The following is a 72,089-nucleotide window of genomic DNA, read 5'->3' on the forward strand; positions in this document are numbered from 1 at the left end:
CTGTTTCTCTCTCTCCCCCTCCTCTCTCTTATTTTGAGCCATACACTGTGAAATAGAAGTGAAGATCCATTTCACCTGTTCTGGAAGCTGGGACTGGCCCTCTAGTGGCGGAATTGTATCATTGCATCCCTCCTTTGGATTTCCTGATGGCTATTATTTATTATTTATGAATGAAATAAGAGAATCCTGGAGTTTGTTTGATTTGCTTATTCACTTCGTTTAAAGGTGAGAGTTCTGGGAGCCTTGAGTAGCGGACATTTTATTATTGTTCTATCATTAAACCTTTTTTCCATTTTTTTATATATTTTTTATATATTTTTATGCGTGCTGTTTTTTGGACTATATTTTTTTTCACGGCATTGTATGTATGCACATATTTATATTATTTTGAATTTGTGTATTTTATTTGAGTGGCACGATTTGCGCAGGACCCACCCCTTTATATTCATAACCTTATCTAATACTACCTGGGGAAATTTAGATACCGATTTCAAATTCTTAACTAAAGTACAACCTTGACCCTGAAAGGAAGGCAATAAAAACCCATCCCTAAAACCATCAATGAGAAGATGTGCTTTCAACTTGTCTGGATACACCTGAAGCCACGGGAGCATTTTTGCTATACTCACTGGTGTGTGTGCTTTTTGAAAAATTTCCAGCTTGCAAATTTGCTGCTGACATTTTTTTGAAACATTTTGAAACTGAGTGCGCTCCAGCACAAAAGGCGCATTCATGCTTGTATTTACATGAATTGGGCCATTTACACTGACTATCATTGAAGTTGAAACAAATTCCTATTTTGTAACCGGACATGTGTTGAACTGCTGGTGCTGAAACCGGCCTTCCCACTGTTGGCCTCTGTGGCAGAAAAAGATTCAACCAAAGGCCTACATCCTTAGCTCCCCAGTGCAATCTGGGATGAACTGATAATTTCTGACGAAATGCTTCATCATAATTAAACCACGCCACTCCACCAAAATTTTTATATGCCTCAATTATAATATCTAAATGCTGAAATAAACCCGTACTTTTCTCAGGTGATTTTTCACAAAGCACACTTGCAAAAATACAAAATGCTTGCAACCAATTATTAAGGTTTTTTGCTATAGGTCTGCGTCTATCATCATCCTCTTTCTTCTCTGACTTATTAATGAAATCTTTAGCGGAAGGGAGAAGAGACAAAATATCCAAAAATTCCCCTCGCCAAATTTTTTCTTTAACAACTGGAGATAAATGATAACCTAACGGAGAAATATCACAGGGCATGGATTCCTTTAAACAAATTTCTGGCAAGTTCTGTGACCTAGCATTGCTATAAGAAATATTACTAAATTGTTCTAAAGGAATTGGTAAATCCTGGGCGCCATTAGCAATAACGCCACTAGGGGGCGACCAAACTCCCATAGCTGAAACATCAGAAGCTAAAACATTATTAATAGCTGGCTGACAAATCGACTTTTGACTGGCTAATTCCTTAGACACCTTTGTTAATAAGTCCACAACACTATTCAATAAAACATTAACAGAAGAATCAGTCATACCTGTATTACCTTGTTGTAAAGCAGGCTCACTATCATGCCCTGCTTCACTGATATTCAGCATTGACAGTTGCCTAGGAGATGCTTGACACTGAGGAGAGGGAGACCACTACCTCAGAGAGGTTGCTCCGCCTCCCGTACCGCCTTCGACCCTGCCCACTGCTTCAGTCAATGGAGCTCTGCCGCTCAGCTGGCCGCTCCGCCTACCCGCTCCAAGCCTTCCCCTGCCCGCCTGCCCTCTGCTATGGTCCTGAGAAGGACCAGCTCTTTTATGTAAAGCAGGGCGCGTCGGGGTAGGAGAATAGCTCCGGTGGGGGTTGCGCTTTCGCTTCGCCACCCCATTCGACCGACCTGGGGCGGCGCTTCCTTGTTGACGCGACGTCCCCTCCTCCACACCTTCGGCATCCTCTTCACCCCGCAGCGACATCTCCCTGGCTTCCACCGCTGTCTGCTCTCTTCCTCTCTCCTCCGGACCCGGATAGCTGACAGGCGGTGTAGCTCCCACCGGAGCCTCTTGACACGCTGCGCGGGGTAATTCTAAGCACTGGCGAATCCAGGCTTCTCCGCCGTCCTCCCCCGCCCGCTCTATCAGTCGCCGAAGAAGGCTCATCTTCTGGCCACAGAAGAGGCTGTTTGTTCAGGGAATAATCCCAGAGAGAACACCACAGCTTTTCTTCTGAGGCGAATGAGCCCCCTCAGCGGAACCTCCTTTTTATAACCCCAAGAAAACTGGTTTAAACCAGTTCTTCCCGGGCTTTTCACATGTCATGAAGAGAGGTCACCTGTACCCCTTCTCAAAACTTGTGACTAACAGCTGTTTCCCCGCTGGCCACAGGCTCTGCGGGGGAACTTGAAACAGCTGATCCAGCCGCTTTCCCATGAGGAAAAGGGGGGGCAAGAAACTGCCCTCTCCCTTTTCCTGTCATTTGGGCCGTCCAAGTCATAATGGCTGTTGGTACTGTAGAAGAAGTCCTCTGAGAATTTGATTTTCTATCTGCAAAACATCAAAATGAAATACGATTAAAAAACTGGAGAAGAAGCTATTGTGGAAAGAAGTACATTTAGGGGCCTATTTATACCAGAGGTCAGATGTCGCTATCTGGGACAATAATGGACAATATCTCGACATCTTTTTACAACCCTTGGTAGAATCAACTCTAGCGTACCTGAAGGACACCAAACATCTACTTCAAATACTTGCAAATGTTGAAATTGAGAATTCAATATAATAAAAACAGTGCAGTGCATAAACAAACAAAACAATTGAAGAAAACCATGTAAAAGTCTATAATATGAGAGAGCACCATCAAGCGTCCATAAACGGTGGTTCTATGGATGACAGACAGGGTGAACGATCAAACCAGTGACAGCTTCCACCGATAGTGAATTCTAACCGCTCACCTCAATGTGTGGACCCCTGAGTGAATCAGTCAGGTCACACAAGCAGCCCCTTCCCAAGGGTACATATGCTGGTCTACAGGATATCAGGATCGCTGGAAACAGGTGTACACACAAGTTGCATAAGGTCTCAGGTATCCTGATCATAGACTCCGCCACGTTCCTACATAAAATTATAATAGTGGTACAAATAGTGCTCTCCGTTTGGTACAGTAGAAAAGTATTTATTAAAAAATTACACTTACAAAACAGGTACTGTCCCTCAGTGCTAAGGAAATACAGCAAACATCTGTTTCCACGAGGATGAATGGAGGACACGGGTGACGTCACATAGGTCACGTGGTTCCATACCCGTTTTGTCCCAGGGGGGCGGGACTTTATCAGCGTTGACAGAGTGATACACACCACCCGCTATAAATACCCTAATATGACGCCTCCGATTGTTGGTGTAATTTTTTAATAAATACTTTTCTACTGTACCAAACGGAGAGCACTATTTGTACCACTATTAGCATTTTATATACGAACGTGGCAGAGTCTATGATCAGGATACCTGAGACCCTATGCTACTAGTGTGTACACCTGTTTTCAGCGATCCTGATATCCGGTGGACCAGCATATGTACCCTTGTGAAGGGGCTGCTTGTGTGACCTGACTGATTCACTCAGGGGTCCACACATTGAGGTGAGCGGTTAGAATTCACTATCGGTGGAAGCTGTCACTGGTTTGATCGTTCACCCTGTCTGTCATCCATAAGACCACCGTTTATGGACACTTGATGGTGCTCGCTCATATTATGGACTTTTACATGGTTTTCTTCAATTGTTTTGTTTGTTTATGCGCTGCACTGTTTTTATTATATTGACTTTTTGGGGATTTGATATTTTGTCCCTTAGTGTTCAGCTGCTGTTGTGTGTTAGATTTTTGCGCTGATTGATCCATCTGTTTGAAATTGAGAATGCCCCTTGTTTTTTGTTAACAGCAGACGTAGGATCTCTGTATACCATAATAGAACACGAAGATGCAAAAGAGTCAGTAAAATGGAAATTAAATAACTCCATAGTAGAGAGAAAATACAGAAGATACTTATTAAAATGCCTAGAATTTGGATTGATCCATAATTATTTCTGGTACAACAATGATTATTATTTATAAAAGACCAGTGTTGCCATGGGAGCCCATTTTTCTCCCAGTGTGGCCAATTTATTTTATGCACACTGCATCAAATAGTCCATATGGCTGTCGTCCTAGAAAGAAGCCTCTTCTAAAGATGATGCACAAGAAAGCCCACAATTGGCTGAAAACAAGCAGACTAAGGATATAGATTATTGGAACCATGTCCTGTGGTATAATGAGACCAAGATAAACTTATTTGGATCAGATAGTGTCAAGCGTGTGTGGCGGCAACCAGATAAGGAGTACAAAGACAAGTGTGTCTTGTCTACAGTCAAGCATGCTGGTGGAAGTGTCATGGACTGGAGATGCATGAGTGCTGCCGGCACTGGGCAGTTACAGTTCATCGACGGAACCATGAATGCCAACATTTACTGTGGCATATTTAAGCCGAGCATGATCCCCTCCCTTCAGAGACTGGGCCGCAGGGCAGTATTCCAACATGATAACGACCCCAAACGCACCTCCAAGATGACCACTGCCTTGCTAAAGAATCTCAGGGTAAAGGTGATGGACTGGCCAAGCATGTCTCCAGAGCATCTGTGGGGCATCCTCAAACAGAAGGTGGAGAAGCGCAAGGTCTTTAACATCCACCAGCTCAGTGATGTCATCATGGAGGAGTGGAAGAGGACTCCAGTGGCAATCTGTGAAGTTCTGGTGAACTCCATGCCCAAGAGGGTTAAGGCCGTGCTGGAAAATAATGGTGGCCACACAAAATATTGACACTTTGCGCCCAATTTGGACATTTTCACTTAGGAGTGTACTCATTTTTGTTGCCAGCATTTTAGACATTAATGGCTTTTTGTTGAGTTATTTTGAGGGGATAGCAAATTTATACAAGCTGTATACTCACTACTTTACATTGTAGCAAAGTGTAATTTCTTCAGTGTTGTCACATGAAAAGATATAATAAAAAATAGTTACAAAAATGTGGGGAGTGTATTCACTTGTGAGATACTGTAGCTATTGATAGCTGTTATCATAGACCAGTGATTGGCACCCCAGATGTTTTGGAACTACATTTCCCATGATGCTCAAATACACTGCAGAGTGCATGAGCATCATGGGATATGTAGTTCCAAAACATCTGGGGTGCCAAGGTTCGCCATCACTGTCATAGACCATGGTTACTTAATATACAAAGGGGTCAGTTTGTGCGATTAAGGAGAAACTGCACTAAAGAAGAGGAGTTAATTCCTACAGAAAGGGTACGTTAAGAAGTCCATAAGTACCCAGAGGTGTAAAATCGAAAATATTTTTAAAAAGCACTGGGACATATTGTTGAGGGACAAGATATTGGGGGAAGCACTTTCATCAGTCCCTAAATGTATCTATAAAAAGGCTCCAAACGTAATAAATATTTTGGCTCCTGGTGTATTGGACCCACCCATTAAAGGGACAGGAACACCTACAAGTTTTTTGACAGGTTTTTATTCATGAGGTAAATGTTTACCATGTAGGATTACTAAAGGAAGTAATGCAAAAAAAACGCAAATAGTTTCTGGCAACAGCTACAGGTTTGACCCATAAGATAAACAAATTCATTACATGTTCATCAGAAGGGGGTTGTTTATGTGCTGGAGTGCCCATGCAAGCTCCAATATGTGGGTAGTACCTCCAGACTCCTGATGGTAAAGGTATGAGAGCACATAATATAAAAAATGGTAAAAAGGACCATAGTGTTCCTAAGCACTTTAGAGAGGTCCATAGTAGGAACCCAAGGTGCCTAAAATGATGGGGAGTTGAAAAAGTGAAACCCCATTGAAGAGGTGGTCACTACGTCAGAGCGCTCAGTTAATGTGAGTCTTTCGGGGTATATGAGACCAAAGTCTTGGCACCCAGGGGACTCAACTTTGATTTTGATTTAAACTTCTTTATTAGAAATAATTGAAGAGAACAAAGGGGTCATCCTAAGAAAGTTTTAGGAACTTAAAGCTAGGTGAATATAAGGTTAAAGAATTAATTTAGCATAATAATAAAAAGTAAATATTAAGGTCAAAGTGGAAACTTAATAATATTTTTCTACATTAGAGAGAATCAGTTGTTCAGTGGTAGGATTTTTGCCTGCCACATGGGAGGCCTGGGTTCTATTCCTGGCCATGATATATAGTTTTTTGGTCACATTATTTTAAATGATTACTAAATTTTAATGAATGTAATAATTAAAATAAGTTAATGGTGTAAAATGAAAGATAAAATGTATTGTTTTTAGAGTGTTAACCGAGCGTTCTCCACGGTAGTAAGAGTAAGATAGGCATTATTTGTATCTGTTAATCTCATGCAGACACAGTGATATTTTGATGCAATCCTGATATGATAATAACACTGGAGCACTACTATCAAGAGTGATATTGATTTATGGGATATTTATTATGATTTTTTTATGAATTTGAATTTTATTGCATGTATACATAGCACTAAATATAGCATTGAATTATCACTGTAGTAGTGCTGCACTGTGTATGTGTATGTGTGTCTTTTGGTACGCATACATTGAAAGGCTGTATTTGTAGGAGAGAGGGCTATTTAAACCTCCTCCTCTGTTAGGGCCAGTGTTGTTGGGATTTCTGGGGAGGTGGCAGTAGAGCCTGTCTGGTGATTGGGCTTGGCGTTTTCTGGGTTGGAGCGACGTTCCCCCCCTGTCATCTCTGGGTTTCACCGCGTTCAGTTGAATTCTTTGCGGAGGCAGCCCTGCCGTCTGCCTTGCAGCCCATGTTCCAGCAGCGTGTGTGTTTGGGGGGGGGGGGCAGTCCAGCCATCCTCCACCACCCACGGCTCCCTCTGGATAGCATGCCCGGCCGCCCACTAGATCCTCTCTCCCCTTGTTCATGTAGTGGCGGGGGTGATCGGCCACCGCTGGCTTCACTCTCCATACAAGTCTATCGCTAGGAGCCCGTCTGTTGGTTGACCGCCCGCTAGATCCTCTCTTCCCTTGTTCATGTGGCGGCGGGGGGGAGGGGGGGTGGTATCGGCCGGTGTTCTGTCCAAATGTGCATCTCTCTGTGGGTCTTAGTGCTCACAGAGAGGTGATGGGCTGTCACCCGGCGGTCGCTCCTTTCCTCCCCGCAAACTAGCATCTCTGCAGCAGTGTCAGAGGATCTCAGTCCACCAGGTTTCTGCTTTTACTTGTTATTTAATTTTCTTTGGTCAGTGTGTCTATCACAGCTAGTTTTCTGCCCAGGTTTTTTCTGTGATAGCAGTCTTAGTGTTCTGCCAGCGTTTCTGTCATAGCATTCTGCCAGCGTTTTGTCATAGCGTTTCTGTCTTAGTGTTCTGCCAGTGTTTCTGTCATAGCGTTCTGCCAGCATTTCTGTCATAGCGTTCTGCCAGCGTTTCTGTCATAGCATTCTCCCAGCGTTTATGTCATAGCGTTTCTGTCTTAGCATTCTGCCAGCGTTTCTGTCATAGCGTTTCTGTTATAACATTCTGCCAGCATTTCTGTCATAGCGTTCTGCCAGTGGTTCTGTCATAGCGTTTTTCTGTTTTAGCATTCTGCCCAGTATGGTCTGTTTTAGCGTTCTGCCCAGGTTCTGTCATAGCGTTCTGCCCCAGCGTTTCTGTCATACCATTCTGTCCAGCATTTCTGTCTTAGCGTTCAGTCCAGAATTTCTGTCTTAGCGTTTCAGTCCAGCATTTCTCTCATACCGTTCTGTCCAGTTTTTCTGTCATACCGTTCTGTCCAGCATTTTTTGTCATACCGTTCGGTCCAGCATTTCTGTCCTACCGTTCGGTCCAGCATTTCCGTCATTGCGTTCTGTCCAGCATTTCTGTGGTAGCGTTCTGTCCAGCATTTCTGTCATAGCGTTCTGTCCAGCATTTTCGTCGTAGCGTTCTGTCCAGCATTTCCGGCGTAGCGTTCTGTCCAGCATTTCCGGCGTAGCGTTCTGTCCAGCATTTCTGTCGTAGCGTTCTGTCCAGCATTTCTGGCGTAGCGTTCTGTCCAGCATTTCCGTCGTAGCGTTCTGTCCAGCATTTCCGTTGCAGCGTTCTGTCCAGCATTTCTGTCATAGCGTTTCTGTCCAGCATTTCTGTCGTAGTGTTTCTGTCCAGCATTTCTGTCATAGCGTTCTGTTCAGCATTTCTGTCGTAGCGTTCTGTCCAGCATTTCTGTCATAGCGTGCTGTCCAGCATGTCTGTCAGTGTTTCTGCCCCTGGATTCCTGTCATAGCGTTCTGCCCCTGGATTCCTGTCATAGCGTTCTACCCCTGGATTCCTGTCATAGCGTTCTGCCCCTGGATTCCTGTCATAGCGTTCTGCCCCAGGACTTCTGTCATAGCGTTTTCTGCCCCTGGATTTCTGTGATAGCGTTTTCTGGCCCTGGGTTTCGGTCATAGTGTTCTGCCCCAGGATTTCTGTCAGTGTTTCACACCAGGATTCTGTCACAGTGGTCCGCCCCAGCATTTCTGTCACAGGGGTCTGCCCCAGCATGCTGCCCAGCATTTCTGTCATAGCATTCTGCCCAAGCATTTCTTTCATAGTGTTCTGCCCCAGCATTTCTGTCATTGCGTGCTTTCCTGTCATAGTGTTCTGCCCCAGCTTTTTTCTGGCTCGGCGTTCAGTCTTAGTAATTCTGGCTCAGCATGCAGTCTTAGCATTTCAGTCATAGCGTTTCTGACCCAGGATTTCTGTCTTTGCATTTCTGTCTCAGCATTCAGTCTCAGTGTGTTTTCAGTCATTGCATTTCTGGCCAGGATTCTGCTGTTGCTTCGCTGTCTCAGTTTTTCTGTTATAGCGTTTCTGCCCCAGGATTTCTGGGGTTGCATTTATGCCTCAGCGTTTAAGTCTTGGTATTGCTGTCATTGTGTTTTGCCCCTGGATTTCTGTCTCTACTTTTCTGCATCAGCATTAGGTTTCAGCGTTTCTGTCATAGCGTTTTTCTGTCATAGCATTTTTCTGTCATAGCGTTGTCTCTGTCATAGCGTTGTCTCTGTCATAGCGTTGTCTCTGTCATAGCATTGATGTCTTTGTGTTGCTGCCCAGCAAGTCTGTCATAGTATTTCAACCTTGATGGCATACTCTGGTAGTCCTTTGTCTTCGTTGTTTGTCATGTCCCATCGTGTCTGTGTCATGTTTGTACCTGGGTCAGGTAGCTAGGGCTCACACGTCAGGATCTGTCACGTCTATGGATCCATACGGGCTGAGGTTTCGTTTTGTTAATTGATTGTTGTCCACAATCTTCTCGCCCGTATACCATACATCATACGATGCATGTTCATTCACCAAATCCATACGACTACCCACCATGGCCTGTGGGTACACTAGCCCTGAGTTTTCAGTTAATTTCCTGTCTCTGTGCTACAGGTTACTCATGCTCACTTACCACTCACATGGGGGCGGGGGGGGGGGGGGGGGGGTTTCGTCGTCAGGTTCATTCACACGCAGTGGTATTGACATTTCTGCTCATGTTTCATTCTTAGGTAGGCAGGGGGGGAGGGGGCATTGTTGTTCTCCTGTCTGGTTGTCTGTCATTTCTCTAGTCTGTGTTTCAGGTTGGGCCGTCTTGGCATCCATACCGATATCAACCATGCTTGCACTCACTTCCATCAGCCCGGCTGTTGTTGGGGGCTAGTTGATTGGTGCTGATGTTCTTTCGCCACTGGGCTCACCCTTGGGTCAGAAGCTATTTTTTTCTTCAATTGATGTCCTGTTGTGTTGAGGCCCTGGTTACCGCCCAGGGATGTATGGTCTCTCTCAGGGTGTGTGCTAAGCCACGTCCCCATGACGGTCCTTGGAGGTTGGGCAGACGTCATAATGATTCTGGTTTCCACTCTTGGCTCTGATCTTGTCTAACATATTGCCTGGAGTTCTACTTAGGGACGTCAGTCCAGTCGTCTTTTCTGATGCCCCGCCTGTTCCAAGTAGGGGGGGGGGGGCTTCAGTCACCTTGGGTATGTCTGTATCATGCTATTCCTTCTGCTCTCCTCTCCCACACATACTGCCCACTGCCATATCCTCTTCTATCCTCTCCCACAGATACTGCCCAATACCATACCCTTTGCTCTCCTCTCCTACATATACCACCCACTGTCATACCCTCTTTTCCTCTCTCCCATGCATACTGTCTTGCCCTCTGTCCTCCTCTCCCATACATACTGTCCACCGTCCTACCCTCTTCTCTCCTTTCCCACGCATTCTGCTCCACTGTCATACACTCTTCTCTCCTCTCCCACGCATACTGCTCCACTGTCATACCCTCTTCTCTCCTCTCCCACATATACTGCCCACTGTCATACCCACCTCTCTCCTCTCCCACATACATTGACCATTGTAAATTCCTTTGCTCTCCTCTCCCCACATATACAGCCCACTGTCATACTCTCTTCTCTCCTCTCCCACATATACTGCCCATTGTCATACCCTCTGCCCTCCTCTTCCATACATAATGCTCACTGCTATTCCGTCTGCTCTCCTCTCCTAAACATACTGACCACTGTAATACACTTTGCTCCCCTCTCCCCCACATATACTCTCCACTTCACATCTAAGAATCGGTAAGCTGCAGTATAATACATGTTTGTGTTTGAATTTACTAAATGTACTTTTTTTTCAAAATTTTGGCTTCCCTGTGAACAAATATACTATTAAAGTACATCTGTTTCAGAAAAGAAAAAGCTTTCTCTATATTCTAGGACAGCCCTTACCTCAGCCTCCAGTGTCTTCTTCATTACTTCCTTGTATCCGACCTGGTATTTGGGACGGGTAAAGTGTTAGAAGGGAGTACTTCAGCAGAAGACCTCATTACCACACCGTGCACCTTCCCTCCTTCTCCGGGAGATTGCTTCCATCCACCTATGTACTCATATGCAATACACCATTCTCACTGAATACACAGCCATGGTCTTCCTCTTCTGATTGATCATTTTGTATCTTATCTTCTTGCATAGATGTTTTATTTGGCAGGGTGTGCAGGAGCGGAGATATTTCATAACAGCTTATAAGGAGCAGAGCTGTAATACTGAAAACAGGAAAAGTACAATCTAATTTAGATCTACCAACTATGTAGTGCAAGGACCTGCCTGATTGGATACAGAGTGATTGGATAAATAGGCGTGTCCTCCTATTATATAAATTTGGTAAATCTAAAGGAGATTGTACAGAAATTGTACAATCAGATTAGATAGTGTATGGCCACTTTTAGACACCTAAAATGAACTAGTTGTGCATTCAGTGCTGTTAATTGTTAACGGCACCCCAAACTCTAGCAAATGCACATTTTGCTGAGTGCAAAAGTGTGCTACAAATGCGTAGCAAAAACATACACACCGTAACGTACCAAAATGCCCAATGAGCTATTTTGCTGTGTTTGTCGCGCATAGGGTAGTCCATTGTATGCAATAGGCTGCCGTATGCGGGAAAACTGCAACAAAAAGTACGTGCTTACTCTACGCTGTGTGACAGCGGCCGTTTACCACGTGATCACTTGTAAACAAGCCGGCGTCATGTCCGGTTCATCTCTTCCCCTCTCCGTACTGATCGGTACAGTGTGAGCAGAGAGGGTAGAGATTGGGTACAGCAGCGCTGTGGGCTGGATCTGCAGTGCCCACTGTGCTGATTTGTGACAATTCCAGCCTCATTCATCCATGCTCAGCCATGCCATCCATATTCAGCCATTCCACCAGCCATGCCATCCATACTCAGCCATACAGTCCATACTCAGCCATGCTCAGCCATGCCATCCATACTCAGCCATGTCATCCATGCTCAGCCATGTCGTCCATGCTCAGCCATGTCGTCCATGCTCAGCCATGTCGTCCATGCTCAGCCATGCTATCCATGCTCAGCCATGCTATCCATGCTCAGCCATGCTATCCATACTCAGCCATGCTATCCATACTCAGCCATGCCATCCATACTCAGCCATGCCATCCATACTCAGCCATTTGAGCCATACTCAGCCATTCGAGCCATACTCAGCCATTCGAGCCATACTCAGCCATGTCAGCCATACTCAGCCATGCCATCTATAATCAGCCATGCTATCCAATACTCAGCCATGCTATCCAATACTCAGCCATACTCAACCATGTTATCCATACTCAGCCATTCAAGCCATACTCAGCCATGCCAGCCAGACTCAGCCATGCCAGCCAGACTCAGCCATGCCATCTATAATCAGCCATGCTATCCAATACTCAGCCATGCCATCCATACTCAGCCATTCGAGCCATACTCAGCCATTCAAGCCATACTCAGCCATGCCAGCCATACTCAGCCATGCCATCTATAATCAGCCATGCTATCCAATACTCAGCCATGCTATCCAATACTCAGCCATACTCAACCATGTTATCCATCCTCAACCATCCTCATTCATACTCAGCCATCCCCATCCATGGCTCATCCATCCCCATCCACGGCTCATCCATCCACATTCATGGCTCAGCCATCCCCATCAATTCTCATCTGTGCCACATCCATGCCACTACAGTACCACTACAATACCCATACCCACTTATGGAATTTTAACAATGACATCACGGGGTATCTCCTCTTTCAAGCCGGGGGGGTTTCCTGACCCTGTGAACTCTGTCTATATTTAACTCCTCTCCTTCTCCTCGGCCTAGTACAGGGTTAAATATTTTTTTAATTTTTTCCTCTACATTTTCTCTGTTCTATTCTGGTAAAGATCTTATTCTTAAGTTTTTACGTCTATTTTCATTTTCTTGATCTTCTAGCTTATAGAGGAAATCTCTATGATCCATTTGCAATTTCCTTACTTGTATTTTTAGCTCTACTATTTCTTGCGCTTGTTTTTAGTTGGCATTTGAAATATATTTCTCTGATCCTCCACATTACTTATATCTAGTTCCCTCTCCATTTCCGTATCATCCCTAGTTTTATCCCCTTGGGCACCTTTTTGTTTTACCATTTCTTTCTTATTGCATTTTGTTCCTTGTTGCTTTTTTTCTAATCCTGGGCTTTTGGGGTTCCCCTCCTTCGTTGTTAAGTATTTTTTTTGTGCTTGTATTTAAGCTTTCTTTAGGGGTTTTCAGTTCTGTCACTTTTTGGGATCAGCCTGATATTTCACTTTTATTTCTGTACCCCCAAAACAGTCTTATCATCCACAGCGATACAGGACAAAAAAGGGGAGGCTTTTGATATTACATTTACAGCATGGAGCTGCACGTGACACAATTGTTTAAGAGCTTCACTATAGACTCTAGTATCCACCCATATCTGCTCCTTACCGCTCCGTACTGTATTTATTTATTGTTCTTTCAGTAGAAAATCATACCAAAAAATAGATAGAAACAGAAATGGATCAGTCCAACCGTCCAACCACTTTTAACCTCTCTTTGAGTCAATAAGCACGTCATATTTAACTTCAACTTATTCACATAGAGATCTATTCAACAGGTCAGATAGTTGTCTTTAGATTGTCATACAAGAGGCAGGTATAAGTAGCATTGTCCCTTTTGAAATAGCAGGGGTCTCATCTATTGACAGTTCAAGAAAGCTTTTACCTGAGAGGGATGATTTGCTCATCAGCAGATCAAATCGTTATCTTTAAATAGTCATACAAGAGGCAGGTATAAATAGAATTATCCCTTTAACTGAGCCGGGGTCTCGTTTATTGGCAATTCATCAGGCTTTTACCTGAGAGGGATGATTTGCTGATCACCAGGTCAAATAATTATCTTTAGATTGTCATACAAGAGGCAGGTATAAGTAGCTCTGTTGTCACGTACCTAGTGGTGAGCCCGGAATGCAGAAGGAGGCCGCTCTTGCGTCCCCGACTCACAGCCCCGGATGGTGGTGAAAGGAGGCACGGGAGTCAAAGGTAGCACGAGTCCTCTGCGGCCCTGCTGTACTGCATGGAGAGCGACTTCAGCTGTTGCTGAGAGCTGAGGGTCCTCATAAATTCGGGCCATAGCGCCAAAAAAGGTGATCAGGTTAGAAAGTTCGTCAGCCTTTTGTTCAAGAAGGCAATGTGCCCAGATCTGGGGTTCATTCTGAAGCAAGGAGATTACAAAGCCCACTTTGGTGACTTCCAAAGAAAATGTCCGTGGCTGATGAGCAAAGTATAGCTTGCAGGAGTTGCGAAAGGCCCTGAATTTACTGCGTTCACCATAAAATCTCTCAGGCGTGGGCACTCGAGGTTCAGGGGGTAACATCACCACTGCTGGTGGAGCAGGTATGCTGGCAGAGGCAGATGGTGACCCCTGGGTAGTAGCAGGCGGAGAGAGGGCTTGAACACGTTCCTCCAGATGGGAATAGCTTTCTTGGAGACTTTTAACTGCCTGGGTCAAACCCGCCAAATGCAAACATAGTTCATCCAATGGAGAGGCTCCCTGCCCGGGCTCGGACATGACTGCTTGATACTGTCACGTACCTAGTGGTGAGCCCGGAATGTGGAAGGAGACCTCTCTTGTGTCCCAGACTCGCGGCCCCTGATGGTGGTGACAGGAGGCATGGGAGTCAAAGGTAGCACGAGTGCCTGGTAGGATCAACTGCCGGAGGATTGATCAGGCTGACTTCAGGAACTGTAGCTGGACAAGCAGGCCTCAGTGGCAGCAGACAGGAACCAGTAAACAGCAGGAGACCAACAGGAACAGGTAGATCACTCAGGAGCAGGCACACAGAAGAGTTGGCCAAGCCAGGTCAAACCAGACAGTCAGTACAGATGCAGCAGGCAGAGGCAGGAACATGGAACAGGCCGGATCGGTAACGGATGAGCACCCGATTGTTTGATCGTGTGTACGCAGCATAATGCCGCATACACACGATCAAACAATCGAGTGGAAAAATCCGGCAAACTCAAGTCCGCCGGACAATCCCACCGTGTGTAGCCTCCGGAAGAAGAACGGAAGGCGGCGGCGACAGAAGACCGTGCCACCGCCTGTAAAAGAGCTATAAGAAGGCGCGGTGGCCTGGCAGAAGAACCGAAGAGGGGGAAAAGACCCCCGAAGTCAGGAGAAGAGGCCGGCGGCGAGGAAGAAAGCCGGGCTCCTCCGCTAGCAAAAGAGCTAGAAGAAGATAGCGGAGGAGTCCGGCGAGAAGACCCCCGAAGACGGAAGACCCCCGGAGCTGTGCAATAAACTATTTTATCTTGTATGTTGTGTTTTTTTTTGTACTTTATTTTACAGGTGAATGGGTAGGGGTACATTGTACCTAGACCCCTGTATGGGCAACCATCCAAAAACAACTTTTGAGGTAGGGGAGGCCCCAAAAGAGGTAATGGAGGAGGTGGACATCCTGTATACCATGAGTCTGTCAATACTCATAATAGATTTGCGCCTCTCTTCAGAGGATGAACATTATGGAGGTAATGATAGGTATATTGTACAACATCCCCAACAAGGACTCCTACATGGCCAGAATAATAATTCCTGGAGCCACCGTGGAAATTTTTCACCAGGGGGCCCCTATACTTATGAGAGGGACAATGGTGGGGGTGGATATAGGGGAAACTACAATCATATACCTACGCATTCTACCAACCATCGATCAAATAATCTAGGGCGATCAAAGGCTTAACTGTGTGCCAGCTATTGTTTATGTGTACAGAGGGTGCTGTTTTTACTAGGTTAAGACACAGATTCCATTGCTTCCCTCCTGTCAGAACTGTGATCTGCCTTGTTTAGATTGCCGTTCTGCCTCTCTGCCAAACGATCAATGGGTGCCCACGGGCATTGGGTACTGTGCACCTGCTGATTGACTTCTGCTATATGTAATCACAGCAGAAGTAAGCGGCCGGTGGAGCGCATGCGTCCCCCCTACCCGGAAGTGTCAGATCACGTATATATACACGTGACCTGTCGCACAGGTGCCGCCCTGTAGCAGTAAAACTGCTATAGGGTGGACCTTAAAGCGGAACTTCAGTCATTTTTATCACTTTTCCATCTATTAAATCCTCTGCCCTTGTTGTTTTAACTTTGGATTATAAAACATTTTTTTTCTGCCAGTAAATACCTTATACAGCCCACTTCCTGTCATTTGCCTAGGCTTATGACATCATCCACAGCTCTCTCTCTCACTCTAGTGGGAGCTTGCCAGGAAGGGAGGGTGGATGAGTCATAAGACAGCCAATGAGAGCTTCAGAGCTTTAGGTGTGTCTGTGTAAATCCAGGAAGTGAACAGGCAGCAACTTTAGCTGCCCACAGTTAAAATGGTTGCAGGCAGACTCAGTGGAGGGAGATTTCTGCAGCATATTTGGCAAGTACAGAATCACAGTATGTATAAAATAATATGCAAAGTGGTTGGATGGAAGCTTTAGAATGGCAAAGATGTTTTTATTACAAATTATGTGAGCAGACTGCAGTTCCTCTTTAAGTGGTTAAGGAGAAATGGTTGGGGGCAGTAAAAAATGTGTCTCAACCACATGTTTTATCGTTCCATAACTGCAAGTTTAAACCCAGCATACAAAAACATGACTAGAACCTGTGAAGATATTGTTTCCCTCAAATTAAATTCTGCAACTCTGTTTCTTATGTAAATTACAACCAACACCCGGTAGCTTATTTTGCATGCGCCCTAATATACCCCCCTGCTTCATACCTCCCAACATTTTGAACTAGGAATAAGGGACACCTACTAACAAATGTATGTAGGCATAGGACACACCCCCTGCTAACCCCCTTAAAAGAGAATTAACCAAAAAAAAAAAAAAAGGTTAATTAAATCCCAAAAGTGTTTTTTTTACCAATACTATTACTATTTTACCCCCTTCCTGACCAGAGCACTTTTTGCGATTCGGCACTGCGTCGCTTTAACTGACGATTGTCGTGCGACATTGCACCCAAACAAAATTGGTGTCCTTTTTTTCCCACAAATAGAGCTTTCTTTTGGTGGTATTTGATCTCCTCTGCATTTTATTTTATTTTTTTGCATTTTTTGTGCTATAAACAAAAAAAAAACGAGTGACAATTTTGAAAAAAAAAATTTTTTTTACTTTTTGCTATAATAAATATCCTCCAAAATATATAAAAATATATATATATAAAAAAGATTTTCCTCAGTTTAGGCTGATCTGTATTCTTCTACATATTTTTGTTAAAAAAAAAAAAAAAAAAAAAAATCGAATAAGCGTATATTGATTGGTTTGTGCAAAAGTTATAGCGTTAAGAGTTAGGGGCTAATGTTATGGCATTTTTATTTTAAATTATTTTTTTATTAGTAATGGCGGCAATCTGCGATTTTTATCCGGACTGCAACATTATGGCGGACACATCGGACAGTGTTGACACTATTTTGGGACCATTGTCATTTATATAGCGATCGGTGCTATAAAAATGCTATCCCCGGCCCATTTGCTCACCGCTGCCATTTTCCCGACGTATATCGGCGCGCAGCGGTCGGCAAGTGGTTAAAATATACAAATGCAGCAGTTTAGAAATCGGATGAAAGGTTTAGCACTGGGAAACACTTTTTGAAAGATAAAAAGTCCTTTTTTTATATACAACTATATGGATCAGACCAAAATGAGGGACAAATGAGGAGGAAAGAGGGACAGAGGGACGCGTTCCAAATCAGGGACAGTTGGGAGCTATGTGTGCATGTTACATGTGTCTGTATGACTGGGGTATGGACATTAGAGTGTAAGCTCCTCTGAAGGTAGGTAACTGATGTGACGAGTCTTTTGAAAATCTCTGGAATCGCTCTTCACTATAGAAATAAAAGAAGGCAGCCTCCTTCAGCTGCCTGTCTGGCTCTGCCTTGTGTTGTTCTTTGCCTTCCCCACATCTGCAGCCTATCTTGCAGTGTAAGCAGACCGTCACACAAATAAAGCACAGCCCACATCATGTCTGTACACACATCTCACAGATGGCTTTGTTTGGAAAGTTGAAGTGGAATCTCTATGACAGTCTAGCTATCCAGCTTTTCCTTATCTTCCCATTCCTGGTTTCCCATTGGCTGGCAGTGGTTCTGCCTTGAGCATGTTATTATGTGATCCCTGGAATGTGTCAGTATTACTGAGGTGGAGGGAGATAAGCAGCACTGCTCACATCTCTGCTGTGTACTGCTGGGGCTGCACCCTTAGCCCAGGATGGGGGCCACATCCACCTTGTCCTGGCTGCTGCCCTGCGTCCTGGCTGTCCTGGCGCAGAAAGAAAACGACCAGAAGTCGGTAAGTAAGCAATCTATTTAATAAAATGACTGTTTATTATTGATGTTTTCTTTGTTTGTTTTTTATGATATTGCTGCACTATATTTTCATTCATATTTGTTCTTCTGCTGTTTTTGTCATTTTGTGCTATTTCATTCATTGCTGTTTATTATTAAACAGAACATTGGACTTGCATAGTAAAAACAGCATCTAATGTTTAGTAAACCTGATCACTAAAACATATGCAGTCCTAAAACATGCTAATGTCATTTTCAATACAGTAAAACCTTGGTTTGAGAGTGTTTTGCAAGACAATCAACATTTTTTTAAATAAATTTTGACTTGATATACAAGCGAAGTTTTGATATACAAGTAGCGTCATGTCACAACTGAGTATAAAAGAGAAGAGAGGAACCTCTTATGGCTTGTACACACGGTTGGAAATTCCGACAGAAAAGGTCCGATCGGATTATATTGTCGGAAAATCTGATCATGTGTGGGCTCTATCAGACTTCCAACGGAAAAAAAATTTGAGAGGATCTCAAATTTTCCGACAAAAAAATCCGATCTGACTTTTTCCGATTGTTTGTAGAGAATTCCGATCGGACAAAGTGCCACACATGCTCAGATCAAATTACGAGACCAATGCTATTGGCTAGTAACAAACAAACGTCATCATGTTCCGAACGATCAGATTTTTCGACAACTTTGTCCGACCGTGTGTATGCAACACCAGTTTAGGACAAAATTTCGTTGTCGGAACGTCCGACCGTGTGTACAAGGCATTAGTGTAGCAATATGGTTACATTTAATGAAGGTACAACATTTAGAAACTCACATGGTTAATGATTAAACAGGCACATCTAAGTATGCAGGCATCCGGGGTAAAGCTGTCCACATAGACTATCCTCTGCAGTGCCATTGACGTCATCCCTTCCACGCTGCGCTCCATGAGTGCATGAAACCTCACTTTCAGATCGCTGTACTGCAGGGTAGTCTTTGCGGTCACAATTGCAGACAGCTTTACCCCGGATGCCTGCATACTTAGATGTGCCTCCTTTTAATTATCAACCATGTGAGTTGCTAAACCTTGATTTAGACCCCTTTCACACTGAGCCGTCAGCGGTAAAGCGGCGCTATTTTTGCGCCGCTTTACCATCCTTTTAGGGGTGCTATTCGGCCGCTAGCGGGGGCATAATAAGGGGTTAAATACGCCAACAAAATGTAGCCGGAGTGGCTTTTTGTCGGCAGTATCGCAGCACTGCCCCATTGATTTCAAAGGGAAGCAGCGGTGAGTGCACCGCTCCTTCACCGCTCCAAAGAAGCTGCTGGCAGGACTTTTTCTGACATCCTGCCAGCACAGCGCCCCAGTGTGAAAGCCCTCGGGCTTTCACACTGGAGTGAATGGAGCAGCTGTTTTAGGGTGTTTTGCAGGTGCTATTTTTAATGCTATAGCACCTGCAAAGCGCTCCAGTGTGAAAGGGGTCTAACTAGTTAAGGATCAACCTATTTTTCAGACTTGGTGTTTACGTTAAAACCTTTTTTTTTTCTTGCTAGAAAATTACTTAAAACCCTCAAACATTATATATTTATTTATTTTCAGACCCCCTAGAGAATAAAATAGTGGTTGTTGCAATACTTTGTCACACCATATATAGTAATGCCTGGTGTGACATAGCTCAGGGATACTGTGGTGTGGTGGTGATTAGCAACCAATAACCCTGTTCTGCAGGAACCATGTACTTATTGAAGTAAGTAGCCTCAGTTAATTACTGGCCACCAACTCTGCTCATCTCCAAAGTCTTCCAAGAACCACCCAGTATTGGCAAAAGAGAACATCAAAGAGGAGAAGGGAAGCCTCCTATAGAGAAATACTGTTTATTAAGAGCTTAAAATGAGGTGAAATTACACTTACAATAGTTTAAAATATGTTAGGCATTCATACAACGTGAACCAGGAAGCGCTGCTGCTGATCCAGCATCTGCTCCAGCTGACCAGAATCTACATAACTGGAAGTCCCGTCCAACGCATTTCATCATACAAATGCAACATCCTCAGGAGCTTTTCTTATATATACTCTTTGATTTGAGCATGGTTGCATTTGTTTTGTTTCACCGAGACTGGTGTGGCAGTGATCAGGGACATGGTAACTGGTGTGGTAGTGATCAAGGACAAGGTGACTGGTGCGGCGGTGATCAGGGACACAGTAACTAGTGTGGCCCTGATCGGGGACAATATTACTGGTGTCACAATGATCAGGGACACTGTAACTGGTGTGGTTGTGATTAGGGACAATATGACTGGTGTGGTGGGGATCAGGGAAATTCTAAAAGGTGTGGCGGTGGTCAGGGACAATATGGTTGCTGTGGTGGTGATCAGGGACACTGGGACTGGTGAGGCAGTGATCAGAGACACTGTAACTGGTGTGACGGTGATCAGGGACACTGAGCCTACTGAGTCTGCCCACATTTAACATGGTTACAAGCCAGAATCAGTGGAGGGATATTTCTGCAGCAAATTTGGCAAGTACAGAATCACAGTATATATAAAATAATATGCAAAGGGGTTGGAGGGAAGCCTCAGAATGGCAAAGATGTTTTTATTACAGATTATGTGAGCAGACTGCAGTTCCTCTTTAAGTGGTTAAGGAGAAGTGGTTGAGGGCAGTAGAAAATGTGGCTCAACCACATGTTTTATTATTCCATTACTGCAAGCAGACAAAAACATGACTAGAACCCGTGAAGATATTGTTTCCCTCAAATAAAATTCTGCAACTCGGTCTTTAATGTAAATTACAATTAAAACCGGGTAGCTTATTTTTCTTGCGCCCTAATATACCCTCCTGCTTCATACCTCCCAACATTTTGAGACAGGAATGAGGGACACCTACTAACAAACGTATGTAGGCATAGGACACGTCCCCTTAAAAGAGAGTTAACCAAAAAATTGATTTGTGTACAATCGATAGGTTTGCGTTGTATAATGGAACAGTATAACATTTGTATAATGCTATTCAAGGAAATAAAGAAATAAGAAATCCACTACCAACTTTGTTTATGAAGTAAATTAAAGAAGGAAGATAAGGAGGAAAGATTAAAAAGGGAAAATGAGAGAAGAAAGAAAGAAATCAAAAATAGTGGGGATCACCAGGATATGACATGGTGGTAGTTTTACACTATGAACGTATAAAATAGAGGTATGAAGTAGAAATACCAAGGCCTTAGTGGGGAGGTGTCAAAGTTGGGAGGAAAAAAAATAAGTCATCCAAGGACTCAAAATTTTTCGAAGTTGTGTACTCTATCATGGAATATGGCTTCTGTTTTGGAATGAATCCTTGCATGGTTTATTCTATTTTTAGTTTCAGAAACCATTAAGGATGAGGATTTCCAAGCTTTGGCAATTGTTTGTTTCGCAGCTGTGGTTATTTGAAGTAGGAGTTTGAATTGGATATAAGAAATGATGGTTGGATTTATGTTTAGAAGTGCAATTGTTGAGATCATAAAAAAAAAAATCTTTCCAAAAGTTTATTGCAAACGGGCAGTCCCGCCATATGTGAATATGTGATCCTAGTTCACCACAGCCACTAAAACAAAATGGAGAATATTGAGGAGCAAATTTTGTGATTCTGACAGGGCCAAATACCAGAATGTGAGTACCTTATAGTTCATGGGTACCTGGTTTTTAACAGGTACCCACACCCCCATTTCTAGTTAGTATGCTGGCATCAGGGACCGAAGGCTGGTAAATAAGCCCCCCCTAGTACATGGCTGGATCCTGGGTCAAGTGAGTGTCCCATTATTAAAAATCAGCAGATACAGTTTTTGTAGCTGCTAACTTTGAATTTTTGCACTTAGAACAGTGTATACACAATCAGAAAATCGGATGAAAAATACTACTTTTAAAGCTATCGTACAATAATCTCATCATTAGTACACAACTTTTGAAGGTCGATCATGACAGTTCATGCAAAATTATCCAGAGCGACAAAACACAATTTTTTTTCTCATACGATGCCAGAACAAGTGATTTTATTTAATCAGTACAGTACAAAAATCGGAAGACCAAGACCACACATGCTCGGAAAGGAAAGAATACAATAAAACACTTTACATCACTTCCGAAGATGCATTATGTCATACGATAATTTTCGTAACTTTAGTAACCTCTTCATTTTCTATTTGAGACTGGAATGCAAAAAAAAAAGAAAAAGTCCAATATTCTCATTGTGTGTACGAGGCTTTAGACCGGACAGCTGCTTTAAATTGCACACATAAATCTAGGAATTATTCTAACAGATTTCTACAATTATTAGTGAAAGCCAGGCCTAGAAAAAAGTCATCTAAATAGTGTAAGATAAAAGAAGAACCTGAACGTACATTAACTACCCATTCGATACATGTGGAAAATGCCTCGAAATAGGAACACAAAAAAGAGCAACCCATTGGGAGGCATCTATCAAAGAAAAAACAATCGTCAAAATGAAAACCCAAGGAATTATAAGAGAGTGGGTTTATAGGCAGAAGCCAAAATGTAGATTGGATATCTGCTTTGGCTAAAAGGGCTCCGAAACCTAAAATCTGAAACCTGAAGTTGTAAAAAGTCACATGATGGACAATAGTTAAGCACTGCCTCTGGGGAAAGAAACATGATGAATCAGTCTAAAGGAATGCTGTTCTTTGGAATGATGCCTAACAGGGAAATCCTAAAATCTTTGAAAGGTGGTTGAATAAATGGACCAGCAACTTTGCCTTCTTGAATTTCTTTAAATATTTTTTCCCTAACTATTTCACATAGTTCAAAAAGAGATTTCAAATAATTTACGATTACACAACTAGAACCACTAAAAGGGGGATTAAAAAAAACCTTCATTAACCGCTTTCAGGCTGGCCACTGCCTATAAACGTCAGAGTGGGACAAGTGGCGATCTGGGGGGACATGCTTGAATGTCCTCCCATATCTGCACCTTCTGCGCATCCCTGAGGGCTCGCATTGGCATGATGGTGTGACCACTGACTTGGTTCACTGACCCAAGTAATAGGCGGTGTTCCTCCGACTGGGTACCATGTGATCGATATGACCAATCACAGCAATTACATGTCCAGTAGGAAAGATGGCTGTCATTCATGCAGCCATTCAAAATTACTGTAAGCTATGTGATCACAGTGATCACATGGTACAGGGCCAAGCACCGTCTCCCTGTATCATGTGATAGCTGTAGTCAGTCACAGCTTATCCCAGTGTTCTCAATGGCTGCAGAAATGCCAACGAGAACTGTCAGAAATGATTGCGTATACAGCCAGGTGACCGGATGTACTAAAAAAAACAAAAAACATAAATAATAAAAAAAAATAAAAAATTATATATAGATAGATATTTTTTTTTTTTTTTTACACTGTGGTGACATTGTTCCACTGTAATAATGTACAATGGCTTGCTGCTCTTATATAACTGTATGTCAGTGCTGCCAGACATTATTTCTGATTACCGCCACAGCAGTACAATATCACTAGACCATTGATGCCAGTCAGTGTCCATAATCACTGCCACACCAGTCATTGACCCCAATCACCACACTCCTAATCACCACCATACCACTAAGTGTCCCTAATCACCTCCACACCAGTCATATTATCCCTGGTCACCACCATACCAGTCATATTGTCCCTGATCACTGCCACACCAGTCATATTGTCACCAATCACCGCCAGACCATTCATATTCTCCCTAATCACTGCCGGTCAAACTCTGACGTTACACTGAAACAGACTTGCCTACACATGATCACACCAAAGTCCGTTCGTTTAGAACGCGATGATGTATGATGGGACTAGAAAAAGGAAGTTCAATCGCCAGTAGCCAATAGCTGCTCTTGCACCGTTTTTGGTCTGTTGGAATAGCATACAGACAAATGGTTTTCCCGATAGGAATTGATTCCATCTGAAAGATTTAAAACGTGTGCTATTTCTAGGTCCGTCAGAATTTTTGAAAAAAAAAAGTCAGATGAAGCCCACACACGATCGGAATATCCGTTGAAATTATTCTGTCAGACTTTTTCTGCGAGAAAGTCCGACCGTTTTTATACGGCATTACAGTGTCCCTGATCACCACCACACTAGTCTCAGTGTCCCTGATCAACACCACAGCAGTCATATTGTCCCTAATCACCACTACATCAGTTACAGTGTCCCTGATCATTGTCACACCAGTCATATTGTTCCTGATCACCACCACAGTGTCCCGTGATTACCACCACACCAGTCAAATTGTCCCTAATCACTGCCACACCAGTCATATTCTTTCTTATCACTGACACACCAGTTACAGCGTCCCTGATGATTACCACACCAGTCATAATGTCCCTGATCACCGCCACACCAGTTACTGTGTCCCTGGTAACCGCGACACCAGTTGCAGTGTCACTACACCAGTGTTAATCAGCAACAGTGTCCCTGATTGTCCACACACACCAAACCCAGGGCCGTCTTTAAGGCAGGGCAAAAGGGGCAGCTGCCCTGAGCCCTGTCATTGTTGTGGGGCCCAAAACAGCTGCCTCATACTTGCCAACTATCCCAGTTTAAATGTACTTGTCCCTTGAAGTTTTAGCCCTGTTGTTGTGTACAGGTGACTCACCTGCAGACCCTGTATTTACATGTAAATAACTGGCATTCATATGTAAATAGCAGCGGCATTACTAAGCAAATAGCTGTGGCCATCTGCATTGATATGTAAATAAAGGTGGCATTCATATGTATATCATGCTTCCCTGCAGTGAGAAGATGATGTGCTGTAACCTCTAGCAATCAGTGAGCAGTATTACTGTACAGTAATCTCTAGCAACTAATTAACAAGCAGAAATCATTTGCTGTAACCTCTAGCAACTAATCAGTTAGCCATAATGTGTGCTGTAACTTCTAGCAACCAGTCAGTAAGCAGTAATGATATGCTGTAACCTCTGGCAACCAATCACAATTGCTGCCTGATCTGATACAGTGAACTGATTTTAAGTCCAGCTTCTATTTATTGTATGTCTCAGAGCAGGTGGAGAGTGAAATTGCATGGGAGGGGGCCCCCAAAAATTCTTTTGCCTGGGGTCCAATCAATATTAAAGACGGCCCTGACCAGTCCCAGTGTCATCTGACCAGTATAGATCAGCAGTAGCAGTCATGATTGCTGCCAACCTAGTCCCCAGTGTCATCAGACCAATGCAGCCAGCAACAATGTTCCCGATCATTGCCACACCAGTGCAGTGTTGTCTCTGCCTGCTGCTTGTAATGATCCTGGCAGTGGCGTAACTAGAACCTTCAGGGCCCCGATGCAAGAAACCACGAAGGGCCCCCCTGAACCCCAGCCAGGGCCCTTCCCTCCGAGTCGGCGGTGGAACTCCAGGGCGTGGTCACAGGTATGACCTTTGTGAGCCCTGTATTTCCACCACTGGTATCAGTAGTTTTTTTTTAAATTTTTTTTAGGTGCCCCATTGGGGGACTGTCCCTAGGCAGGATGGGGTCCCCGTCCCCAGAAGAGATGAGGTACTTTTCTCCAGGGCAGATGAAGTTACTGCCCCCAGGTGAGAAGGGGTCCCTGTCCCCAGGGGAGGTGGGGGTCCCTGTCCCCACGTGAGAAGGGGTCCCTGTCCCCAGGGGGAGATGGAGGGGGTATGTAATGGTGTGTGGGGGATGGGGTCCTCTCACTCACCATGACCAAGCTGTAGGCCGTGCACTCATCCATGTTGGCCTGGGCTCCATCCAGTGTGCTGGACGGGCGATCAGCATATCTCCCAGAAAGACCTTTCATCATCTGTGTATGACGGGGGAGGAGGGGGGCTGGCAAACAAGCCCGCAGTGTCCTCCGGGGGGCTCTCATAGGGCTGCACTGCATCTGTGTGCTTAAAGTTTGTCTACCCGAGAGAAGTGTGCAGTGTGGGTTGGACTCGGGGGGGGGGGGGGACTCTGGCTGGGGAGAACAGACATCGGACTGAGCGGCAATGCATGGAGCAGGAGAGGGGTACTCTGAGGAGCCGGCCGAGGACACAGGTCAGGCGGGAATGCACAACAAAAGAGCAGCCAGTGCAATAGTCTAGCATGGAGCTCTGCTAGTCACCCTCCACCTCCAGCCATCCGTGTGCATGGTGCACTGGTACCCCTAGCTGCCTATGCTGCTGCCGGCCATATGTAGAGGGGACTGCATGGGCCCCCTGCATCACAGGGCCCGGTTGCGGTCGCGACTGCTGCACCCCCTATAGTTACGCCCCTGGATCCTGGCCTGTTTTCCTTTGCCAGCAAGTACACTCCTGGAACCACAGGAACTCTTTTGGTTTTCCTTTCTTCAGCCTCACTGTACTTCCTAGTCAGTGAACATGATATTCCTGGGGGTAGTCATGTGCTAGTAAGCTAGGCTTGCTTGGCTTATAAGAACTGGGATGGCTATAGGTAATGCTACGCTAAGCTATATTCCTTGACCACTCATTTATAGGTGACCATTTTAGAACATTCGTTTTGATACAATTTGTTGATTTGTGTGATTCACAAGATACAATGTCCGGTATATAATCAGCCCAGACAGTGAAAGTCTCATGCATGTGGTACCGCCATACTCAGAAGGAGTACCAGAATGTGTTTTGGGGTGTAATTCCAAGTATGCTTATGCTGTGTGTGAGAAATACCTTATTAAATTGACACTACATTTTCCCACAAATTGTTACAAAAGAAGTCTTCAAAAGACTCACCATGCCTCTTAAAACCTTGGGATGTTTACTTTCCAAAAAGATGGTCATTTTGTTTTTTACTGTTCTGGTGCTCCAGGACCTCCAAAATGTAATAGGTAATCAGTAAATTATATGCATAATTTATCCCCCTAGAACATCTGAAGGTGCTCCTTGGATTTTGTGCCCCCCCCTATGCAGCTAAGCTGTGAAAAAATCTCACACATGTGGTATCCCTATACAGAGGAGACATAGCGCAACATGTTTTGGGGTGTAATTAGAAGTATGATTATGCTGTGTGTGAGAAATAACTTGTTAAATTGAAAACCTTTTATTTATTTAACTTCCTTATTTTCCCAAAAAAATTGACAAAAAATTACAACTTCAAAAAACACACCATGGTAATTTTGGATTCTCTGTGTAGAGCCTCAACTCCTCTGACACACATGGTTGAATATAAATCACTTCAAGCACATATAAAGACACCGATATAAAATACCCTGTGCCTGGCTGTGGGTTAATACCAGAAAAATAAATACCCCCCTGACTTTTCAGGCGTCTAAACATTGGGGCCCATTAACCGATGACGCTCTTTGAGAAAGTCAGCAAGGCCTGCAGGCAGTTCTATAGCTATAAGGTAGCTGGTTAGGTAGTTCCTGATGGCTCAGTCTCTAGCGGTGGTAGCAAGTAATGGCCACAAGACCCTCTCATCAGACCCAGAGATACCGCAACAATGATCCCTCTAGCTGGACATCTGCTCACTCTGGGTTGCCTGGGTGACTCCGGTCTGTAGAGCAGTAAATCTGTATTCTGGAAATGGCTCAGTCTCTCTCTGCACACAGGTCGCAGCTCTTTACTTTTTACTTTTCAGGTACTTAGCTCAGTAGAGGACGCTCCAGTAGCTCAGTCTCTCTCTGACAACCTGCAACAGATCCTCCTGCTCTCCTGGTCTGTCTCTCTAGAAGGATTTTGCCCAGGAACATCCTGCTCCCTTCTCCTCTCTTTTTCAGGGCTAGCAAGGGGCTGTAGTCCATGCTCCATTATTTTCAATGGACAGTGCCTTCAAGGGGACTACATGTTTCATCATCCTCCTCTCCACCTCTCTGATTTGTCTTTTGCCACTGCCAGGAGGAAAGAAACAAAGCAGGTGGCGATCCGCTATAGTGACGTGAGATGGGGAAGAAAAGAGCACACAGTCCAGTTCACTCCCCAGCTGCACCATTTTCACAGTGGTCTGGCTGTGGTGGTGGTGGGAGGGGGGGGGAGAGAATGGGGAGGGACACAAGCATGGAGAGTGGGGACAGAGCACTCGGCTACAATTTCTAGCCATAAGAAGCCGGCCTTGAACGGTGACATGCTGATGATGCTGGAGAAAGTACATATAGACAGAAAGTGGCTTCAAAGAGGCAGCAAGAGATCTGCAGCACCGAGATGCAAAAAAAAAAAAAGGATGGGGGGGGGCTAAAAACAGTACTTTTTAAAATTTAAAATCATATTGTCTCCTCAGAGGGGGTTATTGAGTGATTTACCTGCTGCAGTTATATTTACTGTAGCTGCGATTTCATTAGAAACCAATAAATCATTTTTAGAGGACACTGTAGTACAGGAAAAATAATGATTCCGCTTGGTGATAATTAAACTGAGAATCACAGTGATGGAAGACATCAGTGCTACCTTTTGAATCACAATGCTGCCATTAGTGAAAGATGATATGGAAAGAGCTGTGAGACAGATTAAACATCATATGTGCTACCCATGTGGAAAATTGACTTGCTTGCAAATGACTGGAGACTTTGTTGTACAAAGTGAATCCATTTTAGCTGCTTTATAGACTAGATGTACTCCCAGACAGACAGCGCAATAACTTTTCTGGTTATTGTGGGGCTTTGTGACTCATGGACCAGATCACAGGAGAATAGCAATTCTTGCCAACCATTTATTGGAAAATCAAGAATGATCCAAGTAGCAAAAGCCCTAAATGAGTAACCAGTGGCTTAAAGAAAACTTGTCACAAAAAAGCATGAGAGTTGCATTGTTGATTTGTTTTTGATGGTTCAACCTCCTGGGATGTCATCTTCATCTGTGCTTCACTACTTCAATACTACCACACTACTTGAGTGAAAAACCTAGAACAAGAATGTAGATGTTCTGACTTCACAGGATAGATTTCCATCATAAAAAAGTTGTTAGAAAAGTGAACCTGTCGCTTTGCATGTTTATGCTCTTGATAGACCAAATCTCCCTCCATTGCTCCTTCTCCTTCCTGAACACAGTTTATGCCACAGCTTACACTGGGGTAATAACAAGGGACGGACACTGCATTGTTGAAATAAGGGGAGAAGGTCACATGCTCCTCCTATAATTAGGACTTCCTGCTATTTTCAAGTAGAGTGGCAGCCAACATGGCAAAGTATTTTGTAACACTGTGCATTGTTACTGAGAATGCAGTATTGTATTTATACACAAGATGGCAGCATTTAGTACTTCTATTTGCCATAGCCCCAATACAGGTAGACTGTAAGCAAGACTTTCCCCACAGTAAAGCTGAAGCCAAACTACAGAGCCCATAAGCAATCACCAAGGGGCAAAAGGATATATATAAAAAAAAGCCCAGACAGACACAGGGGGAGTTGGGGAGGGATGTTGCTGAAAGGTGTGTATGCGAGTCTGTGCTGAGCTGTGCCCTTCTAGGTCTGATTGGGTTGAGCCGAAGTGTACAGTATAGCTGGGTAAGCTGAGATGGAGACTGTCAAATCGATCGCTGTGAGGTAAGGACTCCTCAGAAACCCTTCAGCTGCAGGAGCATGTTTGTCCTGGCCACCACAGTCACATCCTAAGTTAAAGGGGGCCCCCACAGCAAGATGACTGACGCTTCTCTGTGTTGCTGAAAAAGGACTGGGTGAGGGGGTCCCTTACCCACATGGCATTGCTACCAGTTACATTTAATTCATATTGTCAGCCAAGCCTGTCAAGATTATAAAAACTAACTATTATTAACTATTTATTTGGTCCCTATCAGAGCCAAATAAACCTGTGCTTTTCATTGTTGCAAGTTGCCATTCTTTATTTGCTATCAAGACCACTGCCCACAGGTAGTTGAACTAAGTCAACCCTTACTAGGCAAAATTCTCCCCTATAGCTCCATTTACTTCGACCTGGGTAAAGAGGGTACTTTTGCAGCCTAAGTTCAAACTCCATATCTTACAGTGAACTGGGCTAACAACTCCACATGTTAAAGTGAACTGTAGCAGCAACTTCCTGTCTTAAAGTAAACTAGGCCAACAACTTTGTTTCCTTATGCCCCGTACACACAAGTGGATTTTCCGTCAGAAAAAACTTGCATGGTTTTTCCAACGGAATTCCACTCAAGCTTGGCTTGCATAAACACAGTCACACAAAAGTTCTCTGAACTTTCGACCATCAAGAAGGAAGCGGTGACGTACAACACTGCGACGAGCCGAGAAAATGAAGTTCAATGCTTCCGAGCCTGCGTCTAATTGTTTCCGAGCATGCGTAGGAGTTTTGCATGTTGGAATTTGTACAGACGATCAGAATTTTCGATAAGGTAGAGAACCTGCTCTCAATCTTTTGCTGGCTGGAGTTCGGCCAGCAAAAGTCTGATGGAGCATACACACGGTCCTATTTTCCGACCAAAAGCTCTCATCTGTCTTTTGCTGGCCGAATTTCCGATCGTGTGTATGTGGCATTAAAGTGACCTTTGCCAAAAACTTTGCCTCTTTAAGGGAACTATCTAATTGGTTCCACATCATAAAAGGACAGCACCTTGCATTGCACGCCAACGTAAGGGCCCCATCTAGCTGGCAAAAAACAATTCTCACACTGTTCAAACCATGGATCTATTCTTCTGGCAGTACTGTGTGCAAGAGGTTTAACAGCTTTTCTTTCTCTCTTTTAGGCTTAAACCTAGACTATCCTGACTGAGGGCCTACAAGTGAGCTAGACTATACATTTCTTTGTTACCCATTGTAACCTGGGGGACAGGTAGGCTGTACAAAGCTCCCTGGGATAAGCAGTCTTTCAGGCACAGATACCAAATCCAGTGAGGTAGTGACAAACAGTGTGGTTGGTGTTTAATGGTGATGTATACAAGTCTATATACAGGTGCTTTACAGTGTTTCAGAAAAACAAACAGAACAAAAATAGACAAACAAAAACCTAGCCGTGTCTCGGCACTAACTACACAATATATACAGGCCCTAACTACCAGGCTGAGCAAGCCTACAGCTTGTCAGCTTCCACATATACAGCTTAACAGCTTTTTTACCAACCCTTTTGCTCTCACAGACCAGTGTTGTCTGTGTTTCCCAGGCAGAGAGCGAAGGGTGTCTGTCACAAGTGAGTTTAAATTGGCCTGGGGGAGAGGACCAAGATCTGAACTGGATCTGGATCAGAGATCCCTAAAAGTGTGAGAGGAGCCTGGGAGATGTAAAAACCTGTCTCTCTCTGGGACATTCTGCTACACCATATACAGGACGTCTCACTTGGGGAGCAATCTCCCAGTAAGAGGGCTATTATTTATGCCCTTGGTCCTGCAGGACATAGGTGGCCACACTTAAAGGGGTATTTGAATATATTGTATGATCACTAAGTTGAATCATTGTGTTTATCGGTTAATCTATTAACGGTTGCCTTGCCATTATCATTTTATTTCTACCACTACAATCTGAATCTTTTATCACAGCTAGTGTGCATCTTTATTGTGTAACTACCGGGAGACCCCTGGGCAAGGTACTTTTGTGGTGTGAGCAAGAGTGGGGCTCCTTCTAGGGCCAAGGAAAGAGCAGGGGACCCAAATCTCCTTCGGGGTAGCTCTACAATTAGAAGGAGGAAAGGGCTGTCAAGGGCATCTGTGATGTTGCCCTGAATGCAGAAAAGTGACAAGTTTACTTAAAGAGGAAGTAAACCCTGATGGGTTTACTTCCTCTTTGGGCTACATCGCATAGTAGCCCATTATGTCTCACTTACCTGACACAGGAGCCAGCGATGTCACCGCTGTCCCCTGTAGCACGAAGCGTACATCTTCTTCCGGCTATCGCTGCTCCGGCCACTCACAGCGCCGGAGCAGCGACAACGTCACTCCCGCGCATGCGCATGGGAGCCGCCACTAACGGCATAGCGCCATTAGCAGCGGCATGCTCAGTGCACCTGCTCGCCACTGTCTATGGCGCATGTGCCATAGACAGCAGTGCCTGTCTTTTTGCAAATATCTCCTAAACCATGTAGGTTTAGGAGATATTTCATGGACCTACAGGTAAGCCTTAATCTAGACTTACCTGTGGTCAAAGTCGTCTGTAAGGGTTTTCAACCACTTTAAAGAAATAAATGATAAGTGCAGAGATGTTATAAACATTATCAGAAATAGTGTCCAAAGTTTACCAGCATGCTGTTTTTGGCTGCATTGTGGAACAATTTCAGGTCCATAGGGGGCTTCAAGCATTGCCAGCTACATGCTATCTGAAGAACCAGCCAATCATGTGCATTAATCTGGCCATACACAGAGTGAATTTCAGCTGGTTCCTGATAAACCGGCTAAAATTCAAGCCATGGGTGGCCCTGTCAGCACTGTGAGCTGAACAGTCTCTGCAATCAATCAGATACAGCCAGTGTTCAGGCAATCTGAGAGCTGTGGGTGCCAGCTGTCAGAATACATATAGCAGGCAGGAGATATTTCTGCATTCACACTCTTTAGCATGGATGGGGGAATTAATAACTGGCAAGGCTGAGTGAAAGAAATCTTAAGGTGTGTAGATAGCAACCAGCAAAAAACCACCCCCCCCCCCCAACCCTGACCCAGTCTCTATTATTAACTTACAAGGTAAGTGTTGCTCACATCTGCCAGTGCCACTTATCCACACTTTTAGCTGTTCTGTATTTACATGCACAAGAACAGATGGCCAAGCATGGACAATTTGAAAGCAAAGTTTGTGAAGTTCCGCCATACTGTGTCTGCATGGCTGACCCCTATTATGTCTATGGGCATGCTATTCTATTGCAAAACTACACGCTCCTGCAATACCAGACTAAGGTTATATAATAGGTGTATACACCAGGTGTTTGCTGGACAGTGTCCAGTGACTTGTGGAACTACCGTAGTTTGTAGTTATCAGCTGACAATGAAATATTTGCACATCTATGTGAAGATTCCATTCAGTTGTAGATAATTGTAATCTGCCACAGATGGAAAGCATAGTTGCTTGCAACATTGTGTAGATACAGTACTGTATGTGGCTAACTTAGCAGTTTGCAGAATCAGAACATAACAAGCTGTATAAGGAATACTAAAAACATTTGTCATGTTGCAGCTATACCGCATATATGCTATTTGTCAGAAATGTGTATGAAGGTTAAAGCCCAACTCAAGGAAATGGCAACGTCTACCATCTAGGGGAGCAGGAATACTTACCTTATTCCTCAATCAAGCAGGATCCCTCAATCACTGCACTTGGTCCCGTAAAAGCCTCCTATCTTGGGCGCTCCTGACCGCGGTCACCCTCCTGCCTCCTCTATATACAATGCAGGTTTTATAGCCCTGCATTGTATGTGATGATGATGAGAAACCACCCAGAGCACTGGAGGGAGTGAAGGAGCGTGCTGGAGTCATCTGGAGTGGGATAATGTAGGTGTAACAGCCGTTTCATGTCCTGCTAGACCGAAAGAGCATTTAATTTCTGCTGGGATTTGGTGGGGGACACTGTAATGGTAGGTTTTGTAGAATTCCTGGAGTTGGGCTTTAAAGACCATTTGAAGTCTGTTTTTTTTTTTGTATCTCGTTAAAGTATGTTATCATTTTTTGCTAGGATTATATTACTACAGAAGGTGGGTTATGACACCATGGGGGGTTATTTACGAAAGGCAAATCCACTTTGCACTGAAAGTGCACTTGGAAGTGCAGTCGCTCTAAATCTAAGGCCGCGTACACACGGGCGGACTGTTCGCCCAACTTTGTCCGCTGAACAGTGTTTCAGCGGACAGTCCGCTCGTGTGTGGGCTTCAGCGGACAGTTTCAGCGGACAGTCTGACGAACAAAGTTTTTCGGAAATCCCGTAAAACTGTCTGCTGAAACTTGGTTTGAGCGGACAGTCCGCTCGTGTGTAGGCTTGTTCGTCAAACTAAGTTCCGCGCATGCTCAGAAAGGATTTACACGCCGAAGGTTGCATTGCAGTGTATAGGACGTCGTTTTTCTAGTCCCTTCGTACGTGCCGTTCACGACATCGTTTCAGCGGACTGTTCGTTCATAGTGTGTGGTCAAGTCCGCTCATGCTAATTTTGAGCGGACTGTTTGTCAAACTGTTTGACAAACAAGGTTGGGCGAACAGTCCGCGCGTGTGTATGCGGCCTAAGGGTTAGATGTGAAATGAGTGGAAGCTCTTCTGATTTTATCATCCAATCATGTGCAAGCTAAAATGCTGTTTTTTACTTTCCTTGCATGTCCCCCTCGAATCTACAGCGACTTTACTTCCAAAAAAAAAAGTGTGTATGTCCCACTGTTTTATTTATTTAATATTTCATGTCCTGTATTCAGACATTTGTGAGTGCTGCGGTCCCATACACTAAGCACAAGTGTTTTTTTTTTTTGTATAGTTGTCATTAGAGGTCGACCAATATATCGGCCGATATTTGGAGTTTTTTTAATCAATCGGCATCGGCCGATTGTGCTGTTAAAAAAGGCTGATTATATCTACAGCGCAACTTGCAAATGACTTCTGTAATAGAAGTCAATGCAAGTTGCCTGAAGACTTCAGTGGAACAACTTGTCTCTTCTCCGGCCAGTCTGCCAAGAAAAGAGCAAAGAGATACAATGTTTATAATTATCAATGAACTGAACTGCATGTAGGAGATCTCAATTTAACCATTTAAAGCAGGGGTGGCCAGCCAATGGCCCAGGGGCCACATATGGCCTGTGGAGCCCTCTGATGTGGCCCGTGACCTCCTGCTCTGGAATGGCGGGTTAGCAAGCCCAGATTGCAGGTTGCCTACCCGTCATAGGGGAAGAAAACAGCTGCAGAGCAGAGCCCCATAAGCTGATGCTTCCTGTACAGCATCGGCTTTTGCCACAGGCAGAGTCTATGGCAAAGTTCAGTTAACCCACAGGATAGACACAGATGCACTACCCTGCACCCGCGGTGTGGGTAAACCGCAGCACATCAGTGTTAAAGCAATTTATGCCCTTTTCACATGATCGACCCTACCCAATCGGACCCTCAATTCACCTCTACAGAGCGGCAGATGTAAACAGGCTTTTTTCCGTTTACTCCTGCCTGCCTCCAATCCGGTCCTAAAAATCTGATAAAAAAATAGAAGGGAGTTCGTCCCCCTCCATCTGGGTGGATCGGGTCGGAGGGCCTATAGAGCAGCAGTGACCTGTCATCCGTCCGCTCCGCTCATTGTGGCCCGCAACTGGTTACCAAGGTTGGGCACCCCTGATTTAAAGAAAATCACTTAGAACCCCCAAAAATTATATATATATATATATATATATATATATATATATATATACACATTTTTTTTTTTTAGCAGAGACCCTAGGGAATAAAATAGCAGTTGTTGCAATATTTTATGTGACACGGTATTTGCGCAGAGGTCTTTCAAACGCAATTTTTTTGGAAAAAATACACTAATGATTTAAAAAAAAAAAAACAGTAGTTAGTCCATTTTTTTCACCCAAAAGTTTTGATTACCTGTTTTTGTGTATTTAATATATAGTTTTTTTTTTTTAATCTAAACTATACATACAAGTGAACTGATTGGAGGTTTGTTTTGTTTAATAAATGTTTAAATGTAAGACATTTTCTGTATCACTTATTACTTAAGACTGCTTTCACACTGGAGTGGGCAGGCGTTGACGGTAAAACGCTGCTAGATTTAGCGGTGTTTTACCGTCATTTTAGCGGCGCTATTCCTTGGCCGCTAGCTGGATTATAAATGCCCCGCTAGCGGCCGAGGTAGAGGTTAAATGTGCCCATGAAGCACCTCTGCCAAATCGCATTGCAGGCGCTTCGGCAGCAGCCTATTCATTTCAATGGGCAGGAGTGGTGGAGGAGCGGTGTACACCACTACAAAGATGCTGCTTGCAGGACTTTTTTTTAACGTCCTGCCAGTGCATCTCCTCAGTGTGAAAGGACTCGGGCTTCCACACAGACTGCAGGGGAGCCGTTTTGCGGGCACTTTACACGTGCTATTTTTAGCCCAAAAGCTCCTGAAAAATGCACCAGTGTGAAAGGTGTCTAACTGTTAGATTTTATGAGATGAAGGGGAAAAAAAACAAAAAACGGCCTAACATATCGGCCCAAAAAAATTGGCATCACATCTTAGCCATCGGCCGTCGCGATTTCTAAATATCGGCATCGGCATTGGCCAGAGAAAAAGAGGTTTTTGCAAATTCATCTATTATTTGCTGATCCAAAAAATGATCCGATCTGTGACTCTGATCCGAGGAACGATCCAATCCGTGAGTTTTTTGATCCGTTGCACCCCTAGTGAGGGTTGGGGACCTCTGATATTCGCATATATTTTCTAGGACAGTCACTTGCCAAAAATTAGAGAGGATGAGAATGATGGCATCAGAAGCTGCACCTTTACAGCCCACAATGGCTCTTCTGATATTTCTTAAAGTGGAACTTTAGTCAAAAAATTAAGTCCTGCTAGATCACTTCATGCTGGCCCCTTTTTGCTGGTATAGCTAATGTATGTGAAATAAATAAATGTAAAAAACTGTTTTAAAGCCAGCAATATACTGTGTCACCCTTCTCTGCACATGCTCAGTTAACAAAAAATAAAAATAGTGTAGCGCTTCAATGGTAATAGGTGTAGTCAACATAAATTAAAAGGATAATCATGTAACAAAGATCATATAAATCATATAGATGCCTAGAGAAAAAGAGTCCAAAATTGGGCACACATTTCACAATGTAGCTGGCACGGGGGTGACCGAACCGTCACAAAGGAGGAAGAAATCACACTAGGCGGGTGTATTCATGTGAATCTGCTTGACTGTAAACATCAAGGAAGGTAGATAAATACTTCTTACCAACTCTGTTGGACTCACACAGTCGTATGACAGTTGAGTCTGAAAGGCTTGAGGTCACAATCTGGGACCAAGGAGTGTGTGGAGGGAGGCCCGTTGAACTGATGGAGGAACTCCAAACGGCTGTATGCCCAATAATGTATTTCACAGATGGAACATCAAGGTTGTTTGTAGTCCAGCTCAGACGCGGCCCGTTACACTGATACTCCAATCTCCCCCGAATGGGGAGGAGGATATTTGGGGGTTTAGACCAAAAGGACGGAAAAAAAGAAGAGAGGGCTCCACATGGTGCGGGTCAAACGGTATAAAAATGGTAATTTATTAAAGTCAAAAGGTTAATAATGACTTGGTGATCACAAAAATAGAGTAAAATGAAATTAAAAGCAATGTAGGGTGCCAACAGCTAGCCCAACTTTGTCCGTCAAACAGTTTCGGCAAACAGTCCGCTCAAAATTAGCATGGACGGACATGGCCACACACGACGTACGAACAGTTTGCTGAAACCGTGCGCGATGACGTGAACGGCACGTACGACGGGACGAAAAATACGACGTCCTATACACTGCATTATAACTTTCGGCGTGTAAAGCCTTTCTGAGCATGCGCGGAACTTAGTTTGTCGAACAAGCCTACACACGAGGGTAGGCTTGAAACAAGGTTTCAGCGGACAGTTTTTCGGAAATTCCGAAAAACCTTGTTCAGCGGACTGTTCGCTGAAACTGTCCGCTGAAAGCCCACACACGAGCGGACTGTTTGCCGAAACACTGTTCAGCGGACAAAGTTGGGCGAACAGTCCCCGCGTGTGTACGCGGCCTTACTCTCCATTTTTGTGCCAAAAATCAGAGCCATTAGAGCCTGATATGCCAGCAGACTAAAGAAGCCCAGGGGCTCTGGGCTTCAGCAGAATGGCAGCCTCCAGCAAGAAGAATCAGGAAAAATGATTAATGTTGAATGTATGTTCTTTGCTAAAGAACATTATTTTTTATCACATTGTTATGGGTAAAGTTCTGCTTACATTCTAGATAAAAAAAAATCTAGATAATTTTAAGTTTATATATTGGACAACAATTTTACGTCTATGGCTGAGATCTCCAATATACAGATTTTGGGGAACATTTTGCTGACCACTGCCATTTCCTTTAAAATAAGCTGTCACCATCTGGCAGAGGCTCGCTTTCTTCCATGCCATAAATATGTTCACTTTGCCAGGCCATGTGTGCATGTTTATGAGCGTGGCCAATCGTAATGTGCCTGCACATCCAACCAAACTCACGTGTCTATAGTCAGCTTTCGTTTCTGTGTTTTTAGAAATATGACAGCAAGATATACCAAAACACAAGCATCTGTTCAGCATCCTGTTTACAAGAAGGTTCTACAACTAGCTACTAGCTCTCTGCCAGTTGGGTGAAATGTCTTTCTCCCTGGCCATTTTAAAAAGGGGAAAAGAACATCTGCTGCTAGTTAAAAATACCAGGAAAACAAAACCTCACAACCACAAGCAACTGGATTCAATACAATCCTCTAGTTTTTCCATTGAGATCAGCGAGTGGCGGTTGACTTAACATTATGTGTTCCTGCAGCAGAAAGCCGTGGGAGGCGTGCTACTCTACATTAATGCTTTATTAAAAAATTGTTGTGATGCAGCATACAGTATTTGGTCTTATTTTAAGCTACTTTAATGGGACTGCTACATTATCAAAAAATACCATTGAATATAAATTACACGTTGCTATGTAAAATAGTTTTAAAAATAATAATTGCTAAAGGAATGTTTCAGGATGTACTGTGTATTAGTATATTTAAAGGCAGCCTTTCAGGACTTTTTAAAGGGCTGTAGTCCCAGGAATAATGCACGGAAGAGCTCTTGGTTATGACCAACCCAAAGAGTTGGACAGTGGTAGCCTCAATATTTAACTGGATATGATTGCCATAGGTAAAAAAAAAAAAAAATTATTTGAGAGTTTTCTAAACACATCTGCTATCCTAGCCAGTAAAGCCATTAAAGAAAATTGCCAACCTGTCAATCTTTGAGACTCATATAAACTAAAAACCCATAGTATGTAAATGGGCGCTTTGTTTATGGAGACTGTCGGTGTTCAGGGCCGCAACGCTGTGTCCCTGCATCCGCAGTGTCACAATTGACATCAATGGGGCTACCTGCACAGGGATGCACAGAACCCCTGTGTATCCCCATGCAGGTAAACACAGCCCTTGCATGGGTGTTTTGCTCTAGTACGGCCTGTCAACAAGGCCTTAGTTCCCACGTTTCAATACATATTCAAGCTAGCCAGTTTCACCAAAGTGATTCCCCTCAGGCCAGTCCCTACTCTACTTTGTAGATTGCCACCCTCTGGCTTGCTAAATAGTATACTGTCAAGAGTATGGGCTTATTGTGCCTATTTGGGGCAAACAGACACCAGTGGAGAGCTACATACCAAAATCCAGCATTGTACGCCCACAATGGAAAAAGACACAAATTCAAGAGGGTGGACAGCACCAACAGGTAAAGATAGTTATATATCCAGGTGTGTTCCAAAACACACAAAAATTTTAAAAATACAAGGAGGTTACAACTCAGAGCAGCAATTATTGATTCATTAAAAAGTAATCCAGCAACTTTAGTCATCCCTGCTCTTTTTATCACTGACCTGCACAATGCCAACGGAATTCTGATGGGATTTCGCTCAAGCTGTCTTGCATACGCATGGTCACACCGAATTCCGACCGTCAAGAACGCGGTGACGTACAACGCATACGATGGGACTAGAAAAAGGATGTTCAATACCCAGTAGCCAAGAGCTTCCATTTCCTAGTTGAATCTGAGCATGTGTGGGTTTTTGTACGTCGGAATTGCATACACACGATCGGAATTTCCGATAAAAAGTTTTTCCGTCTGGAAAATTGAGAACATTAATTTTTTGCTGGCGGAAATTCGGACAGCTAAATTCCGATGGAGCATACACACGGTCGCATTTTCCGATGCAAAGCTCTCATCTGTCTTTTTCTGACCAAAATTCCGATCATGTGTACGGGCAAATGAGTTCCAGACCTAAATGGCTTCCATAGACTGTATACAAAATATGAAATACAAACCACATGTTAACATTTACATATTCATAGCAAACTCTTGCTTAAAAATGTTATTTAAATGGGTGTTCCTAGGATTATGAAATTAGTAGTTAATAAGGCTGACGTTCAGCTATCCAAAATCAGGATTTCCATTTCTAAAGTGACTTAAGGTACATAAAGACACTTGAGAATGTTCACATGACCCAGTTGTTTACATTCATATTAAGGAACGTCTATGTTTGAAGACTCTAGTGGCCAAACCTGCTTTGAAGAGGAATGTATCACTGGTGTAAATGCCCTGACCTTGACAGAGGCACACATATGCAAGCCCAATGTGAAGTGATTTATTTTTGTTTACAAAGATAGTTCATAGGAATAATCATCTGGCATCCATATTGTACATCTACAACTGGATAACCCTCTAGTGTCTGTAGGTTTATGACCAGAACAGAAAGACGGGTGGTTAAGCCAAGTGTCTGTATCATGCAGAAAACACTAAAAGCCATCTACTGATCTGTGATCATCTACTCTCCTGACCTTTCAATATCTATTCAAAGACTATCTAAAGCCAAAACATATTTGTAAATGTTTTTTTTGTCTGTGACCCAGTGGGGGGGGGGGGATTTATCTTCACTTCCTTTGTCGTAGACACAATAGAAAGTAGGAGGATAGCTTATGTACAGTAAGTAAGGGTAAATCCCATCTGAGACAGTTGTAACAAGAACGATTACAGATTTCTCCACTACTCTTGTTTTGGTGACAACTGTGAAGTTTTGGACTTCCCATAAACTGATCTTCCATTGAATATGAAAAATATGGAAAATTTTTATGTATACTCATAAAGCTCGGGCGGCTTTTGTTTTTACTAGGGATCAGCTGTTGTTGGTACCTGACTATAACCACTTACTTTAAGCATACATATATATAGAAATAATTATTATATATAAATAATGACAATATTATAAAGTCAGCTAAGGGGATTTGATATACTGGGAGAATGTACTCAGTACATTGTGATTACATTTCTACAACATTAATAGGTATCCCTTTTTTCATATGTATTGGTAGACTGCAGAATTCGGCCTGAATGTTGGATTGCTTATGTAAAAGTAAAAAAAAAAGACCATCCACTGCCTTTTTACTTCTAAAGCCTTGTTGGATGATATGTCTGACATATAATGCACATTTGTCTGCTGGATTAGCTTGTGCATTCAATACATTTGCCCATATCGTGTCACATTAGTGGCTGTTTATTCAGCATCTAACGTTCCCATTCTTCAAAGAAAAATTCATGCTTAAAGTTTCAGCAATATCTGCTCAGAATAGCCATTGTTACTTTTGCTAGCACCAATTTTAAAATGGTTTTGAACTATACAAATGGTGAATCACTGACCGTAACTGGTTGTAAAAGCAGAATTCTATGCATTAAGATAAAAAGCCTTCTGTGTGCAGGAGCCGCCCCAGCACCCTCTAATACTTACCTGAGCCCCATCTTTCTCCAGCAATGTACACAAGTGCCTCAGCCATCCAGAACTCTTCCTCCTGATTGGCTGAGACACAGCAACGGTGCTCCCGCTGCTGTCAATCAAAGTCAGTTCTCCAATCAGGAGAGAGAGGAGGTGGGGCCGAACTGGGGCTCCATGTCTGAATGGACAAAGGAAGTTGTGACTCGGCTCAGGTGCCCCCATAGCAAGCTGCTTGCTGTGGGGGCACTCAACGGGGGGGGGGCAGGAGAGCTGAGGAGGGACCCGAGCAGAGGAGGATGTAGGCTGCTCTTTGCAAAACTAACCGCACATAGCAGGTAAGTATAATATGTTTGTTATTTTTATAGAGAAAAAATTGTCTTTACAATCACTGATGATTCCCGCCATTCACAGTTCTGCTATCTAGAATGCTTATCACATTGTCAGTCACCAACAGGACCCAAATGAATATTCTCCCAGTGCCATAGAGAATGGGCACATTTGCAAGCTTATGTCAGCATTTTTGCCTTGTGCACACCACTAGAAACTGTTACAAATCCTGCAAAGAAAAGGGGTGAGGGCCAACAGGTTGCCAGTCAACAAGGATGAATCTAGCTATCGGAATGTGCCTAGATTCACCCAAGTCTTATAAATATACACATGTGTGTTCTACAGGTTACAATATTAATATAGAAGATGCCAATTATTTATGTGAAGGATCAGTTCTACATTCGTTTTAATATCTACCTTTTTCATCTGTAACTAAAATCCCTGTTATATTCATCAAGAAGTTAATTGTTTGTGATTGTCTTGTCTCAGACTGACTGCTACAACTCTGTGACTGGAACCATCTATGACTATGGTGCCCTCACACTAGATGGAAGTCAGTTCATCCCCTTCAAGCAATATCAGGGGAAGACAGTACTGTTTGTGAATGTGGCCACCTACTGAGGGCTCACCATGCAGTACATAGGTAAGTTATGTTAATTTGTTTCCAAACCAATGCAATATTTAATGCATTCTAATATTGTTCAACACAATATTGTATTTGCCTAGGCAAGGAAAAGGTTTTACTTAACCATAGACACCACTGGGAATTTACCTTCACCACCCAGATCTGCTGCTGCAACCTCTAAACATTCCTGTAGGTCATGTGACAATGCTCAGGCCTGGTGGTTGGCCACTTAGGCAGCAACTACTACACACTAGGAAACAGGAAGCATGTCATATGTTCCCCCATACTTGTAAATACAGGGTTAAAGTGGCAGATTAACATCTTGTAATGCCACTACCTTCTATTTGTTTATTTGCCTAGTTCAAAGTACAGGTTTACATGAAGGTTACCATACACTGGCTGATTTTCGAATAAATGCAATAAATTGAACCCATTCTCGTGGGAGTCAGAGGCCAGTAAGTTTAAATCACACATTTACTGTATATGAGACTTAAAGGATAAGTTCACTTTAAAAAATAAATCCACTATATTTTTGCCAGTAAAAAAATGTGCAAATATAATTTTTTGTTGCAGGAGCCTGTAAAGCATTGCACCAGCGATCAGCAGATATAACATGTTACATCTTACGGTGCATTCATAACATGTTACATGTTACACCCTAAACATATGTGTAACATGTAACATGAAAGGTGAACTTATCCTTTAAATTCAGGATCTAAATGTGGATCTGCCTAGCTACTTAAGATCTCTAAAAGCTAAAATTAGCAGCTAATTACTCATCTACGACCCAAACTGATCTCTCTCTATGTCTGAAAAATTTCCTGATACTTAGCCCTGGTTGACATTGGTGCGTTCCAGAATGTATGGAATCACATGGCAATTGAAAATGTATCACTTTATATGGAGGATGTTCACATATATACAGTGCAATGCTAGTGCGATTTTGAAAAGCATCCTGTAGCAGTTTAGAGTGGGGGTGTGATTTTTACCTCTATAGACTTGAATGGTAACAGCATGCAAAACGCTTATCTGTCCTAAGATAACACAATTCCAGTATGTTTTCTTCGAGTCTCAGTTTTTTCCCTTCCCTTTAAAGAGGAAGTAAACCTTGATGGGTTTTACTTCCTCTTTTGTTCCCTGCAAAGTAAAAGCATAATGGGCTAGTATGTATCGCATACTAGCCCATTATGTACCACTTACCTGCAAACGAAGCCTATGATGTCCCCAATGTCCTCACTGGTGGCCGCATTCATCTTCACCCCTCTTCCTTCCAGGGTCGTAGACTATGGCTCTGTAACTGACCGGAGTCGCTGACGTCACTCCTGCATATGCGCAGGAGCCACTGGTCACAGCATAGGCTCTGTACAAACGGCAAGATCGTTTAGTGCGCATGCACCGATGGCGGTGGTGCAATCGTATATGGAAAATATCCGTGCAGGTTTAGGAGATATTTCCAGTACCTACAGGTAAGCCTTATTGTAGGCTAACCTGTAGGTAAAAGTGGTGTAACTATTATTATTATTATTATTATTATTATACACGATTTATATAGCACCAACAGTTTATGCAGTGCTTTACAATGTATAGACAATACATTTACAGTACAGTTCAATACAAAAGGTACAGGAGGGTCCTGCTTGTAGAGCTTACATTCTAAAGGGAGAGGGTGTTACAAAAGGTAATAGCTGCAGAGAATGATTTGATGGGGGTGACTGGGCTTACAAATACTTTAAGAGAGATAGACAGAGACTTTTTCTCCAGGTACTCTGGTGAACGCCTCTCCAGTGATGCTACATCCGCAGGCTCTCTAGTCGGCCCAACATTTTCCCATTGGGTTCAGAATCTTCAGCCACCTGAATTGGTGTGGCCAGGATAACAAAAAGTCCTACACCTGAGCATGGGAGTTCTTTTATCCCAGGGGTGCTTAACCTTTTAAAGAGCGGGGCCACAATGAAATGAAACGGTTCAAAATTTTTATTATTATTATTTTGAATAACAGAATGAACATTTTTCTTCTGCAACTGCTGAATGCCGGAATGGTGGGATAGTCTGAGCAAACAAGCAGGGCAAAACTCTGGATAGCCGCACACTGGAAAAACACTTGAAGACTATGAGTAAGCACTGATTACGGTGCGAAACGTATCAGCATTTTCCTGTACCCTGTTATTCCTTTTGCTGTGGATTTTTATATCTCGTTTTGATGTGACCCACGTTGTTTCAATTAAAGATGGGATTTTAAGTCCTTTTCCAGTGTGCGGCTATCCAGAGTTTTGTCCTGCTTGTTTGCTCATGGTATGTGTAATGGTCAGCACCTGAGGCTCATCAATAGGAGACAGAGCTTCAGTCCTCGAGGATTACTTTGGAGCGGTGGTTCATCCTTTCTACCAATGAGGGATAGTCTATTGGAGATCTTTCCTGACTTCTGTCCAGAATTTTATAACGCTTAGAAAATGTTTGTTTCTTTTTGTTTACTGGAAATATCATTTATATTTGTGTTGGGTACATCTTGTGATTGAACTCATTTTACTTTCACTGGAATTGTATTCAGACAAATATTTAATAAGGTTACACAGATACACAGTGAACTTTCTTTTGTCAGCAAGATCCTGGGAACAGACTGGTAGTGGCAAATAAACCCATATAACTTTATATTACTTGGCTAAGCCCTGATAGCAATAACAACAAAGCAAATAGGATGTGGGAATGTGTATTTCAGCACAAGTTGAGAACGTGGTAAGAAAATCCTCATGACTTTTTAATTGCTTCTTTTTGTGCTCTGCTTGCTTTATGTAGTTCCCACTGCAAGCGTAGTTTTTCATTTTTTTTAGGTTTTTTTAGCGGTTAGGCTGACTTCTGTTTAGCTTTGTTTGAGTCGTTAAAAAAAAACTCAGTAAAACTGCAGCATGATTGAAATTGTTATCATTATGAACACATTAGGAGCCAATAAGAAGCCTCCAATAGATATCTGTGGACTTTTTCATAGATAACAACATACTTTTTCTAGGTCAATGACTCAAGGTTATAAATCTAGTGTGCCGGGATTGGCATTCCCCAAATGGTTTTATTGTTTATCTTATCTTATCTTATCTTAATAGTGAAATAGCGGAACCTAAAAGTAACTATAACATTTTCTACTGCACACGTGGCTTTCTTTCAGAACTGAATGCACTACAAGAAGAACTGAGAGGTACTGGGTTTGTCATCTTGGGATTTCCCTGCAATCAATTTGGTCTACAGGAACCTGGAAGCAATGATGAAATTCTGCATGGATTAAAGTAAGTGGGCAATAGTTGTCACTATGCAAACATTTTCCACCTGATTCACAGAGCAAGTGTTTGTGGGAAACCATGGAAGCCAATCATTGACCTAACATTCATTACTAAAGGGTAGACGTGTGCTGCTGAAAAATGTGTTAGTTTTCATTTCAATCATTTTTTTTTTTTTTTTCGTTTTTCGGGTTATTAATTATGATTGCTAAATTTGAAAATCCATAAATTAGAAAATTCAAAAATCCGGAAATAAGAAAGAAAATCCAAGAATTAGAAAGAATAACTAACTAATCATAACTAACTATTAAATTATAGGTATTGGAATTTCCTTTCAAATTTGGCTGTTAGTGAATGTAATGAATACTAATTAATCTGAAATTACGAATTATCAGAAATAACGAATGCCACATCTAAACAAATGGAGCGGAACAAATTAATAATAAAAAGTTTTAATTATTATTATTGTTATTTATTTTTATTTGTTACATTCCATTCCTTTAGATACAGCATTCGTTATTTCGGAAAAATTCGTATTCGTTACGTTCACTAAAAGACAAATATGAAAGGAAATGCCAATACCTATAATTTAATAGTTAGTATTGGTTAAGCTATTATTTCCAATTTTGAAATATTTGGGTTTTTGAATTTACAAATACAAATTTTCAGATTTACGAACATTTGGAAAAATCCATTAAACCGTTTTTCGTTAATTCAGATATTTCCGAATGAATGAATGTGTCAAAATTTGTGAAAAAACGAATTTGTAACGAAAAAAATTGCACATGTTTACTAAAAGGACAAAATGTAAAAAAACATCAGAGATACATCTATACCATATATGCACATTGCCATGCATTGTCTCTTTACACTACAAGCACAGAAAAATAATTGATCTACAAGAAAAGCACTTAGCTACTAATATACCTTTTGTGGGCTAATAATACAGCATTTCGGGGACTTAAATCACAAGAAATGGTGTCTGCCCTGTCCAGTTGTCTTTTGCTAAACCACTGAATCTCTCCCCCCTCTCTTCATCTCAACAACACAGAGAGCAGTTGTTCTGTAGTCCAATATAAAAACTGGGGTGGGTTGGGCAGGGGGCTGATTAGGCTTTGTGAGACAGAGTGAGAAAGATGCTGGACGTGTCTAAAGTTTTGATAAGATCAACAGGTAATTGTTACTCTTATTGAAAAATATAAAAAAATAAAATAAACACTTTTATTGGTACATTTGATGGGAGCAAAATGGAGAAGTTAAGATAAATTAATTGTTGGGGATGATATACACTCAAGTACAAAAATGCTAAATTATAAGTAGCCATAAGTGTTTAGCCAAGTTATTTTGGGGTAGCTCCACTCTGACCTGAGTTCTGTTTTAATGGCATGTAAGACTTCCCTAGGATGCAGTGAAAAATACTTCCAGCCCACAGAATAGATTCCCATTGTCTCTAAAAAAATATTTAGCTTGTTAAATAAAACAAAATAAAGAAAATGGAGTAATGGTGGTGACCTTGGCTTTTCCCACATTTCAAAATATTACGCAGCTCAAATAGGACAGATCGCATGCCATGCAAGAAACCAACTGTGGGTCTTTATTGAAGCTTTACTTCTGCAACCTTATAACAATTACCAATCTTGTGTAGCTGGTGTGAATAAGCCACCACTGCCCATTCCCTGAGCATGTTGGATGATATTAAATACTCCAGCTACCTCCTCTCCCCACTGGCTTTGATAGGGAAACCTATCGGAATATACAAATGCTGTTGCATTTTGTTAAAGGATGAAATATAACCCAATATATATATCCAAACTATGAATGAATGAAACTATTTCCATCCTTACCCTACCCCCAGGGTGATTTTTTTTTTGTTAACTCCAGTTTAAGTATTTCTATTAAGAAAGGCCTGGATTATTTCCTAAATGTACATAATATAACCGGGTACTAACATTTATAGGTAAAGTTGATCTGGGGAAAATCCGATTGCCTCTCAGGGGATCAGGAAGAATTTTTTCCCCTGCTGTAGCAAATTGGATCCTGCTCTGCTGGGGCTTTTAACCTTCCTCTGGATCAACTGTGGGTATAGAATTGGATATATGGTATGATATTATTATTATTTTTTTTTGTGGTTGAACTGGATGGACTTGTGTCTTTTTTTCAACCTGACTAACTATGTAAGTACTACTGGTATAACCTGAGATGTCACGATGAAGCTCTAACTTGAGAAAACTTTAAAAGCCTCTGTGCTACTAACCCCCATACCCCAGCCATGATTTCCTTCCTATACTCCCAATTTATCTAATCCATAATATAATACATACTTTTTCCCCACTTACAATTCCAAATAGGACAAAGACTTGGGTGGTATGGTAACCAAAGGCAACTGGGACCAGATCTGGATCTGTACCTCTAGGAGCATTAATACTGTCACAGCCTTAAAAGCCCTACTGAATAAAAAAAAAATAGGCACAGTGGAGTGAACCATGTCTGCATATAGTTTGTGATTTTCCAGGGCTTTTTTTTCTCAGAGAATAGGTGAAGGAATTTCCTCTTTCCGAGTCAGTCCTTTTCTCCGTCCTACCCTCCTTGACAAAGCAGAGCATCTGACCCCGGAGGAGCTGAGACCGGAGTATCTGTACATAGGATGACAATAAGCCGTACGCATCATAGACTTGAGCTTTATAGCAGAGTGGCTAGAAGAAAGACATTACTTTCAGCAAAAAACAAAATGGCACATTTTAAGTTTGCGAAAAGGCATGTGGGAGACTCCCAAAATGTATAGAGGAAGGTGATCTGGTCTGATGAGAAGTTTTTGGCCATTAAAGAAAACGCTATGTCTGGCACAAACCCAACACATCACATCACCCAAAGAACACCATCCAGTGAAACATGATGGTGGCAGCATCATGGTGTGGAGATGTTTTTCAGCAGTTGGGACTGGGAAACTGGTCAGAGTTGAGGGAAAGATGGATGGTGCTGAATACAGGGATATTCTTTAGCAAAACGCATTCCTAAAGCAACACTTGAGTGGTTTAATGGGAAACATGTAAATGTGTTGGAATGGCCTAGTCAAAGCCCAGACCTCAATCCAATAGAAAATCTGTAGTCAGACTTATAGATTTCTGTTCACAAGCGCAAACTATCCTACTTGAAGGAGTTGGAGCAGTTTTTCAAGGAGGAATGGGCAAACATCCCAGTGGTAAGATGTGGCAAGTTCATAGAGACTTATCCAAAGCGACTTGGAGCTGTGATAGCCGCAAAAGGTGGCTCTACAAAGTATTGACTTTAGGGGGGGGGGAATAGTTATGCACATTGACTTTTTCTATTATTTTGTCCTATCTGTTTGCGTCACAATAAAAAAAAAAAAATCTTCAAAGTTGTGGGCATGTTCTGTAAATTAAATGATGCAAATCCTCAAACAATCCATGTTAATTCCAGGTTGTGAGGCAACGCAACACCAAAAATGCCAAGGAGAGTGAATACTTTTGCATTTGTAATACAAACAATACAATAAGCTGATGTAACTTGTTCCTTTTCTACAGATATGTGCGTCCCGGAGGCAGCTTCGTTCCAAACTTCCAGCTATTTGAGAAAGGAGATGTTAACGGGAAGAAAGAGCAGAAAGTATTCACCTTTTTGAAGGTACCTAAAAACAGGTTATAAAACACCAAAAATCTACTCGGAATATTCAACTTAATTTATTGCATTTTGAAGTCTTTTCTTACAGTGCACAATTACTAGCCAGTCAGGTCAGTCTTCAGAAGTCAATTTCTAAGGCCGCGTACACACGCGGGGACTGTTCGCTCAACTTTGTCCGCTGAACAGTGTTTCGGCGGACAGTCCGCTCGTGTGTGGGCTTCAGCGGACAGTTTCAGCGGACAGTCTGACGAACAAAGTTTTTCGGAAATTCCGTAAAACTGTCCGCTGAAACTTGGTTTGAGCGGACAGTCCGCCCGTGTGTAGGCTTGTTCGTCAAACTAAGTTCCGCGCATGCTCAGAAAGGATTTACACGGCGAAGGTTGCATTGCAGTGTATAGGACGTCGTATTTCTAGTCCCGTCGTACGTGCCGTTCACGTCATCGCGCAAGTTTCAGCGGACTGTTCGTTCGTCGTGTGTGGCCAAGTCCGTCCATGCTAATTTTGAGCGGACTGTCCGCTCAAACTGTTTGACGAACAAAGTTGGGCGAACAGTCCCCGCATGTGTACGCGGCCTTAGAGAAACCTTTATATTTTTTAACCTGTTTTCTACACGCCTAGGGCTACATAAGTGATTAAAGCTCATGTATAGCCAAAACTTTACATTTTGGATAGAAAGTGGGGGGAGGGGTGGAGTTAAAACCCACTGATATGTTTTTTTTGTTGTTGTCTGGGTCCTGGTTCCTGTGGGACAGCTAACAAGGTAAACAAAGAAAGAATTTCTCTTGCGCTCCTGGAGGCGTTATTGATATACCATGGTAGGCCTTTTTTGGAAGAAAAAAAAAGGGGGGGGGGGGGGGGTAAAGAAAAATGAGAAATAAACGTGAAAGTTGATCGTGCGTGTCCCGCTGCCTAAACTGACCTGGGGTGGTCTGAAGAAGGTTGAGTGGAAAAAAAGAAAGAGGAGGAAGGCGCATGATCAACTGCTAGGATCAAGACGATTTATTCAAGTGCAAAGTAAACACATATATAAAATGATTCAAAAGTTCATACGTTTTCATAAAAGCTGGGTTACAAAATATACACATTAAAAGTTTAAAAATGAGACATGCCCATGCAAGGGTAAATACTCAAAGTGGGTTGACGCATTTCGAGGGAATTTCCCTCTTCATCAGAGCCTTGCAAAAAAGGAGAACAATCTGTATAGTGCAGTAGACCAACATGAAAGGACCAGCTAGTTGGGAGGTATGTCACGTGGTGAGTGATCACTTTTCCTACGCTCCAGACTTGTCCACATCCCAACGCTCTGCCTGTATGGTGTACAGAGATGTGTATATCTCTTTCTGTGTGGGTCTGTCAATAGTACCTGCATCCAAGAATTATGAGAGTGATGCAGCCTGCATGCATCAGCAAAAATACAGGAGGCAGATGCTTCTAAAAATGACTGAAAAGCCTCTTGCCAGAGAGTGCCTTCAGCCTGTGGGACAGCCCAGGACATGGGCACTGTTAAGAAAGTGTCCAAAATTTCTGTACGCTACATTAACAGAAGAAAAAAAAACACAGGGTACACTCTCCTCCCCCCTTCTTTGTCCCTCTATCTACCTCTTTAGCAGTGTAGAAGTTACCAGACAGTTTAAAAGAGTGCCTCTGAATACTTTATGGGGGGGAGCAGGCGACTAAGTGCTTACAGATCTTTTACCGTCACTACAGGACACAGTGTGATATAGCAGCCAACACAGCTCTGTAATCTAAGACTGCGAGAGATTCTTCATAGCGAGCTAAATTAAAAGCCTCATGCACACAGGATGTTTTTTCAAACTTTCCTAGAAGTCTTTGCTACTGGCAGCAGTGTTTAAAAGTGTCTAAAACTTTTACAAGCGTTTAAACATGTTTACACTAGTCCAGTGCTCGGCTCTTAATTTGTTTCATTGACCAGAATAATACTTTATTCTGTCCATTGAAATTAATTAACGCTCATGTGCTAAACGTGCCTATCGGTAACATGCGTTTAGACAAGCCTCAAGCTTTATTTCTGCCAATGGACTGAAACTGAACATTCAGGATGCACTTGATCGAAAACCGGAACTGAAATGGACAGTTTAAAAAAAAAAAAAAATTATAAAAATAATAAATATAAAATAATGAATATGACTGGTGTTTTTGCATTGATGTCAATGGGATGCGATTTTTGCATTGAAGTCAAAAGGGGGCGTTTTTGCATTGAAGTCAATAGAGGGCGTTTTGCATTAAAGTCAACAGGATTATCATTATCGGCACCTTTTTTAATACTACCGTCAAAATGCCAATAACCCTATTTTCGGATGATAATATATCATCGGATATACCGCGCATCCCTAGTAAATATTGCAATAACACCTCAAAATATGTGTTGATGGAAAGACTATGGGGGTTATTTACGAAAAGGCAAATCCACTTTGCACTGCAAGTGCTCTTGAAAGTGCAGTCGCTCTCAATCTAAGGGGTAGATCAGAGATGAGTGCAAGCTCTGCTGATTTAATCATCCAATCATGTGCAAGCCAAAATTCAGTTTTTTATTTTCCTTGCATGTCCAGCTCGGATCTACAGCGACTTAACTTTCAAGTGCACCTGCAGTGCAAAGTGGATTTTCCTTTAGTAAATAACCCCTTATATGTCGTAAAAGACACCTGTAGCTTTGGTCAAGCTGTCCCCTAGTTGAGGCATGCTTTTCCCTCTTGAGTGCAGCTCACTCAGTTCAGGTGGGCTGGGGGTATGCCTTAAAGGACAGTATTCCATTAAGTAGTTATTTGTATTTTAAGTGATATATACATTCAATTCTTGCATAACGGAAATGTGTCACCTGTGAAGGGGGTGTAAAAAAAAGTTTGCAAATGTTATGCTAGAAAATGGACTTCGTTGTAGCCCACATTACTAATAAACAATTCTTCTATCTTCAGAACTCCTGCCCCTCTGTGGGTGATAGTTTTGGAAATCCTCAGAATCGTCTTTTCTGGGAACCCCTCAAGGTCAGTGATATCAAGTGGAACTTTGAGAAGTTCCTAGTTGGACCTGATGGCCGCCCGGTGAAGCGATGGTTTCCCCGCACACCAGTCTCTCAAGTAAGGCGGGACGTGCTTGCTTACCAGAAAACACAGTCCGGACTTCAGAGAGTCATGATGCTGGGAAGGGATCAAAACTAATCGTTTGTCAACACCATTGCTTAATGTTGCCCTGCTTGTTTATATAGATTTATATATTTTTTGTGCTCTTATTGCTAAATGTTTGGGTAGTTGGCAGGACACCTAAGGTAAGCTGAGATACCATCTGCATGAAAGTTGGGTCTGAAAGTACACCAGTACGGGACCTACCTGGAAACCAGGACTTTGGTAGGATGCTGTTCAGTGCATTCCAGTATCTCTACCATCCTGGGATGGGTCTACAGCATTATCAGAGGCTTACTGCTTTCTGCCTGAACTCTAGGGTGATGCTGTAACTGTGCTGGTACTCAATAAACATTACCTGTTCATAAAGAAACCCTAGAGTCTTGCATGCATTTGTTAAGAATATAAACATTAAAGTATATCTGTAGACATGTTGTTTTTTTGTTTTTTTGATTTTTTTTTAGAGCAGAAAATGGTTAGAACTCCTTACTTTTTATCTTTCTTTCTGTGTCCCATTGGGGAGATTTCCCTCCACTTCCTGTCCTGAAGCCACATAGGAATTACACAGATATGTTTCCAATGTGGGGGGTTTTAGACAGTTGTCAGCAGGACAGGTGTCCCCACTGGAAAACTGTCATTTAGATTAGCTATCACTAACAGTCCAAGCGTCAATAGTCATCCGAAAAGGGTGAAGCTCCCGAACAGAACACAGACAGCAATAAAACTCTGACAGGGGTTCTAACTTTGCTCACAGTAAAGAAAAAAAAAAAAAAAAAAAAGCTTGGCTAGTAACATACTTTGCAGAGTAATTTGAGCCCATTAATTTTGTATGGGTTCGATTCGTACCACACAAAAAAGATGCAAGCATATTTGTTTTTTTTTGTCACACCCAAATCGGGTTGCATGCACGTTTACACCCATGTGTTTCAATTCTTCCAATCGCACTGCCTTTTGCGACTTGTTTTGGGGTGTCATAAAAGTAACATTGATACCGGTGGCAGATTGCACGAACAAAGTGCAAGTTCAATGCAGTATGGGAAGCGCTCAGAATTTGATGCATTTGCCACACTGCATATCTGTGAACCGGGGAGAACTGATTAATTTTCTTTTGTGCAAAGTGATGGATGCGGCCTCCATGTAAGGATATAGCTATCAATGTAAAGATCTAGCTGATTTTTCTTCCAATTGCCTTCCTTCACTGTCTTTCAGATGGAAGTTATATTTGGCAGCTCATAAGCAGATATGTGCCGTATATTATTCCTCCTTAGTCTGTGCTCACACCACTTACCAAAAACCTTTGGACAGTATACCTAACAAACAGTAACACATTGCTTTAAAGTGGTTGTATAGTCCTTTTTGTAACTTTGTAGGTAAAAAGAGTATATCCCTCGCAATGAGCCGCTGACTTCATCGGCGCATGCGCACAGGGGATTCTTAGCTGAAAGTCCGGCAGACACCAGACCCTGCTGGGAAGAAAACTCCCACGCACATGTGCGGGAGTGACAGCATCGCGGCTCTGGTACATGAGCACCAGTGGTCCTCCCCTATCGGTGGGCCTGGTTAGAAGTCCAGTTGCATGATCAATAAGTAACTAGTAGGGACTAAGATGCATAGTAGATTTTTTTTGTTTCTGCTGGTGAGAATCTGCTTTCCAGGCTGGTTGAACAATGGTTGGAGGATCTTCCCATCACCTCTGATCTTGCCTTCAAGTGTCTGACTCAAAGATGGACTCTGCATCACGATCATCCTCAGAGAGCCAGGCAGCTAAGTTTGGCAGCAACATTTCTTTGGATGTATCTGTTCACAATTCTGCCATAAACTCTTGCAATATATAGGTTCACCTACTAATATCCTGGAAGTTAACCACTACACACATACAGTAGCACAGACCTATGTGCCACTGTGCGTGTAATATAACAATAGGACAGAGATAAATGTTTCACAAGGATTTAGATATCCACTCAAGAAGCTATGGTCAGCTGCAGTTAAACTATTAGAACAATGGAAAACTTGACAATTAGCCTCAGCTTCTGACCTGGGTGAAATACAGCCATACCTGTATACATATGGTCATGTGGCTCCATTCTTTGTGGGTCTTTTTCCTGGAAACTCCCTGTTATATAATATCACAGTCCTTCAATTGGTGTTTCTGACCCAACTAGCATGGACAGGAAATACCTGTCTGCAACCAACTGTGCCATAATTAATAGGCAAAAACTATTAGAAATGACAGTAGAAGGCAGCAGATCCCTACATATGCTAAGCATTTCAGCTTGATTTGGAAGCTCTACCCTACCTTCTGTGTGTAACCTATAAACTGCAAGGACAGAATTAGAAATGGCATACTAACTAAACAGTTCATTCACATGGGCGTGGACACCTGTGCAGCATATGTTTAGGCTCCTAGAAGTGATAGTTTCTCTGTGCAGCCACCACCAGCAGTCTGTTAAATACACAGGATGATGCAAACAGCGACTGCTGTCATTGATTTCTGAAGGTTTATACAGGAATTTGTACAGGAATAGCTGTACAGCCTTGTACGTAGCCTGTCTGTCCCTGCAAGAATGTAAAGGCTAGGATGTGCAAGAATATCCATACAGCTGCTGCTTTTGTCAACCTGTCATCGATTTTTAACAGGTTGCTGCCAGTGTTTAACTGGAAGCTGTCACTCCTGGGTACATAAACGCACTCTGCACCATGTGAATGACCCTAAACCTTGAACTCTAGGCAAACCGATAAATACACAAATAAAAATACATATTTTTAAGCCAACGTACCTCTCAAAAGATATGTATTTCTGTCAATCCAGTGCTAAAATTGCACAGGATGCCAAAGTATGCAGCAAAGCCAGCCTACCCACCTGGCCCTCTACTGCAGCTAAGCAAAACAACCTGATCATCTCCCCTGTGACTGGACACTGAAAGAGCAGCAGAAGGCTGACAAGGTCATGTCTCTGCACCTGTCAGCTAAACTGCACACAGGACACCAGATTGGCTGCAATTACTGATTGTCCCTTCCTCTTAGGCTGGATTCACACCTTTGCATTTTTAGTGCTTTTTGCATTTTTCAGATTTGCTCTATAGAACCATAGGAAATCATGTTAAATGTACTGTAGTGCAAATCTGAAAAATGCACTAAAAATGCATAGGTGTGAATCCAGCCTTACAGTCTAAGGTGCTGCTGTACAGGGTATTACAAGAGAACAATATCAAGTTTAACATATTAACAGCACTTGCATTTAAAATACATGATTTCTAACAAATTAATTGGTGCTTTTATATGCATGCTCTAAGCAGTAATATTAATAAATAATTTTAATGGTATAATAATGTTATTGTTCAGCCTGCATTATGCACAACCTAGTGATTGCACATGTAACTAAATTTTCAAATACAGATCCTTAAAATATAAGCACCATTTTTTGTTGCTGAAAGAACAGTAACACCTAGTACAACTGGTCAGCTACCTACTGTACATCCCAGAAACACTTTACCTGCACACACCAAAATGTATAGGTGTGTGTTTCAGCTACATAATTGTTTATTTCCCCTTTCAGCAGTCTGTAATAAGTTGTCATCTTGTGGGACGTTATCATGAGCATATTTATTGCCCATATGCGGGCATACTGCAAAGAATGTGTAGCACCACCTCCGTAGCCAGGTGTAAGGTATTTTTTGAAGCCGCACACACACTTGGGCTCAATGTAGTCAATGACCAGTCTAGGGGATGTTTTTGTAGTTTTATTTGGAGAACTTGGATAGGGTAGGGGATTTGTAGTAGGATACTCCGGAATAAAACTATGTATAACGTGAGGACACTAGCTGATCTAGAATTGAGTAGCAGGTGAAGTCCCTTGCTGGGAGCAGATGGCAGACTTCTCCTGTTTAGAAATTAATAGCATGAGCAAAGTCTCTTGTAAAGCAGGACAGGTAGAAAGAGCTCTTCAGGTACAAGCAAGTTACGGCAGACTGTTCAGCAGTCCAAAAGTAGTAGAACTGAGCAAAGTTCCATGCAGTATCAGCAGTTGGGCAAGCTCTTCAGATCACTAGCCAGCGATCCCTTTCTGTTGAACCTTTGGCTGACTGTACTAACACAAAGGGGTAGCCAAAAAGAACAGGCCCCAAGATCACTGATCTGTACTCACTGGAGTTGCAAACAGATCCTCAAGCACGGCTCTCTTTCAGTCAGCTATTCTGAAGCACCAGGGTCACTCCTTTACTTTAGCTTCAAGCTCTCAGGTAGACCACCCAAAGCCGCATGGCAACAAGCCTGTCCCACCCCCAGCTGGTGCACTCCATCATCTGGGCAGAGAAGGACCCAGAGATCACATGCTACCTGAATATATATACCAATCCCAACATGCTCAGGGGCACCTCCCCTGTAATTGGCTGGGACCAACTTCCATGCATGTTCTAGAAAGCCATATTAGTTTCTATGAGGCGGGAGAAGTCCAAGCAAACTTAACAGCACCAGAACACTTGGAAGGGAGTTCTGCCTGGATAAAAAAACAAAAAAAAAACAAATACTGCAGCTTCTGACTTTTAAGGACATAATAACACTTACCGGTCCGGGAGCCCCTGATGTCAGCACCCAAAGCCTACCCATCCCTCAGCTCCGGGTGCAGGCGCCGGAATCCTTACTAACAGGAAGTGAAGCCTGTTTCCTACTGCGCATGTGTGAGTCGTGCTGCGCTGTCTTCTGGGACCTGTGCGTCTCTCAGAAGGCAGCAGGGGGGGAAGGAGGAGGGCTGGACATTGCATAGATCGCCGCACACGATTGAGTCGATCTTCCCCCAGAAATGGGAGCAGATACCTGGATTTGACAGGTATCCACTCCCCCCTGAAAGGTGGCAAATGTGGCACTGGGGGAGAAAGAGTACGATCCGTGGAAGTTCCATTTCTGGATGGAACTCCGCTTTAACTAATAAATTCTGTTAAGCAGATCTGCTGAAGATAGATTTGCCTCTGGTCTCACACTAGTCTATTTACATCCTAGCACCTATACTAGGAGGGTGCTACACATGCTTACTGGGCCTTTTAATTCAGAAATTTTCCAACATTTATAATATTTACTGTATTGTATATTATTGAAAATGTCCATTCATTAACAGATTCACAGTTAGTAAGGTTGAATAAAGACACCAGACCATCCAGTTCAACCTGAGTGCGGGTACGCGTCTACAATTGTCCCTATCCCTGTACATTCATTCATTTAGGCAGAATGGTTTAGATTCAATAATTCTGTTCATGTGATGTGATTTCCTTCAGATCTTAAGGCAAAAATTACAATCTCTTTCTACATCACAGGTGCAAGGGATTGAAACTCGCAAGTCTTTTGAGCAGTCAGAGTCATGAATTCACAGATGGTCAGTGCTGATTACTCAGACCTGGGCTCTTCCCTCTGCACCAAGCATCCATAGATAATGGTGAGAGAATCTACAGCGAAAATAGGACCTTTTAATAACATATAGAAAGGATAGAATGGAGTATGCAAGGAAACATATTGTAAACACTAAAAACTTCCACCTGGCCACTAACAGAATGGGACGGTATGGCAGAGAGCTCTTCATGCTAAACTGCACAGTGGCTTAGTATGTAGCACTTACAGTATGTCTTGCAACAACGAGATCCTTGGTTTGAATCTCAGAAAGAACACTACCTGCAATGAGTTTATATGTTCTCCATGTGCTTGCGTTGGTTTCCACCCGTACTCTGAAGACATGCTGGTAGGCTCTTGTCTAAATTGACCCTGGTATGTGTGTACAAACTTGCTAACTACATGTGTTATTACATTCTGCATGTCAGTCCCAAGCTGAGCAATTGGTGAAGGGTTGAGGAAAGATTTAGTGGCCTACCTCATAAATTTTTTTTTTTTAAATTGTCAAGAAAATTCTATGGAAAAAGCTTTCAAGCATATCAGACAGGTTGCCCGGAGAGCTGACCCTCTGAATCAGTGAGAGTCAGATAGGACTTTAAGGCTACATAAATAAAATATCACTTTTGGGTGGACTGACCCTTTAAGAGCAGTAATGCATGACACCCAATCAGAATTCACTTAGCTGAAGTCAGACTAGAAAGGTAAGATTTGATTGATCACTATGGACCACTAGACTCAACACTGTCTATCGAACAAGGGTGTTTGAACTTTTTCATAATAAAGAACGACAATCACTAGGTTAAAAAAAAAAAAACTTTATTAAAACCTGGAATGAAGCATTACATAAATTGGTTTACAGGTTTGAATACATATTTAACATACAAGCCTTTATGGCTTTCAGAGGTAATCAGGTGTATCAGCTAGTTTGTGATAGGATACTGTACACTTATTAACACAACTGAATTCACAAACATACATTTTCTTACATACATGAATAATTGTAAATGTATTAAAATAAGTAACTGAATATAACAAATATTAACAATTATTGTGGAACACAAAATTCCCAATTTTAGCATTTAATATTAAAAATAAAAAACAAATCATAACATGCAGCTAACCACAGCAACCACTCACAGAGAATAAGGGCCCATTCACACAACTGGGCAAGCTCTATGCTTTGTAGGTGTATTGCATAGGGGCAGCGTGAAACTCTACGATCGATGCATCATACTTTTTATTTTAATGGCACAAAAAGAGATACAATTCAATTTTATGCACGGTAACATACGGTTCTGTGTAAAAATACATCCTATCCTACTTTTTTCAGTGCACAGCAACACAATGTACTGGTGTAAGCTGAAACAATAGGACATAGGGCACACTTCATTGTCTGTGCTCAAAAGAAAGTACAGTCAAAGCTTGTTTGGCTGCATTTCTCCTGTGACTCCTGTTCAGCAGACAGCTGTTTGATCGCTCAGTTCTCAACCTTAGAACCGGTGGGGGACAGATCCAAAATAGGCAAATATATATATATATATATATATATATTCCCATACTTCTTTTTTAAGGGCCGCATTGTGCAATGTTGCCCAATGCATATGGTGCATATGGTGTGAATGGGCCCTAAAAATAAATAATCTGACTGCAATCAGTTTCTAACATCTGGCATCTAATTGGTTTCTTTGGGTTATAAAGGTATCTGCCATTTCCAGCATGTAATAAAAATGCCAACTCTTCTCTGTCCACGGACAGCAACAAATGTTGTGTCTTATGTCCGATTTATCATTTTAGTAATTCTGTTTCTGTCACAGTTGTAGATAAATTACAGCAGTGTCTTTCTCTTCTTGGGTCACAAATGGCCTTGAATTATCAAATGGCCTTAAGAATTGCCTGCACTACTCGACAGCCAAAATGTAATTCTCCAATTATTTTCTCCAAAAGTACTTCTTCTCTGTAAGCTATCCTAATTGGCTAATAGTGTAGCAAAACAGTTTGAACAGAAGAATGATAAATCAGGCCTTCCAACATGATCAACTCCATGTTCCCCTGTTAGGCTTCTACTTAGAGAAATGTACGCGCTGCCATTGCTGGCCCCTTCTGACATTGTTAGGTGTCTAGTGGTTATGCTTATCCTTTAGCCTCCATATTTTTGACCCAGAACATGAATAAGATATGTCATCAGCACACCACCAAGCTTATTTTAAATGCAAAGCTCTTCTTTATTCCATAATTACACAGAATGACAACATTTGGGACCATGCAGGGGTCCTTCAACAGGCATGCAATAAAGAAGGGCTTTGCACTTGCTGCTGTGCTGACAACATTTCTTATCCATATCCTATACTGTGACTAGTCGTGAGTTGTTGCAGTAACTTCTTAAACACATTGTTCATTCCAGTATGGTGTGCGAAGAAAGAAATAATATACTCCATGACTGATATAGAACAAGTATGAAGATCAGAAAATTTAGAGAAAAGTTAGAATTCCTATCTGTATACTTGTCTTGGGTTAGTGACTAAAAGTATTGAAGTCATGAAGTCAATGACCGTACAGAAAGCTAGCCCTGGAAGAATAAAAATAAAATGTCTCCTCCACTTTTAGGAAAGTTTTTTGCTTCACCAAATAAAATAAATTCTTTGCAAAAGTTTTTTGACAGAATATATGTATATATAAGATATATCTCCAAAAGAGAAGGTGGCACTCACAGAGCTTGATTGGTGAACACTCAAGGATAAAGCTTATTGTAACGTTTTGACAAGTCCTTAGGAGCACAAGCTTTCGGCTCATCAAAACGTAGAAATAAACCCCATCAAAGAGTGCTCAACATTCAAGCCCACGAGTGCCGACTTATATTTCAGATATTATAATTTATATAATTAAAAAAAAAAATCACAAAAAACGGCAAAAGGGAGCAAAAGTAAAAAAAAAAAAAAAAAAGAAGAGGTCTTCTATCAACAGTTTGAGTTTTTGTATTTTTTACTTTTATGAAGGAAGGGAAAGTGCTGTAATAATGAAAGTAGGGTATGAAAAGTGTCATAATAAAAATGTCTTCTCTATAGCAACAAATCAGAATCCCTCTTTGGTGTTCAACTTTGCATTGCAGAAATTACAAATTGGCAGCTGAACAGTTGCTACTAGAAATTAGGTTGTCGTAGATAGGTCCCATGGTTGTTCCCCAAGACGGCGTCTGTTATCCCAGGGGTTATACTGCCTACTGAATAGACTTTCTGAAATAGGTCTGATAGTCAGGGTTGATGCTGTCAGGTTTAATTGGCCACCACCATGTGCCCTATTACTAGTGCTATGGACATGTCTTTTTACAGGCTGGGTATCAAAATGCAAAGTCTTTGGCAACTAGGTGAGCTTGAAAATGCTCTATACATATTACTGTATATGTTGTCAGTACTACATACAGTTCAGCTCAGCGTACAAGTACAAAAACTAGATAGATCAAGCAATTTATAGATTATAGACAAATAAGTGTACTCTAGATGAATCTTCAGATTATGCTTGGGTGATACTGTATGTCTCCATGGCATACATCACATAATATAGATGAATATTGACATTCTCATACAATAATATTGTATCTGTTAAACTTTCACTGAAAACTTTCATCCCATCAAACATTTCCTATTCAGCTTATTTCACATAGAAAATAAAAAAACTGGTCATACACACACACACACACACACACACACACACACACAGGGATCTGATCATATGAACTGGAACAATCAGATCCCCTATAAATGATCTTCCAATCACCCGCACACCCATTATTCCATGTATGCTGCATGGTCATTGGTTGTATTAGATGTTCATCTCTGTTCAATTAAACACAAAAATGTAACCTCCTCAATTACACGCAAGGCCAGTCTGCCAATACAACCTTTCATGTGTCATACATGGACCAATTATCACCTGATACATTTTTTGTACAATGGTTTCTATTCATGTCCTAAAATCCTATCAGTAACATTAGAAATATACCGTATAAGCTGTCATTAGCCTAAAAAAATGCTAGCTGCTTGGCTATGTCCTGCCTTAATACAGCTGATATATAGATCCAGACTATACATACAGCAAATTAAAGTCAGAGGCAAAAGAATATGTTAGCCACTTCCTGCCTTTAGGTAATATCCTAAAAATCTGTCAAAATTAAAAATGTTGTCTAGTTCTCTTTCTTCTTCCTGGCAATAAAGATGGATCTAAAGTGGAACTAAACCCACCAATTTAAAGGTTTCCCAAAAAGTTATATTCAAGGTATACCTCCGGTGAGAACGATTATAGTTGCTTATGTCCGCTCACAACCCAGTTTTCAAGCACTCAAATGGTGGCTCGTCATAGGTGCATTACCATGGCAAATCTAAACAGTTGTGCCATGTCTAGTGGTAAAGGATGGGAGGCTTTAGTTCTACTTTAATGGCTAAAAGTCAGAATTTTATACATGTCCTGCTTTAGTTACATAAACTATAACAAAGCATCAGCATGGCTGAAAAAAACTATTTTTTTTTAAGATGAGGTTAGCAGTGGCAACACTGCAAATTTAGTGACCGTTTTCCTTTACCAAAAAATTCCCTATTATGCAGACATACATTCAAGGGAAGCCAGGTAGACGATGACTTCCTATTGTCAAAAACCTCCATCACTGACTGATCCACACGGAGGCCTGCTAGCTTGCCTTCCACTGGTCCCAGTGGAGGCCCTTCTTGCAGCACCCAGTTACTTTCTGAGAACTACAGATTCTTCCCAAGCCTGCTAAGAGTTATAACCCACAAGGTGTTCAGGTTCTGGCTCAGACCCCCGTATACCTCATATACTTACTGCAACCTTGTATACATACCTCATAAACTTACTGCAAAGGGCTTTCCTAACTTTAAAAACCCCATGAAATAGCATAACTGCTACCTCATAGCTCATCTCAGGCAATGAGACTTGGGAGGAAAGCATCAACAAGTACTCATTCCTTTCCATTCCAAGAACTTTCAAGCCTTGACTTTCTGCATAGCTACATGCCCACCTTGTACCCATCAGTGTTAAACATACAAAGATCCTCTATTTATCCTGAATAGCACAGCTATTGCTAATCCATCATATATCCAATGTGTATCTCCCACCATTCTTAATCTCATCTGCGTGTTCCAACCACCAATCACCTCTGAAACAGTATACTGGAATCATCACTTAGTCAAGAAAATTCAAATAACTGTTAGAAGAGGCATTTTTTTTCGTCTTAGCATCCAGATCTTATTCACTATAGCATAATCCAGTCTTTGCTCCACCTCTGCAGTGTACAAGTGGAGCCAACTCTTATTTGCTGCTAAGCAAGACTAACAAGGTGAATTGCGGAAGACAAGCATGTCTCATCAATAGAAATGAAAATCAGGAGTTTCATATGGACCTGTCATATAGACTATACATACTGTACCACATATATTAGCTGCAGAGGATCTCTACCATAACAAGATAGTACAGTATACTGTTCTACGATGGCAATGCACTACACTTTCACTAATATCACTAGTTCCTGGTGAATTAGGGGGCTGCCCCATCCTATAAAATGGCACCCCTTATTCTGTGTACACTAAAAATTTTAAGTGGGTTTGAGGAAGTGCAAAAATATATCCATTCCCTTGTGTTTGCTGAATGCAACCCTCAAATATTTTTCTAAACCTTGTGGTACCAACTGCAATTTCCTCTTTTTAATTTATGACAATATTGTTCTAACTGGGTATGTTTATACTGGAGTGGTAGGGACAGTAGAGATCATGTTTACTGACAGACTCAAATGAAAGCCTTCACAGGCAATTAGAGACATTCTAGTGATAATTAAATATTGATATAGTAATTATGTAAGCCTAGCTGGACCATGTCATCATACACGGGTTGAACTAAAAGAATAGGCTAGTAAAGGTTTTCAAATTATGTTTGGTACATCATTACCCATTTCATTAAGCTTTTTGAAATAACTCCATCTTTATTCAATTACTGACCAATCTTCAGCCTGCCATCAAGTGCTAAACATATCAACCAATGTAAGCCCAGGAACTGGCTAAAAGGACATAACAATGCTACATTAAGAAAGTATGTGGTACCAACAAAATGGCTAAAAGGATGTAATGATCCCACACAAAGAAAGCAAGGAGCGCCACAACAAAGTAGATCAGCGGTGTTGCCTTCATAGTACCCGCTCAGGTTGGTCTTTGAGGATTTTGGGTTCCTCGCTTGGCGCCATCTAAAACAAATAAAAAATAAAAATGAATATAGTAACCAGATTTAATATGGGGGACTCTATAGAAGAAACTGGTAGGAAAGTGTCTAATGCCTACATTAAGCAATCAATCAGTGCCATAAAATGACTGGAATGTGATTGGTTGGCCATAGGCAAAATAATTTTTACAAGTATTGGTTAAGTCTTTTTTTCAAACGTCTTGTCCATGGGCATTAGACTCAAAAACAGGTCAAATGCAGCCACAAAAAAAGTATGATTTTAGGGAAAAACAGATCACTTCTGAGATATATGTATTATATTTTTACATTGCATCTTCATTAGCTAGTAGGGAACAATAGAGGCATATCGTATGCAGAATAGTGCAAACTTTGTTTGAAAAAAACACAATGAAGTTGATTTACTAAAGGCAAATAGACTGTGCACTTTTGCAAGTGCAGTTGAACTCTGCAAGTACAGTTGCTCCAGAGCTCAGTAAATGAGGGAGAGCTCAGCCAACTTGCTTCATACAATCATGTGCAAGCAAAAATGCTATTTTTTAGATTTTCCTTGCATGTGATTCTTTGCAAAGTGAAGATTTACCTCAAATACTAAGCACTGGAGCAAAGGCCTTTGCTGAGTGCAACTGCACTTGTATAGTGCACACTCTATTTGCCTATGTCAACCACCCCCTCTATTTGCCTTTAGTAAATCAACCCCATAATGTCAAGACATGTGGCAAAAGCAAAAATGCATATTAGCGCTAGAATGAATACATTTTTATATTGTGTTGGCACACAGCAGCTGGGAGAGAGATTAACACTTTCAGTATTTGGATTTAGGAGAATTGAGTAGCATAAGATTGGGGGTCATAACAGTTTACTACTCAATACAAGCCAATTGAAACAAACCATTCCAGAACCTTAAAAAATGCATTGGAAACCCATCTGAGCAGCAAAACATGAACACCAATGTACAGAATTCCTGCAGGTGGAAAAGTCTCTTATAACACCGGGACCTTTATGTTGAGCAGTTTTTTCATCAGACTTGCCAAGTTTCCCAGTACTAGACAGAACGACTACGCAGCAGTGGAGGAATTAAATGATGGGGGCAAGCAAAGTTTAAAGATCAAGGACTCTCTTTAGGGGAATTAAGCAGACAATATTACTTAGCTCTTCCAGGACACTCCTGACCCACTAATAATTTACCATCCCTGTGCTTCCCCACCAACACCATCTGTCCCTGTGGGAATCCTGTGTCAGATCTTACATAGAGTAAATGATCTTAGTCTCTCCCCCCAGATGTCAGTGTTTGAGCCTGGCAATTGGTCACTTGTGTCCAAGCACTACATCATTGGAGAAAGAGTAGAAGGTTACATGTTACCCCATACCTGGTTCATTTACAATTTCTTAGCACTCTTTATATGTCAAGTAACACCACAATGGTTAGGTCTCTAAAATGTTCTACAGTGTTAAGGGGTTCCCTTTAGGGGTTTGCTTAAAGGAAAATTATGGCCTGTGACCCAAATTCAGCTGAGAGTGGCTAAAGACCACAGTCAGCTGATGTCACAGAGCCAGTCCAATCTGTGCAGAGATCCTGACAAAAATGGGATCCGCCCAGATTCCTGACCAGCAGCTGTCCCGGCCTCTCATTGCTGAAAGCCTCATCCAGCCACTTCTGCCCTCTCCACAGTCCAGCGTTCCAGTAAGTGCTGGAGGGGCAGAGCACTGAATCAATGCTGCAGCCATCTAGGCGAGTATGAAGGTTTTTTTTTTGTTTGTTTTTTTATGATCCTGCACTTCTCTTTTAAGTGTTAGGGATAGGGGAAGAGTTAAAGCTGCACTTCGGCAAGTGCAAACAGCATGCTAGCAGGAGACAGGCTTTTCTACTCAGGCTATGGCTGTTTTAGTAAGAAAACAAACTACAGTTGTTTACATACCCTGGCAGAATTTATGATTTCTTGGCCATTTTTCAGAGAATATGAATAACACAAAAACTTTTCTTTCACTCATGGTTAGTGTTTGCCTTAAGCCATTTATTATCAGTCAACTGTGTTTACTCTTTTTAAATCATAATCACAACAGAAACTACCCAAATGACTCTGATCAAAGGTTTATATACCTCAGTTCTTAATACTGTGTATTGCACCCTTTAACCTCAATGACAGATTGAAGTCTTTTGTGGCATTTGTGGATGAGGCTCTTTATATTCTCAGATGGTAAAGCTGCCCAGTCCTCTTGGCAAAAAGTCTACAGTTCCTGTAAATTCTTGGGCTGTCTTGCATGAACTGCATGTTTGAGATCTATCCAGAGTGGCTCAATGATATTAAGATCAGGAGACTGAGATGGTCACTCCAGAACCTTCACTTTATTCTGCTGTAGCCAATGGCAGGTCAACTTGGCCTTGTGTTTTGGTTTATTGTTATGTTGGAACGTCCAAGAACGTCCCATGTGCAGCTTCCTGGCTGATGAATGCAAATGGTCCTCCAGTATTTTTTGATAACATTCTGCATTCATCTTGCCATCAATTTTGACCAAATTTTCTGTGCCTTTGTAGCTCACACATCCCCAAAACATCAGCGACCCACCTCTGTGTTTCACAGTAGAAATGGTGTACCTTTCACCATAGGCCTTGTTGACTCCTCTCCAAATATAGTGTTATTGTTGTGGACAAAAAGCTCAATTTTGGACTCATCACTCCAAACGACTGTGTGCCAGAAGGTTTGTCTCTGTGCTGTTTGGCATATTGTAAGCTGGATACTTTGTGGCATTTGCATAGTAATGGCTTTCTTCTGGCAACTCGATCATGCAGCCCATCTTTCTTCAAGTGCCTCCTTATTGTGCATCTTGAAACAGACACACCACATGTTTTCAGAGAGTCCTGTATTTCACCTGAAGTTATTTGTGGCTTTTTCTTTGCATCCCAAACAATTTTCCTGGCAGTTGTGGCTAACATTTTAGTTGGTCTACCTGACCATGGTTTGGTTTCAACAGAACCCCTCATTTTCCACTTCTTGATTAGAGTTTTAACAGAGCTGATTGGCATTCTCAATTCCTTAAATATCTTTTTATATCCCTTTCATGTTTTATACAGTTCAACTACCTTTTCCCACAGATCCTTTCACAATTCTTTTGCTTTCCCCATGACTCAGAAAGATGCAAGGATCTGTCAGGAGTCCAGAAACTCATTTTATACACACATATTAATTACAGGTGAGGGTGGTTACCTTTAATAGCCATTCAAACACCTTTGTGTCAACATGTGTGCATGTTATCGGGCCAAAATCACCAGGGTATGTAAACTTTTGATCAGGGTCATTTGGGTAGTTTCTGTTGCGATTATGATCAAAAAAGAGTAAACACAGTTGATTGATGATAGATGGCTTCAGCCAAACACTAACCATGAGTGAAAGAAAGTTTTTGTGTTATTCATATTCTCTGAAAAATGGATAGGAACTCAAAAATTCTGCCAGGGTATGTAAACTTATGAGCACACCTGTATATGGCTTAGCACACCTCTGATCTTAATGATCCTGTAGTGTATTTAGCTAATTTAAACTGAAAGTTCAGTTGGACTTTAAACTTTATTCTGGTTGTTTTCTGAAGATAGTGTATTCAACGATTAAGTGAAATGTCAATAACTTACCACATGACCCTCTGCTGGGTAAAGAACCAGTTTCTTCACAAAAAGTACATATTCTAACATTTCCTTTTACCCTTTTCTTGTACTATCAGGATTAAAGTACAGCCAAGTGAAATTTTAAGATTAGGTCTGAAACATTACTCACCTTGCTCTTTCATTCTAGATTTTGACATCTCTACTCCTTTTGGTTTATGTGGACGCTGAGGTGCATTAGGGACTTTACAATGATAAGCAGGCTGTGAAAAGAGTAAGAGTTAGAGTAGGTCGATGTATAGAAGTCCAAAATATAAAAAGCAGGATGTGATAACTCACTGGAGGTCCATTAGGCAAGTCTTGGACTTGGCTATGCTCTAGGTTAAAAACTGGAGGTGGGTAGCAGATTTGCCAATCATCAAAGCCTTGGTAAATTAAGCCAGGAGGGCTGTATGGGTGTTGGTGATATTGGTATGGTGGGCATGCAGGTCCTTCATGGGGATCTTGATTGTATCTTTCTCTTAAACCCTGAAATGTGAATCAGAAAAAAGTCATAAGGACAGGACTGGTGAATTACCAAACATTTCATCTTGGTCTATAAAAGCAGTGAGTTCTGCATTTCCTGTGTAAAATGTGTTCCAAAGCCGTTATGTCTCAATACCCTCAGACTAATCAGAAATAGCATATGTCCAGAAATGATGCATTTAAAGGACCTTAAGGAGATGTAGTTGCGGAGGGATCAGTCCCTGCCCTCCAGTAGCTCAAAATCTAAGGTCATACAAACACTAATAGGGCCAGTTTGGACAAGAGCCAGTAAACTTACCAGGATTTCTTTAGAGTGTGGGAGGAACCTGGAGTACCTGAGGGAAACCCACACAAGCACAAGGAGAACATGCAAACAGTCATGCGGGTGCAGATGCGTGTCCCCAAATGCACACTGTCTGCATCTGAGACAAGAACTCGCACCCACATGGTTGTCAAATTGGGACCAACAGCTTTGTCCGTGCAGACACTACTATGTGTGTGGATGCATGGAACACCTGTATATCCCATGTGGGCAAAGACAGCCCTTTGAACGGGTGGAAAGATAGGTATGCCAATGTGAATGAGACCTTGGAGAGTGAAGGAGGTCAGAGAGTACATATGAATGACTGGACATATATTTCAGACCCCATCCAAGTAAGAAGGGGGTTACTGATATCCTATATACCACATGACCATCAGAAATAACTTCTGTATTCCCTGCAATACTAAAGGTGAAATTAGCAGCACGTAGTAGGCAAGTTCACTCCCTTTACACCACAACATAATAGATAATGGTTTTACCCATTTTAATTAAGTTACAGATCAGAATGAGCAATGTCGATTATAAAGTAAGCATGTATTTTTTGTTAAGAGCTTTTATTGAGCATCTATTTATAAGCTCTACAGGAAGAAATAGCTGATGTGATATGGGTAGAGGTGGTATCTCAGTCCCAAATAGTATGCACACAGCAAAAAATATTTAACCCATGGGACTTTTAAAGAGTCAAATATTTATAAGCTCTATTTTTCTTTTCACAAAAGGTGTATTTGAAAAGAGTTGAAGCAACATCTATAGGTAAATCCACACTGTGTGCTAAACACGGATTTAACAGGATTTTGTTACATATGAATTCAATTTCTATTTTGACTTAAAAGCACTTCACTTCCTATGAAAGCATGAAAAATCTTTTTCACATTTAAGCTTTTGACAAACACTCTGGGGCACAGCCTTTACTTAACCAAAGCCGAATGGCAATTAATCTCTATTCATCATAAGTATAATTACAGCTGAGCCCTGTACTGTTTCATTAATGCAGCAAAGATGACGCAGAGACCATGACTCACCGACTCCGCTCTCTGTGTCAATAAATCTTTGTGCCGGGGAGCGTGACCCCTTACTGTGCTGCTAAGACTACTAAATGAATCCGATTATAAATGTAAAGGAGAAATAAGGGATCAGTAAACTTATAATAAATGAGCTGCCTTATAGAAAATAAAATAATACTGTGGTTATTTAAGCAATGGAGTTAATTTTTGCAATATGTGTGCATTTTCACAAGTTTTAAAAAACATTGAAATCCCAAGTAGCCTCGTCAGCCCTGCCTGCTGAGCTACAGAACACCAAACGTTCACCCCTATAGCTTCATGCATACTGGGGTTCTCCAAAATGCTTTGCTTCTGGCAGGAGAAAAGCAGCTGCAAAATTGCTCCTAAGCTGCATTTAGCCCTTAGGCATTTATTCATTTTGTTGTTCAAAATATTAGGCCCATTTCAATCCCAACAGTGCCAATTCTGCTTGTTGGCTAAGTCAAAAGCTACAGTGTGATAGGTCTTAACAGAATGTTTTGATGTTTTACTGCCAGCCTTAGAGCTTGGCAGACAGTCTACTTTAAGAGGCAATACAAAACTCAACTATCTATGAAGATTATGGGCAGTTAGCAGTAGTTAATATTTGCTACGATGTACCCTAAACAGTAACGGAGTCAGAGGAAAGTTTGGTTCATTCCAACACTAATAAAAATATACTAGGTCATTTCATGGCTGTCTCAGAGGGCACAAACATGCCAGATCAGCAGATAATTGGGTTCACAGTTCCAAGTCAGTAAGATGAGGCGAATATTCATTAACTACTGACACCACCTATAATTAATGATTTCAGAAGATAAAAACCTGGAATTTTAGAGGAAATGCTAGATAATATAGTATTTAAAGTAGACTTCTAGGAATTAAAAAAACAAAAACGTATATACTAATCTCTATGCTGCATCAATGACGTGATGTTGCAGCCGTCCTACATTGGCTCTAAGACCGAGATCTGAGCGATCACATATCTGCTCACTGGAGAATCGGGCTGGGCACAGCTGGCTTCTGCCATCAGCCGTGCACTGAGAGCCGGAGCCAGAAGTCAATCAGACAGCTAGGTGGATCCCAAGAATATTGTCACACTGGAGCGGCTCTGTGATGTAAGCCAACAATGGACTATAGCCGCCTACAAGATGCCTATGGGTCACAGGGGCATACATGTAAGTGAATTCCTGTGACCCACGGAAGAATGACCAAAAAAGAGTTTGCCATACTTCTATTTTAATGATGCCTTCACAAATTTAAGGTGAAAGCATTCCATATAATCAGTGACTATAATCAAAAATGGTGCAGAATTTAAAACCCAAATCCAGGTTTTACATGTAAATTGAGTGTAATTTAAAATGAGCTTTTTGACCTTCAAATGTCTACATACATGCAGTTTTATATGCTGATGACTGTATCTCAAACACAGTTATGTATATTGATCTTCTGTAGGAACTAGTGAATCAAAAGTGTGGTCAGCCTCCCAGCCAACCACCATCTTGCATTGAGGGAGTGGAACAGTAAAATGCAGTCAACGTGCTGCTCTGTTAAGCAGTAAGCCTGCATTTGCCACCAATATCCTGGCAGGTTATTTCTATCTACAGCATATAACAGTTAAAATAGTCTACCTGTTGTCTTGGCAGGTCACGTGAGCAATCTCTCTCCTGTCGCAAGTCGTCCTGGCAAGAGCGTAACTGAAAAGAAAGGTGTACAAGAGGTTTTTACACAATCTTTATTAGCACTGTGTACCGTTTGTTTTCTACCCCCAATAGCAAACATTTAAAAAAAGTGTACTAGCAAAAAAGCGTCCATTCAACAGGAAAAGTTGGGGATATAACAGAGTGCTAAAGAAGTGTCTTTGTGGCTGAACATGCAGAAGAGGAGTGCGGAGGGTATGACAGCGGGGCATATGTACAGGAGAGACAATGGGACAGCAATGAGAGACTTCATTTCTTCAGGGGTGGGTGGGGGGGGGGGAGGCTGCTGAGCTTAGCCTTACCCCGAGAGCAAAGATTGCATGTATGGGCTCAGTGTTCAATGTCTACAGGGTGGACATGGACATTTTTCAATATGTAATTTGTGTGTGACTGCAGACACCTCTAGTGGAGAAATTGAAGAGTGTTTGCTGGAGGGATATGGAGAAAGATCAATGTGTGTGTGCTGGAGGAGGGATGGAGGGAAAGATAATGGGGACATACCAATGTGTGTGCTGAAGGAGGAATAGAAGGAAAAAAACAATGTGTGTGTGCTGGAGGAAGGATAGAGGGAAAGATCAATGTGTGTGTGCTGGAGGAGGGATACAGGGGACAGACCAATGTGTGTATACTGGGGGAGGCATATAGGGAAAGACCAATGTGTGTATACTGGGGGAGGCATATAGGGAAAGACCAATGTGTGTGTGCGCTGGAGGAGGGATATAAGGAAAAGACCAATGTTGGTATGTGCTGGAGGAGGGACATAAGGAAAAGACCAATATGTGTGTGCTGAAAGAGGGATGGAGGGAAAGATCAATGTGTGTATACTGGGGGAGGGGAGGAGGGAAAGATCAATGTCTGTGTGCTGGAGGTGGGATATAAGGAAAAAG

At 42.1% G+C, this 72,089-nt stretch overlaps 2 protein-coding genes across 3 annotated transcripts in view; one reads left to right on the forward strand and one right to left on the reverse strand.

Moving 5' to 3' along the window:
• Positions 1–17,882: 17,882 nt before the first annotated feature.
• GPX3 (glutathione peroxidase 3) lies at positions 17,883–52,801 on the forward strand. The gene is made up of 5 exons (XM_077468323.1): positions 17,883–18,177; positions 42,251–42,404; positions 45,544–45,661; positions 49,195–49,294; positions 52,225–52,801. The coding sequence occupies exons 1-5, from the start codon at positions 18,097–18,099 to the stop codon at positions 52,465–52,467; spliced, it is 696 nt and encodes a 231-aa protein (XP_077324449.1). The 5' UTR covers positions 17,883–18,096; the 3' UTR covers positions 52,468–52,801.
• Positions 52,802–58,603: 5,802 nt separating this feature from the next.
• TNIP1 (TNFAIP3 interacting protein 1) overlaps positions 58,604–72,089 on the reverse strand; it is a 119,487-nt gene continuing 106,001 nt past the window's right edge. For both annotated transcript variants that reach the window (XM_077468322.1, XM_077468321.1), the window contains exons 15-18: positions 71,134–71,199; positions 67,973–68,161; positions 67,806–67,896; positions 58,604–64,045 (exon numbers count right to left, since the gene is read on the reverse strand). In XM_077468322.1, coding sequence (XP_077324448.1) covers positions 64,002–64,045; positions 67,806–67,896; positions 67,973–68,161; positions 71,134–71,199 — 390 coding nt within the window. In that variant the 3' untranslated portion in view covers positions 58,604–64,001. The remainder of the gene's footprint in view (positions 64,046–67,805; positions 67,897–67,972; positions 68,162–71,133; positions 71,200–72,089) is intronic.

This window comes from Lithobates pipiens, unplaced genomic scaffold (genome assembly GCF_037356315.1).
Source record: "Lithobates pipiens isolate NorthernLeopardFrog02 unplaced genomic scaffold, aLitPip1_a1.2 Scaffold_8, whole genome shotgun sequence".
In the NCBI taxonomy this organism is placed as follows: Eukaryota; Metazoa; Chordata; class Amphibia; order Anura; family Ranidae; genus Lithobates; species Lithobates pipiens.